We start from the raw sequence: 72,089 nt of genomic DNA on the forward strand, positions 1-72,089 counted from the left end.
TATTTGTAGAAGTGCTTAGTGCAGCTATCAATAGGTATAATTCTTGTAATTGACTATTACAATGTTAGAATGGTAGCATATTCTCAAGAAAAATTTTTTTTACAAAATCTAATGTGTTTAAATATGTACAGAGCTAAGGCTCTTACTTTGAAGTAGCTGTATAGCTTAGGTATCAGATTTTTTTTTTTTTTTTTAACTAGCAAGGGGTGGTGTTTATTGGAGGTATTTTTCATATTTGTTGGGATAATTTTATTTTTCTTCATGCCAATTTAAATTAATTTTTGAACACTTTTGCCTTGAATCATTTATTCTTATGGCCTCTCAACTATTTAAAGGCATCTACCTGTCATTAAATCATAATTTGGGACTCAAGTAATGAGCTTTACCCAAACTCTTCTTGATTTACTCTTCCATCTGCTCTTTATGATTTATTTAGAACATTTTTGGAAACAATTTGCTCATAATTCTCATTTTCAGTTCAATCGGATCAGTTCAGTTCAGTTCAGTTCAGTCACTCATTCATGTCCGACTGTTTGTGACCCCATGGACTACAGCACTGTAGGCCTCCCTGTCCATCACCAACTCTTGGAGTTTACTCAGACTCATGTTCATTGAGTCAGTGATGCCATCCAATCATCTCATCTTCTGTCGTCCCCTTCTCCTCCTGCCTTCAATTTTTCCCAGCATCAAGGTCTTTTCAAATCAATCAGTTCTTTGCAACAGGTCGCCAAAGTATTGGAGTTTCAGCTTCAGCATCAGTTCTTCCAATATATATTCAGGACTGATTCCTTTAGCATGGACTGGTTGGATCTCCTTGCAGTCGAAGGGACTCTCAAGAGTCTTCTCCAACACCACAGTTCAAAAGCATCATACAGTATGTGATCCTTTGGGATTAGCTTTTCTCATTTGATGTCATGTTTTCGAGGTTCATCCATGTGATAGCACATATCAGTTCTGTTTCTGTTGATTGTCAAACAATAAACAGTATGTGACTAAGCCATGTATCTATCATCAGTTGATGGAGCTTTGGGTTGGTTCCACTTTGGGGCTATTAATAATGTTGCTGTGAACATTGATTTATATGTTTCTGTGTGGGCATGTTTTTATTTCCCTGTGGTGGGATTTTATCCTCAAATTTCACAGGCTGATTTAACCTTTTCTTGGCCTTTTCTCAGACTGTCCTGTCTTTACAGTTTCTTTTCCTCTTGGGTAGTCCTCCATTTATTCAGACCTGGTGCCCAGTCTCTCCTCCTTCATGGATCTTTTCTGACTGTCCAGCTCTCATGGAACCTTTTCTCTTCAGCCCTTGTCATCTAGTCTGTGAAGAGCAGTTTAGCCCTTAATTTTACACTGTTATCATTTTTTCCATGAGGGAGAATCTTGTTTAAGTACACACTGGTCTAACAGAGAATATTCATTGATACACACAGCACATGTCTTGCATAAATGGAAAGTAAAAAAGGATTACAAGAATGTGGCATTTTTCTTTTCAGAAAAATGTATAGATCATCTCAGTAAACTATTGGGAAATGGAATTTCTTTAACTGCTTTGGAATGTAGTTCAAATGAGCAAAACGTCTTTGTAGTTCAGAAAAAGGCATATGGGATTAACATCAGTATTCACAGATTTAGTAATTAGAGTCTTGTTGTCACAGTCTTCCTTTGGGAGGGATTTATTGACTCAGTCTAGATAACCCAATACAGTGTACCTCACACTTCCTTGAGAACCATGCAGCATTAAGATGGAGGGATGGGGAGGAGTAAGAGATGTTCTACTAAGAGGGAACTTGCAGTCATTTTATGGAGGAAAGGTAGAAAAATATTTATTGTAGAGCAATAAAAAATATAAAATCAAATGCAAATGTTGTGTGACAAAGATGATGACAGTGAAGAGTATATTTTCTGATTCTCGGTGGTTTGAATTTCTTCCTTGATTCTCTGAATAATACCAGGTCCTACATTCTACAATACAGACACCATCATATTTATTTGATCCTCGGTTTGAGTTAGGCTGTGCTCAGTCCACTTGCCTCATTAGCAAACGGTATTGTTTTCTTCTTGAAGATTGGTGATCTTCCAGCAGAGCTGGGAAATGCATCTTCAAAATGTCTGCACCTGGATGCAGAAAAATCAAGTTCTTTGAGAGGAGTTATTATCTATGAAAGGAATGCGGAAGAAATGTGAAAAACTAAAGAAGAAGAAAAAGAAGTTGGAGCAAGAAGTAGTGAACCTCAAAAGTCATATAGAAGTGAATATGATAGTACACAGTCAAGTAGAGCAGTGTATACTGGAGAGTGAAGAAAGAGCGAGACAGGATCTCATAGAGAAATTAAAAGAAGTCAACCTATTTTTACACGTTAATTTGTTGATCTGTCATGTGCTTGAATTCACCTCACTGTACATTACGTTTTGGATGTATACAGCTTATGTGTTCCCTCTACTTCCCTTAGAACAGTTTATTTTGTAGATTTCTGGAAGGAAGGGGGCACTTGTTTCTCCCTTTAAATATTTCAGTTTCCATCACAGTTACCAGTAAACTGACCTTTCAGAATGATTCTCACTAAAGAATCCTTTTACTTTTAAGACCAGTTGGAATACAGCAAGACTATTAGGAGGAAAAGACAACATTATGGTTTAGAACCAGTACCATCCTCTTGAATTATTCTTAAGTTGTCTTGTTCAGTGTTTAAAATTTTAAGTTGATCTTCATAGTCTTTGAATTATCAGATTATTTAAGTACCCCTATAACATTAATTCCACTTTAGTTTTATAATTCAGATATAGTTCGCTTCACATTGACGACAATTGTTTTAAACTTCCACTCTTTATTTTTCACATTTAAAATTGCTCTCTGAATAACTGACTTAAAACTAAAGGGAACAAGTATAATTATCCAAGTTATAATTATTTTAAAAATGTTATCTTTTTACATTTGCCTTAGACACAAGCAGCATCTCAAGAGAACTTAGAGTATTTACGAGAGAAAAATAATTCTTCTGTAAGAAGTCAGATGGAACTTAGAATTGAAGACTTGGAATCTGAACTCTTCAAGATGAAAACTTTGCCAGAAGATTATAATAAAGCAGAGTGGGAAAAATATAAGCAACTCTACCTAGAAGAACTAGGAGACAGAAAGTCATTGGAAAATAAAGTAAACAAGTCAAGACACAGAATCACAGAAAATAAATTTAGTTCATTACTTTGTCTGGAAAGCCAATTTTTATACAGCTGGATGCATGAGATTAATAGGAAGTGAAAGCTAACTAGATAGTCACTGATAGAGGCACCTAAGACAATCTATGTTAATACTGTATCAAGTTTTTCTACACTACTTAAAACCATGCTTGTGAAATGGAAATTAACACAGGGTTGAAAGGCAGGGTTCACAAAGTGGCTGAAACTAACATGGTGACCTGACTGAGGGGGTGGGTGGAGAGTGGAAAGGGCAGATCCCACCTGCAGTGCCTAGTCAGGTTTCCCCACAGTCTGAAAGCAGAACATTCCTAGGAAGCCTTTCATTAAGTCAAAACAGCATAAAGCAAAGAAGCAGTTAACAGAGAACACATTCTGCTAGTTGGTGCATAAAATAAGTATACACAAGACAAGAGAAACACAGATGTTCACAGAGAGGATTCAGGGCTGTGTGACAACTTGATGCCGAGATGTGGGGTGTGGCTTCCAGGGAAGGAGCACAGTGGAGTCACTCTCCCTACCTGGGGAGCGCAATGCCTCTCAGTGTAAAAACATACACTGAAGAGTGTTTTGACTTTTTGCCTTTTGAAATGAAACCAAAAATTCTCTTCACATTTTTTTTTTTTTTCAATCAAAAGCAGTTGCTGACATAGGCCCTTCCTGGAAGTGAAGTAACATAAAGTGAACTTTGGAAAAGCAGGGAATACTTGTAATTGTTCCTGGGGCTGTTTTAGCTCTCTTCAGACTTACCCATTGACTTTCTTGTACTCCCCTCGAGACTGTGGCTCTAGGTGATTCCTCAGAGCCAAATGCTTAATTTCTCCGAGGTCATGAGTGAAACATATATACAAGGGTGGTAAAAGGAAACACTTGAAAGTGGCTTTGTGGGATGGTGTGTTTCTTCAACCCTGAACTGTTTCCTGGAGGCAGGTGTGTCCCAGAGGCAGCAGGCGTCACTGTGAGGCCACCTCCCTTTCTCTCTGATCCCTTTCTCTCCTCTCCCAACTGTGACTTGTTACTTGAGGAGCCCCAGACACATGTGTACTTCTTTAGAACAAGGTTACAACTGTCACTGATTATAGTAGGTCTGCTCTGTGTTTTCAGTGTTCTAACAGTTTAATGGGAATTCCATTTACTATATGGCAACTTTAAAAATGCAAATCACTTAGGGAAACAGGAATGAAATTGATGTTTTCCATCTTCCCAAGGACTAATGAGAGGCTGGCAGAGATCAGCATCCAACTTGAGGTGGAGAAACAGCAGAACAGATCTTTATTCAGCACTCTCACCATGAGGCCAGTCCTGGAGCCCCCTTGTGTTAGAAATTTCTATAATACTTTAGCGCTCAAATGAAATCTTACTCCAGGAGCAAATGTAGTGGTTTCTACCTCAATTCCATGCCCTTTAAATAACAGCTTTGAAAGTTACTTGACTAAGGGTAGTTCTATTATCTTTTTGCCTTGAGTTTCAGATTTCTGTTAAGTGATTCTTGTTTTTAATTTGGTGAACTTCTGAGCTGTTTATTTGACTTATGCATACTAAGTAAAAGCCAAAAGTAACTGTGGTAATCAAGGACACAGGAATTTTTTGTGTGTGATTTTTTTTTGGTGCTAGATTTCTTGTTTTGTTTTTTTTTAAGATACTTATTAAATTATTAAATTTCTTGAAAAGCTGCATTTAAATTCTAATTTAGAAATGGAATATTATTGCCTAGTAACTGAAAATATACATTCAGATATTTGACTTACTCTAATTGATTTCACTTTGGCTGTGCTTCCTAATCATTTCCAAGCTCTACTGTACCCACCCCAGTTTTTCTCCCCCTAAGCATAAATGAATGACTGGCATCTAAACACTTACCACATATGGATTTCTTTTTTCATTTGAAGGAATCATAGAGAAATCCTTTTAATGAATTAAACAAACTTGTGATACTAAGTCAGAAGATTAATTTCTGGTTCTAGGTTATGATTTTTTGTTATTTTTTTATACAAGAGTACATCTTTAATTACTATTTTACTGATAGCCTTTTAATTAAAATTTCTAAAAAATATCTTGCTGAGCAGTTGTAGAATGTTTCTAAATTTATAGTTAAATCAAATATTTAAAACTTGTAACTGAAGATCACTTTGATGTCTGTCTTGATATCACCTGGATGAATGATGACTTAGATAGTAAGGATGGGGAGTCTTTAAATTGCAACTAGTTTTCATTGTGTAGTCATTGTGATTAAAATATCCATTTCAGTCAATGCACTCGGGTTTATGGTTTTGATGGTATTTTCATGATGATTGTGGTACAGATAAAAATAGCCCTTGTTAAATATAGTCTCAACCTGTGTTCTCATTTGGCTTCTTGCCATCACAGAAGAGCAATCTAAGGTTTCTTCAACAGCACTGTGGCTATGTTGGGTCTTAGTACTTGAGAGCCATGAACCTGGAGGACGTACTTTAGCTGTACAGTCATAGCAGGCCTCTGAACACTTAATCCCAAGTCAGAGACTTGCCCACGCAGGCCTAAGAGGAGGTAGCGAATGCTTAACCCCTGTCCCAGAGGCAGGCTGCCTACTGCAGACCCAAGTTCATGGTGCTGTGGGCACATATATCTTTTCAAGGAAGAGATTCGGAACCAAGCAAGCACTTTGGGAGAAGTTCCTTGTTCCAGACTTAAGCCTTAGGTAAATCTCCTCGCTTCTCATCCCACAGCAAACATTATTCTCAATGGTGAAAAACTGAAAGCATTTCCTCTAAAATCAGGAACAAGATAAGGGTGCCCATTCTCACCACTACTATTCAACATAGCTTTGGCAGTTCTAGCCCCAGCATTCAGAGAAGAAAGAGAAATAAAAAGAGTCTAGATTGGAAAAGAAAAAGTAAAATTCTCGCTGTTTGCAGATGACATGGTTCTCTACATAGAAAACCCTAAAGACACTGCCAGAAAATTACTAGAGCAAATCAATGAATATAATAAAGTTGTAAGATGTAAAATTAACACACAGAAATCCCTTGCATTCCTATACACTAACAATGAGAAAACAGAGAAATGAAGGAAACTATCCCATTCACCACTGCAGCAAAAATGAAATATTTAAAAATAAATTTAACTAAAGAAACAAAAGACTTATATAAAACTATAAAACACTGATGAAAGAAATCAAAGATGACACAAATAGATGGAGAAGTATATGATGTTCATGGATTGGAAGAATCAATATAGTGAAAATGAATATACTACCCTAAGCAATTTGTAGATTCAATGCAATCCCTATCAAGCTGCCAATAGTATTTGTCACAGACCTAGAACAAATAATTTAACAATTTGTATGGAAACCCAAAAAACCTTGAATAGCCAAGCAATCTTGAGAAAGAAGAATGGAACTGGAGGAATCAACCTGCTTGACTTCAGACTATACTACAGAGCTACAGTCATCACGACAGTATGTATTTCTTTTTGCTCCTGGCTATATCATGCTTCTACTTCTGCCATCTCTGTAGAACTATCCGCCTGCACCCTGATACTATTCTCAGAAAACATGGGGTTCATCAACTTGTCAAGTTTCTGGTAGACGTTGAGGCTAGGAAACCCAGACTCAAGCAGTCACGCCTGTGTCCCTGTCACTTGGTGGGTGACCTTAAAATTTCCCAGTCATTGATTTTGTCACTAGTTTATATTTTGCCCTCAGGAAGAATTCCAACCACGCACATCAATATGGATCCTGCCAAAGTATTTGGCCTTATCTCTTTACCACCCTCCTCTGCTGTTTATCTCTACATCTAATCTAACCAGACAGACTGTAGGATCTCACAGGTGTGCTTCCCCACCTCCAGTCTTTGTATGTGCTTCTCCCCTCTATCTCCTGTACTTTTTTCCTGTCCTTCATGGATCTACTTCCACAGCACCTCCACCAAAAAGCTGACAGTATTGCTACAAAGCTGGCTGTCCCTTTTGAGTGTTCCTTGTATCATCTTTTCTATCTTAGTATTTATGACTCTGTATGGAAATTGCCTGTTTGTCTATTTTTCCAGTTTATGGGATATCATTTTTCAGGGTGGACTGGGTCACCTTCATCTTGTAATTCCAGTGTTTGTCACAGCACCTTTGTACATAGTTATTGAATAAATGAATGAAAAATGAGAAAACCAGAAGCTCTGACACTCAGCCACATGTGGGACCAAGGGCAGATTATGTAATTGTAATCTGGTATTTTGTTTTCCATCATCTATAGATATGTTTCACTTTTTGGAACACTTAGAAATATCTGTTTTTGTTGTTGTTTGTTTGTTTGTTTGTTTTTTAACTAATACCTAGTTAACTCAAGTATTTCAGATAAAGAATGCAATCCTTTTTCTTTCCAGCTGCTGCTGAATTTGAATCTGAGTCCTATGGAGTGTCTCCTCAGGGATCTGTATCAGGATCTACTTTTGAAAACATCACAAGAATATGTACAGGTTTTGAAGAAAAAATATATGATCTAAAAGGTAAATAGTAAAAATTTCCCTTCTTGACTATTTTCATGACATTTTAGTTTTCCCATTAAACATGATGAGAAAGTCCTTATTAAAGGGAAATATTTTTGTGTGTATGATGAAACTTTATATGGTATTTTAAAAATACTAATTTTAAGTAGTATTTATACTACTTTTAAGCAATAGTATCTAAGTACTTTACATCCATACATGACCACAGGAAAAACCATAGCCTTGACTAGACGGACCTTTGTTGGCAAAGTAATGTCTCTGCTTTTCAATATGCTATCTAGGTTGGTCATAACTTTCCTTCCAAGGAGTAAGCGTCTTTTAATTTCATGGCTGCAGTCACATCTGCAGTGATTTTGGAGCCCAGAAAAATAAAGTCTGACACTGTTTCCACTGTTTCCCCATTTATTTCCCATGAAGTGGTGGGACCGGATGCCATGATCTTAGTTTTCTGAATGTTGAGCTTTAAGCCAACTTTTTCACTCTCCACTTTCACTTTCATCAAGAGGCTTTTTAGTTCCTCTTCACTTTCTGCCATAAGGGTGGTGTCATCTGCATATCTGAGGTGATTGATACTTCTCCTGGCAATCTTGATTCCAGCTTGTGTTTCTTCCAGTCCAGCGTTTCTCATGATGTACTCTGCATATAAGTTAAATAAACAGGGTGACAATATTCAGCCTTGACGTACTCCTTTTCCTATTTGGAACCAGTCTGTTGTTCCATGTCCAGTTCTAACTGTTGCTTCCTGACATGCATATAGGTTTCTCAAAAGGCAGGTCAGGTGTTCTGGTATTCCCATCTCTTTCAGAATTTTCCACAGTTTATTGTGATCCACACAGTCAAAGGCTTTGGCTTAGTCAATAAAGCAGAAATAGACATTTTTCTGGAACTCTTTTGCTTTTTCCATGATCCAGCGGATGTTGGCAATTTGATCTCTGGTTCCTCTGCCTTTTCTAAAACCAGCTTGAACATCTGGAAGTTCATGGTTCACATATTGCTGAAGTCTGGCTTGGAGAATTTTGAGTATTACTTTACCAGCATGTGAGATGAGTGCAATTGTGTGGTAGTTTGAGCATTCTTTGGCATTGCCTTTCTTTGGGATTGGAATGAAAACTGACCTTTTCCAGTCCTGTGGCCACTGCTGAGTTTTCCAAATTTGCTGGCATATTGAGTGCAGCACTTTCACAGCATCATCTTTCAGGATTTGAAATAGCTCAACTGGAATTCCATCACCTCCACTAGCTTTGTTTGTAGTGATGCTTTCTAAGGCCCACTTGACTTCACATTCCAGGATGTCTGGCTCTAGGTGAGTGATCACACCATCGTGATTATCTTGGTCGTGAAGATCTTTTTTGTACAGTTCTTCTGTGTATTCTAGCCACCTCTTCTTAATATCTTCTGCTTCTGTTAGGCCCATACCATTTCTGTCCTTTATCGAGCCCATCTTTGCATGAAATGTTCCCTTGGTATCTCTAATTTTCTTGAAGAGATTTCTAGTCTTTCCCATTCTGTTGTTTTCTTCTATTTCTTTGCATGGATTGCTGAGAAAGGCTTTCTTATCTCTCCTTGCTCTTCTTTGGAACTCCGCATTCAAATGCTTATATCTTTCCTTTTCTCTTTTGCTTTTCACTTCTCTTCTTTTCACAGCTATTTGTAAGGCTTCCTCAGACAGCTATTTTGCTTTTTTGCATTTCTTTTCCATGGGGATGGTCTTGATCCTGTCTCCTGTACAGTGTCACGAATGTTACTTTTAGGCATATTTAAAACCCAGCACTGTTAAGTTTTCCAATTTCAAATTCAAAGTGTTAGTCACTCAGTCATGTCTGACTCTGTGACCAATGGACTGCAGCCTGCCAGACTCCTCTGTCCTCCACTATCTTGTGGAGTTAGCTCAAATTCATGTCTATCGAGTCAGTGATGCTCTCCTACCATCTCATCCTCTGTTGTCCCCTTTCTCCTCCTGCCTTCAATCTTTCTCAGCATCAGGGTCTTCTCTGATAAGTGAGCTCTTCACATCAAGTGGCTGAAGTATTGGAGCTTCAGCCTCAGCATCAGTCCTTCTGATGAATATTCAGAATTGATTTCCTTTAGGATTGACTGGTTTAATCCCTTTGCAGTCCAAGGACTCTCATGAGTCTACTCCAACACCACAGTTTAAAAGCATCAATCCTTCAGCACTCAGCCTTCTTTATGGTTCAACTCTCATATATTTATACATCACTACTGGAAAAATAGTATCTATGTTTTAACCCCAATCTCCTAATTTATCCCTCCCCTCATGTTTCCCCTTTCATAAACATAATTTGATTTTGAGATCTGTGAGTTGGTTTTGTTTTGTAAATAAGCTTATTTTGATTAGATTCCACAAGTAAGTGATGTGATATTTTTCTCTGAGTTACTTCACTTAGTATTGTAATTTTGAGATCCTTCTGTGTTGCTGCAAATGGCATTATTTCATTCTTTTTTTAGCCAAGTTATATTCCATTGTGTGTGTGTGTATGTGTGTACACTGCATCTTCTTTATCCATTCTGATGTTGGTGGACACTTAGATTGCTTCTGTGTCTTGGCTATTGTCAATAGCTCTGCAGTGAACATTGGGGTGCATGTACCTAATTGAATTATGGTTTTCTCCAGATATATGCCAAGGACTGGGATTGCTGAATCATATGGCAAGTTTATAGTTAGATTTTAAAGAAACCTCATAGAGTTCTCCACAATGGGTGTACCTACTTACATTCCATAAACAGTGTAGGAGGGTTCCCTTTTCTCCACACTCTCTCAAGCATTTATTGTTCATAGATTTTTTGATGATGGCTATTCTGATTGGTGTGAAATGATACCTCATTGTAGTATTTCTGCATTTCTCTAATAATTAGTGATGCAGAGCATCCTTTATGAACATCCTTTCATGTGCTTTTTGGTCATTGTAGGTGTTCTTTACAGAAATGTATATTTAGATCCTACACTCATTTTGTGATCAGGTTGTTTGCTTTTTGATATTGAGCTCTTTGAGCTGTTTGAAATGTTGTAGATTAATCTCTTGTTAGTTGTATCGTTTGCAAATATTGTTGCCCATTATGTGGGTTGTGGTCTGTCTTGTTTATGATTTCCTGCACTGTGCCAAAGCTTTTAAGTTTGATTAAATCCCATTTGCTTATTTCTGTTTTTATTTTCATTATTCTAAGAGGTGGATGAAAAAAGATACTGCTGTAATTTAAGTCAGAGAGTGTTGTACCTATATTTTCCCTTAAGAGTATTATAGGGCCTGTCCTTATACTTAAGTCTTTAGTCCATTTCGAGTTTGTTTCTGTGTATGATGTTAGGGAGTGTTCTAACTTCCTTCTTATACTTGTAGCTGTTGAGTTTTCTTATCACCACTTGTTGAAGAAGCTGTCTTTGTGTCTTTGTATAGTCTTGCCTCCTTTATCATAGATTAATTGACCATTGGGCATAGGTTTCTCTCTGGACTTTCTGTCTTATTTCATTGATCATTCAGTATATTTCTGTTTTTGTGCTAGGGCCAGTGTTTTGATTACTGAAGCTTGCAGAGTAGACTGAAGTCAGGATACCTGATTCTGTCAACTCTTGCTTTTCTTTCTCAAGATTGCTTTGGCTATTTGGGGCCTTCTGTTTCCATATACACTGTAAAATTTTTTTTGTTCTGGTTCTGTGGAAAATTCCATTGGTAATTTGATAGAAATTGCAATGAATCTGTAGATTGTTTTGGGTAGTATAGTTATTTTGACAGTTATATAGTTTTAATGCCACTTTGATTTCTGTGTTTATTTCAGTTTCCTGTCTTTCCCTCTTAGTTTAGGTAAGGGGTTATTGATACTGTTTGTTTCTTTCAGAAAATGAACTTCCAGTTCTTGCACATGCACACTTGTCAGTCTGGCACGCCAAGCCTCTGTGCGCATGGGCAATGTGTTTCTAGGTGTCACTTAGCAACGATCATTCTGGGATGAAAGATTCTAAACTGTTGAGCTTCCCAGTTGGGAGGTTGTGGCAGGACTGCTCTGGCTTACCTCTTAGTGTTTGTGTTGGGTTTAGAGGACTCTGAAGAGCTGAGGGGGAGGTGAGGTGTGTTGGAGTTTGTAGACTCTGCGATGAAGAAGAGTTTTGGCTTCAGGAGTTAAAAAGGGCATCTCGCCCTTTGGCTCCTCCATCAACCCAGTGAGAGACAGCTGTCATAAAATCAACTTCCAGCCCAGGTACTGCATCCGAGACAAGGACCTCAGAAAGATCCACAAAGCTGCCAGTGCAGGCAACGTAGCCAAAGTGCAGCAGGTTCTGTTGCCCGGGAGGAATGGCCTGAATGACAGAGAGAAGATGAATAGGTAAGCAGGGTGGAAGGGCCTGGCAGGGGTCCCTCCTGTGAGTTTCCCCTCCAAGGCTCTTGGACACCTTCCTGGGATCCAGCACCCCACAGACTTTATGGTCAGCAGAAAGCCTTAGCTGGTTTCAGACCCACTTGTAATTCCCCTTATAGGGCACTTTGCTGATGGTTTTGAAGTCATTTAACTGAATGTCAGTAATCACAGAAATGAAATGAAACATGAATAGCATCTGTTTTTTCTGTCTTCCTCCTACTTTTTATTTGCATGGGTTAGCATGATGTACTCATGAGTAAGAGCTCTCAAGTTCTATAGCCTTCAAGAAATTTTCTGGAACCTCCTGGCTCTCACATTTTTTCTCATGTGATTTATGAAAACACTTCTTCATGGATCGCTAATCCATGGATCATGGCAGTGGACAGATTTCTGATGGTGTCAGCATCTTATTTTTAATTTACATATTTTTATACCATAAGGTATATATTACAGAAAACTGCATAGTGAGCAAAATAATTCTCATGAGAGGTCAACTTCTGGATTAAAAATTCCTCAGATACAATTCAATATCTGTTTTATATCAGTGTACACTTAGGTGTATATGTTCTTTGCTGAAGGACCTTAGAAGACAGCTTTGAAGTAGGAAGCCTGCTGTGTCCTTGAATAGGAAGACATTTTCTTAGGATGTATGGTTTTTCTATACTTAAACCAAATCAATATATCATGATTTTAAACATTTTGGATTACATATGCTGTCTTTAATTATTGTGATGAAATTAAAATTGTACATAGTAGACTAAGACTTGCTCTTCATGATATAAAAATGTGCCATAAGTGCCCACAAAATATTCATTCACTAACAACTGTAAAGGGCATAGATAAATGAATGGAACAGAATAGAAAATACCCAAACACCCAAATGTAGGTAAAACTTTAGAACTTGATACTGATGACATTTTCTATTAGGAAAGACAAATTGTATATAGATGGTGGAGAAATAACCTGATAAAAGAGAAAAGTAACTAGATTTTTATCTCACCAAAAAGTTTCAGATGGAGTGTGGATCAAACATTTTAAATATGCACAGTGAGAAAAGTACCAGAAGAAAACTCAAATTCTTATTTATACATTTTTTTCCTGCTGACAGAGACCTTCTTTTTTTTCCATTTCTATTGTTTCTTAACCTTAATTTTTTAAATTGGAGAATAATTGCTTTACAATGTTGTGCTGTTTTCTGCTGTATAACATCATAGATCAGTTCTAAGTATACATATTTCCCCTTCCTTGTGAGCCTCCTTCCCACCCCAAAGACCTCACTAAGAATTATTTCAAAAGCAAGAATTCTTGAGTTTCCTGGATTTTGGCACACACAAAAAAAGGAAAAGAAATATGGAGGTTGAATTAACATTTTAACAACTCAAAAAAAAATGTAAAACTCTGTGTCGATCAAGCTGTCTATAGGCAAGTCGGATTAGCAGACAGGGTTGGTCTTTTTGGCACCAATAGGAATGTAGTACAGATAAAAATAACCTGTTGCTTTCAATTTTTTTTAGAATTTTTTTGAGAATTGATATCTTCTAACAACTTTATCTGAAATGATCTAAGAATTTGGTAGTTGTTTTTCATATTAGTGTTAAAATATTATTTATCACATTTTTAATACATAGCATTCGCCAACTGATTTCTGAATATAAAGAAAAGAGACCTGAAACTTCTCCTGAAAATAGCAACCCAGGTACATCATCTGATACCTAATTACTCTTGGTGATTCTACCATAGATAAAGTAGGAGTGAGGAAGTTTCAATAATGAAAGAACTATGAAAAAATTGGTGTAAATTGCATGTGTGTTTTATTTTCTAAATTACTCTTTTAATACTCTAGTATTCATAATTCTTTAAGAGGTTAATTGTAGGTGATTTAACATCAAAGACAGTATTGTCTGAAAAGAAATCCATGTATTTAGTATGGCCCCTAAAGTCCTATATTAGATCTTTGTATAAATAAGAAAAAAATGTTTAACTTAGTATGATGTATATTTCATCTATAGTCATATATCAAATTGGACTTCTTATGAAACTGAACATTCATTTTTAGAAATAGTTTGCATTTAGTGAATGAATAGTTAGTAGTTACTGTGTAGTGATTAGTCTCACTAAAATAGTTACCATCATTAAAACTGAGAACCTGAATAATCCCTTCCTGGTAGGATAAGAAATGATCAACGATAAGAACTGCAAAGCAGAGCCAGTGTGCAGCATAATAGTGAGAGATTATTTCTGAAAGATACCTACCAACAGTACAGAAGGCGGAAAAGCAATGCCTGGTTGAGAGCCAGTTATTTTGCCTATTGTTGTACCAAGCAGGTCTCTATTACCAACTTCATTCCTTACAGATCCAAAGAGAGTGAGGTAGGTTGACTTCATTAGGACCAGATGTTTTCTTCTGTGTGTTAGATAATTGTCATGACAGTATAGTTTTGTAAGAACAAGATGTTCTCTTGCCATCAGTTAAAAGATTATCATAATAGATACTCAAATAGATCAACTTGGGACTCTGCAGGTTCTACTAAAAGCACAAAAAATACTTCAGATTAACAAAAACAGCATTAGGCCTGCTCAATGTGGCACATTGCACAGGGTGTCTGAGGATACCTTTAACTGAGTAGACCTCTGTCTAATCAAAGCGGACTTCCCAGATGGCTCACTAGTAAAGAATCCACCTGCCAATGCAGGAGATATGGTTTGATCCCTGTGTCGGTAAGATCCCCTGGAGAAGGAAATGGCAATCCACTCCAGTACTTTTGCCTGGGAAATCCCATTGGCAGAAGAGCCTGGTGAGATGCAGTCCATGGGGTTGCAAGAGTCAGACATGACTTGGTAACTGAACAACAAAAACATCTATCAAAGAACTGTAGGTTGGTTTAATACATTAGTCAGAGGAGATACAGAGATGACAGAGTTTTGGTCTTCAATACATTCATAATAGAAAAGAGTTGTCTCTAGTTAATTTCTGTATTTTTCTAAACAACATTTTCAAAGAAAACATGCCTATTTAATTGTTCATTTGTTCACTAAACAGATAACTTTCAAGAGTCGTTTATATACTAAGCATTGTTCTGATGTCACAGGGTGCAAACATTTAAAAATCACTGCCCCTGCTCTCCAGGCTCAAGCTTGCAGTGCTCCTGTCCCCATGGAGTCACTGCATGTGAGTCATCCCTCCAGCATCAGATCATGATGACCCCTGGGAATTGTTGTCCAAAGGCACCAGAGTCCGTGGCTCCCTCCATCCTTCCTTTCCTCCCCTTGTTTATCAGCTTAGGATGTGATGATGTATGACTTCCAAGCTGAAAAAGCATGATTTCTATAAACATTTGCCATATAATGGGAAGGATTGATATAATGATATCCCTCACTAGTACACAGCACTCTTTGGACCATCCTGCTCTATGTGGTCCAGATACTCTTGAGCAATGGAAGGAGAGAATCTCAAGAGATTCTTTTTAAATATATTAATGTGTGTGTATATATATATATATATGTAAGTTTTTAGACATTTTTTAAAAGTTCAGCTTCTGTGTACCCTACTGCATGCTCACCACTACAATTCCAGTCCCCATTCTCACAACTGAGTTGACTCCCTTTACCCGTTTGCCCTCCCCCGCTTCCCTTTCAAAAGATTATCCTTTCTAAACCTGGAATTACTATATCTTTCATACTTCTCTTGCCTTTGGAAAGAGGGCCAAGAAGAGAAGACTTTGCTTCCTATGTTTTACCATGCTCTGAAGTTCAATGCCTGTAGACCAAGCTTCCCTGTGATGGGGCGTTTTCATTGTGAACTGAAGAGTCAGAGAAGTTGTCATGTCCCCAAAAGACACCTATAGTCTCTGTTCACTGCTCCAGGCAATGGAAGTCCAGAAATACTGTGCTGTTTAAGTGTGCTATTGTCAGTTTATAGTACTGAGTCTATTAATGGTATAATATCATTTTCTGTCAGTCTCCTGGAGTTTGGTTAGGATTATGGTCATTGTAAACAGCGGTTCTTTCTTTGCTTTTTGTTTTGCATTTGATGACTATAAAGGGGAGGAGTGGTTCTTAGGCATTAGTGGCCTACGAGTATAGTACAATCACTGTTCTCTCTAGTGTGGTCCCCAGGTATGGTTAGAAAGGAATACTTTTAAACCAAGCATCAGTCTTGAGGTTTTAATATTCTGTATTTTTCTTTTGTTGATTTAAAATGCATCTTGCTTTTTTCTTTAATATTGGATGAGAGTTCTGAAGAAGACTCTTTAAGCAGGTAGGATTTTCCGGATGTTTTAAATTATATGTTTAACTAAGGGAACATGGATAAGAGAAACTAATGTTTGTTGAGCGTTCTACTCTGGGTTAGATACTGCATTACGTGCTTAACATTTGTGACCTCATAGAGTCATCACAGCAGCTTTGTAAAGTAGCTGTGTCCTACTTTTACTTAATTAGGCAACTCTGGTTTCAGGAGGTTAATGAATTGACTCATGATTCTGTGGTTAAAATGAGTTGACCTGTGATTTGATTTGACAGTTGGCCTTCCTGGCTCCCACGTCCACTCCCATGTCCCTCAGCAGAGACTGAGAAGTACCCATATAGCAAATAAGTTAAAGATAGATATAAATTAGTTCTTTGACTTGTCTACATTTTAAGTTTTGACATTGTGGGGAAACTCCCTGTACTCCCTTTTAGAGTAAAGGAGAGAACTGGTGCCTTCTCAATAAGTGGTTTCCCTGCTGACGGACCTAGACTACCCTTTTGGACAGACTCAGATTAGTCTCTGAACCGGGAACAGACAATGGAGAAGGAAAAGCCAATTCTTCCACTTTGTTTTTTTTTTTTTATTTTATTTTATTTTTAACTTTACAATATTGTATTGGTTTTGCCATATATCAACATGAATCTGCCACAGGTATAAACGTGTTCCCCATCCTAAACCCTCCTCCCTCCTCCCTCCCTGTACCATCCCTCTGGGTCGTCCCAGTGCACCAGCCCCAAGCATCCAGTATCGTGCATCGAACCTGGACTGGCAACTCATTTCATATATGATATTATACATGTTTCAATGCCATTCTCCCAGATCATCCCACCCTCTCCCTCTCCCACAGAGTCCAAAAGACTATTCTATACATCAACCCAGATGTCCATTAGCAGATGAATGGACAAGAAAGCTGTGGTACATTTACACAATGGAGTATTACGCAGCCATTAAAAAGAATACATTTGAATCAGTTCTAATGAGGTGGATGAAACTGGAGCCTATTATACAGAGTGAAGTAAGCCAGAAAGAAAAACACCAATACAGTATACTAATGCATATATATGGAATTTAGAAAGATGGTAACAATAACCCTGTGTACGAGACAGCAAAAGAGACACTGATGTATAGAATAGTCTTCCACTTTGTTTTAAGTCATCAGGTTTATTCCAGTTTGGGCAAACAAAAATTATTTCAATCCATCAGTTGGATTTTCTGTTCAGCTATTAGAACTTTTGGTGAAAACAGATTATTTTTAGGCTCTGCCGATATATTGGCTGTCACTCTCTGTTATGGAAACTAAGAATGAGTGTTAACTGGATATTTCATAGGTTGTCAAAGATGGAAGCAGAAATAGGTAACTAAAAACTTTTTTGGAGACTTGCCTGGGGATGCAGTGGTTAAGATGGTTAATAAGACTTCTTCCAGTGTAGGCAGTGTGAGTTTGATATTCAGTCAGGGAATCTAAGATCGGGGTCAGACAGCCAAAACATAACATAGATGGAACAAATTCAATGAAGACTTGAAAACTGGTCCACATCAAAAAATCTTTTTTTAAAAAAAAAGCTGTTTTAAAACAGGCCAAATTTTATTCATGTCAAGAAAGTTCATTTAATATATTAAAAGCTTTCACTTGTTTTGTTGTTGTTATTGTTGTTCAAAGAAATGAACTCACTCATTTTTATTGTATGTTTTTGCTTTAAAGGTTTCCCAATAAACCTGGCATTGATTTGGGGCCTACATCAGAAGATGAAGTCTTAGATTTTAAAACCAAGGTAAAGTGTTCCATTGTGAAATTAGTTTTCCTGCTCTGAATTTAGTTTCATATAGTATTTACTCTTATGATTAGACAATGAAAGTGAAAAATAGATTCAAGGGATTAGATCTGATTAACAGAGTGCCTGAAGAACTATGGACGGATATTCGTGACATTGTACAGGAGGCAGTGATCAAGACCATCCCCAAGAAAAAGAAATGCAAAAAGGCAAAATGGTTGTCTGAGGAGGCTTTACAAATAGCTGAGAAAAGAAGAGAAGCAAAAGGCAAAGTAGAAAAGGAAAGATATATCCATTTGAATGCAGAGTTCCAAAGAATAGCAAGGAGAGATAAGAAAGCTTTTCTCAGTGATGAAAGAAATAGAGGGAATCAATAGAATGGGAAAGACTAGAGATCTCTTCAAGAAAATTAGAGATACCATGGGAACATTTCATGCAAAGATGGGCACAATAAAGGACAGAAATGGTATGGACCTAACAGAAGCAGAATATGTTAAGATGAGGTGGCAAGAATAAACAGAAGAACTATACAAAAAAGATCTTCATGACCCAGATAACCAGGATGGTGTGATCACTCACCTAGAGCCAAACATACTGGAATGCAAAGTCAAGTGGGCCTTAGGAAGCATCACTAGGAACAAAGCAGGTGGAGGTGATGGAATTGCAGTTTAGCTATGTCAAATCCTAAAAGATGATGCTGCACTCAATATGCCAGCAAATCTGCAAAACTGAGCAGTGGCCACAGGACTGGAAAAGTCCGTTTTCATTCCAATCCCAAAGAAAAGCAATGCCAAAGAATGTTAAAACTACCGCATAATTGCATTCATCTCACATGCTAGCAAAGTGATGCTCAAAATTCTTCAAGCCAGGCTTCAGTAGTACATGAACCATGAACTTCCAGATGCTCAAGCTGGATTTAGAAAAGGCAGAGGAACCAGAGATCAAATTGTCAGCATCCTCTGGATCATAAAAAAAGCAACAGATTTCCAGAAAAGCATCTACTTCTGCTTTATTGACTGTGCCAAACCATTTGACTCTGTGGATCACAACAAAGTGTAGAAAATTCTTCAAGAGATGGGAATACCAGACCACCTGACCTGCTTCTTGAGAAATCTGTATGCAGGTCAGGAAGCAACAATTAGAACTGGACATGGAACAACAGACTGGTTCCAAATAGGAAAAGGAGTACGTCAAGGCTGTATATTCTCACCTTGCTTATTTAACTTATATGCAGAGTATATCATGAGAAACGCTGGACTGGAAGAAACCCAAGCTGGAATCAAGATTGCTGGGAGAAATATCAATAACCTCAGATATGCAGATGACACCACTCTTATGGCAGAAAGTGAAGAAGAACTATAGAGCCTTTTGATGAAAGTGAAAGAGGAGAGTGAAAAAGTTGGCTTAAAGCGCAACATTCATAAAACTAGGATCATGGCATCCAGTCCCATCACTTCATGGGAAATAGATGCGGAAACAGTGGAAACAGTGTCAGACTTTATTTTTCTGGGCTCCAAAATCACTGCAGGTTGTGATTGCAGCCATAAAATTAAAAGACCCTTACTCCTTGGAAGGAAAGTTATGACCAACGTAGACAGCATATTAAAAAACAGAGACATTACTTTGCCAACAAAGCTCCATCTAGCCAAGGCTATGGTTTTCCCAGTGGTCATGTATGGATGTGAGAGTTGGACTATAAAGAAAGCTGAGCATAGAAGAATTGATGCTTTTGAACTGTGGTGTTGGAGAAGACTCTTGAGAGTCCCTTGGACTGCAAGGAGCTCCAATCAGTCCATCCTAAAGGAGATCAATCCTGGGTGTTCATTGAAAGGACTAATGTTGAAGCTGAAACTCCAATATTTTGGCCACCTGATGTGAAAAGCTAACTCATCTGATAAGACCCTGATGCTGGGAAAGATTGAGGGCAGGAGGAGAAGGGGACGACAGAGGATGAGATGGTTGGATGGCATCACCAACTCAATGGACGTGGTTTGGGTGGACTCTGGGAGTTGGTGATGGACGGGGAGGCCTGATGTGCTGTGGTACATGGGGTAGCAAAGAGTCGGACACGACGGAGCGACTGAACTGAACTGAACACCTTTACTTGTGTAGTAGATCCCCATCATGTGAAGGAAAAAGATGACACTTCCTTTCTCCCATTTGAACCTGGTTCTCCAGTTTTGTCTCTCTAGATGGTTCCCAGTAACTCTGTTCTAGTTTTCTACATGACTTGTGAACATTGTTTCACACCTCACCCATTTGCTCGGGCCGCCCTTCCTAGAATCCCCTTCACATCCTGGCTCTGCACTCTCTGTCTTCTGAGACACAGCCCTTTATCACAGCATTCCTTGAGCTTCGCAGGTACACCTGCCTCCTTTCTCCTTTGTGCCTTTCCTGTGCTCTGTCTGCTTCAGTTGCAGAGCTGTTGAAGGATACTTTTCTGCTCTTGTTTGTTTTCATGAGTCTCTGCCTCACCTAGAACACAATGCAGAATCACTCTTTTCTTTACATTTCTAACTTCTCCCAGGACAGTGTCTATGATTTCCTAGACAGAGTGAATGTTTATCATCTTACTGATTGAGTGAATGACCAAATGAATGAATATGTTTTCTAAAGTTGGGTTTTTGTTTTATTTTGTCTTGTTTTTATAGGAAGGGGCCACAAAGTCAGAACTTGTTGCAGAAGAAAGTGATACTGATATTATTGACAGGGCTCCTCAAGAGCAAACAAGTCATGACCATTTGACTTCTGTTGATGGAGCACACAAAAATGATAGAAGTGGTAAGTTAGTGAACTTCTGTGAATTTTTTCTATGCTGAAAAGCTAATATAAAACCATCTAAAGAGTATGCATCCAAATATGATATGCATTTCTTTTTAAGTAAGTTTCTTTTGCTCTCTTTCTTCAGAACTGTCCCACCTACTACCAACCTTTTCTTCCTGAGAATGCTTCAACCCTCTGAAATTCTTTTCCACTACTTTATTTTATTGAAATATTCATGGATAAAGGTAGGCTTATATATGTCTTTAAAATTCATAGTTAGTAAATGTTCTCATTAATGTATCTGTGACACCATTTTCCAGATATGCTGTCAGCCTTAGAATTGGGAGAAGAGGAAGATATAGAATCACCTTGGGATTCTGAGGTATTGTCTTCTATTATTATTTTGAAATGTAAGCACCGAGTGATGTAAGAGCATAAAAGCAAGAGATGCTATGACTTTCTCACCTTTGCATTTCCCCATCAAAACTTGGTTCTTAATTTAAACCTGTATTAAATAAAATAATTCTGTGCTAAATACTACCAAATAGTACACTTTTGTTCATTTGCAAGATTCACCTAATTAAATCAGTGTTGTACAGAAACCAAGGCTTAGAAGTCCTAAGGAATCCATTTGGGTTCTGAAGTTACATTTATCTAAAAACTGTAGCATTATTCCAGGTCAGTCTGTGATCAAATGTTTCTTTCTTCCTCTGTTCCTTCCTTTCTTCTTTCAATTTTTATTGAAGTACAGTTGATATACAGTATTGTGTCAGTTTCTTGTGTGCATCAAAGTGAATCAGTTACATATATATATATATATATATATATATATATATATCAACTCTTTTTTATATTCATTTTCCATATGGGCTTTTACCGAATATTGAGTAGAGTTCCTGGTGCTATACAGTAGGTCCTTATTATTTATCTATTTTACACACAGTAGTGTGTATGTGTCAATCCCAATCTCTGAACCAAATGTATGTTTCTTTGGTACATATGCATGTGTAAAACTGTTAGGGTCAGAGAGAAACAGGTTGAATTTTGGTTTTTTGCCACACTGACGTTGAAAAGTAAGTGCATGAAACTTGAACGTATTACTACATTTGGATTGTCAGGTTGATTTGCAAAGAACATTTCAAGAGAAGAAAAAGCATGGGAAACAGTAATAAATACGTGGGGTTATAATAACAGCAGTCAGCTTTAGTGATGTTTTAGTAAGTGCAAACCATTTTTGATTGCTTAAGTAGCACATGCAGAGTACATTTATGGCATCCGTACTTGAAGTAACGTAAAGTAACGATGCCCTGTTTGAAGGTGGCAGCTATGGAAGGAGATAAGAAGGGCCTGATCTCTTAGATGCAGGCAGCCGCTGCCTGGTGATCCAGCACCGTGTTTGAATTCAGCATCCTGGTTCTGTCACATAGCAACTGTGGGATCTTGGCAAAACCTGTCTTAACCGGGTTAAAAGTAGGCAATTTTTAAAAGTACGGTATTTTCTTCAAAAGGGATTAGGAACTCTTAGTGCAACTCATTATTATCATTAATTGTAGCAGAGTATCTCTGAGAGCCTTCCACAGAAGTATGTGGATCATTTATCTGGAACTGCTGGTGAAAGAGGAAAAAAGACATTAAACGGACAAGTAGAAGGTAAGAACTGTATTTTACAGAAAAGTCATTTGACAGAATGTTGATTGAAAATGGAAATGCTAATATATTCTAATAGGCAAAGAAAATCACCTGTCAGATGGGTAGTGAGAAAAAAAGATGAGAAAAGCAGGGCAATTGTATATCTTATCAGGTGTCAACCACAGATTACATTGAGAATCCAGTTTAAGAAGCTAAATTATTAGTTATTAGACTTACTTCACGGTCCAATGTTTAAGACTTTGCCTGGTTAAGGTTCTCCAATGCAGGGGGTGCAGGTTCTATCCCTGGTCAGGGAACTAAGATTCCATGTGACAAATGACCCCCAAAAAAGAAAAAATTTATTATTAGTTCTGTTTCAAGATACTCTACACCCTAAGGAAGGTCAAGAAATAAGAAACAAGAGGGAATGAAGGATGAGAGAGGCAGAGGGGGGCACAGGGAGGAAATGAAGAAAAGGAAGCACGGGTCTGTGGGGGAAGGTGGCAATAAGTAATAAAGGTCTTTAGATAAACGGAGAGTATTTGACATGGACGATGAATCTGAAGTGAGCTTCCGGCACCAAAACTTGTCAGAAAAGAACAGCAAAGTTTTCCCCCTCTTCCTGTTTTACTCATTATTAGGAAGACATTGAGAACTGAGGTCTTGGCAGGCAGAGCTGTAGGAAGACATTCAGATCTGAGGTCTCGGCAGCAGAGCTGTGCTTTATCCTCTGTGGAGGAGCACGGGCATAGGTGCTCAGCTGTAGATGTTTCAAATTGATGTCATACGAAATGCTGCTTTCTAGGATCGTGTCGCATAGGCCACAACAAGAGAACTGGAAAGAAGGAGAGAGCAGGGGGTGTGATGGGGAGACAAGGAACATACAGCATGAAAGCGAGTTCACTGGAAAGTTTCCAACTTCTAATGCAGTTTCAGTATCTAATGCAGTATAACTTCAACTTAATTCACTTTCCTGAAAACTTAGCCTCCGTTTCCTCACTCTAACACTTCCCCCCAAACTGAAACTGCATTAGAAGTTGGAAACTTTCCAGTGGACTCGCTTTCCTGCATGTAGAAGCACTCCGGGAGTTGGTGATGGACAGGGAGGCCTGGCATGCTACAATTCATGGGGTCGCAAAGAGTCGGACATGACTGAGCAACTGAACTGAACTGAACTTAATGTAGAAGCAGACTCCTTATAGACCAGAGTTTCTCAAATTTTAATTAGTAACTTGGGGGCCACGTGTGAAGTACACATGCTGAGCAGGAGGCCTGAGAATCTGCGTTTCTAACAAGCTCTGGGAGTAGCAAGGGTGTAGCCTTGCATTTAGAGAAATCTGGAAGAAGAGCTTTGGATAGTGGAGGACATAACAGGATCAAGGAAAAGCATTATTTTGTTTTTCTTTCTGAGCATGTCTATAACCAGAGGGAAACAAAGAGTTGAAGCAGCAGTTAATAGGTGTAAAATACCATTGCTAAGCAAAGAGGGAGAAAGAAATGGTAGGGATGATCCATAGAAAGGATGTAAAGGGGGAAGATCTAAGACCACAGATCCAGAGATTACCATTTGGAGAGGAGATAATCCAGTGAAAGGACAAAGGGAGGAAAGTAAGGCCTTAGGGAGGTGAGTTTGGAGTTGATGAGGACACTCGAGAGAACTCCTTCTAGATGGCTTCAGTGTATTTACAGGGAAAAGAGATAAGATCATTGTTGCTCCAGAGAATCCTGGAGGTTGGAGGGGGTGCTCAAAGTAGGGGAAACCGCAGCCACTCAGGCATCAAAGACATATGTTGTACCAGTATTTGTTATTCAAATTAGATTAATTTGAAAAAGGAACCATAGATTCGTTTTTTTTTAAACATAGCTGATTTTTTGTAAGTTGTTTTCATAGAAATCCTTTGAAGCATTAGCATATAGTACCAAGCCAAACTAAGTTTTGAAGCCAAACAGATTAATCGGGTTCATTCCCTAAATGCTAGAAATACTTTTAATAAATACTACACTGATTTTGAAACATGCAAATTTTTAATTTCTAATAATTCTCTGGCAATTAAATTTATTATTTCCTTTTCGATAATTGTATTTCAATATTGAAAATTTATTATACATTATTTCCTAGATGTATCTTATATACCTTCTTGTACGAGTGGATCGAGAAACTTTAAGATGGCTAAACTAGAGGAGCCAAGACATGTGGGCAAACCAGTAGCCTACATGGATATGGGGAAAAAAATGAATATTTTTATGAGCCATTTTCTACAAGTGTATATCCAGACTAATCAGTTCATTACTCTGTCTCTGATGAGAAATGAATTATACATTCTAGTGAACTTTCACCCCAACTGTGCACTTCTTAAATGACTGGACAGATTGAAGAACATGATAAATACTTGTAATATAATGGTGCAAATGATAACTGCTGTGTTGCATTCAAGACATGCTGTTGCATTTTACCATCAGCTTTCACATTTATCTCCTTGGGTTCATGATTTGCTCCTCTGATTAAGATCCGTTTTCTCCTCACCAGTCAGCATGTTCACATTGGTCTATCTGCACTTTAACATTTTATAAAGCCATTGAAAACGTAGTGTTACTTTTGAAGTATTAACTGCATGTTTTGGTAAACCTGTATACCTATTTTTTCTTCACTATCTTTAGTGGATTCATAAGTCTGTCTTACCAGTGTCCTAAGATCCCCCTAAAAACAAGACACTAAAACCGAATGTATTCAGTGCAAAGGCAAGGATTCTGCTCAGTACTAACTCTGCATGAATATGCAGCTGGCTTTCATATTTACATGTAATTAACTCTATGTTCCTTTTCCCTTTTAGATTCTCCTGAGAAATATCCTAACATGAAGGTAAAAATGTTTATGATTTTATCTTGAATTATGAACTGTGGATTGATTCATATGTGCATTATTTAGTAATCAACTTGTTTCCAAACCCCATTCAGCCTGCAGTCAGAATGAAAGATTATGTTCCTAATAAAACAGTCAGAATGAAGGATTTACAAACATCCGGTTCAGGTAAATTTTTCAGTACACAGTTAACTCTGGAAAGAGGGACACTGAAATATTTGAAATGCTCAGTCTTCAAAGTTCTAACTTATTTTTGCAAACTTAATTTAAGAATTTAACATAAATAAGGCAAATGTTATTGTTGATACCTGTGCTTTGAAACAAAAGATATTTACAAGCATAAGAAAAAGAAATTTTTAAAATGTAAGCTTGAACGCAAGATGTTTCTGTATATGTTTCAATACCCTGAAGTTCTCAGTTTGGAATCTCTATACTTCTCAGGAATTCTCAGAGATTAAATATTAGACTTTTAAGATTTTTCCAATGTCCAAAAATGCTTGTTTGAACTCTGAACTTTCCCTAGAGTAAAACTTCACTAGCTACTATGTCAGTTATATTTCAGCTTATAATTATTTCATTATAGTGCTGTTACACAGATGAAAGTAGGCCAATCAGATGTTTTGATTAGCAGACTGTGTGTGTGTGTGTTTGTGTATCTGTGTGTGAGTTTGTGGTGTCTTTGATTATTAGAAGTAAGGGAAGTAATCATACTTTAATAAATATTTGATAGACATAATCTTTTAAAACAGTGATTCTGAAAATTGTTTGCTTTAGGATCCTTTTATACTTTTATAAATTATTGAGAATTCCAAGGAACTTTTGTTTATGTGTACTAATGTTTACTATATTGGAGTTCAGTTCAGTTTAGTCGCTGAGTCGTGTCTGACTCTGCAACCCCATGTACTGCTGCACACCAGGCTTCCCTGTCCATCACCAACTCCCGGAGTTTACTCAGACTCACGTCCATCGAATTAGTGATGCCATCCAACCATCTCATCCTCTGTCGTCCCCTTCTCCTCCTGCCTTCAGTTTTTCCCAGCATCAGGGTCTTTTCCAGTGAGTCAGCTCTTCGCATCAGATGGCCAAAGTATTGGAGTTTCAGCTTCAGCATCAGTCCTTTCAATGAATATTCAGGACTGATTTCCTTTAGGATGGACTGGTTGGATCTCTTTGCAGTCCAAGGGACTCTCAAGAGTCATCTCCAACACCACATTTCAAAAGCAGTGTGCAGGTTTCTGTATACAGCCCAACTCTCACATCCATACAAGACTACTGGAAAAACCATAGCTTTGACGAAACAGACCAATATTGGCAAAGTAATGACTCTGCTCTTTAATATGCTGTCAAGGTTGGTCATAGCTTTTCTTTCAAGGAGCAAGCGTCTTTTAATTTCATGGATGCAGTCACCTTCTGCAGTGATTTTGGAGCCCACCAAAATAAAGTCTGTCACTGTTTCCACTATTTCCCCATCTATTTCCCTTTAAGAGATGGGACCAGATGCCATGATCTTAGTTTTCTCAATGTTGAGTTTTAAACCAACTTTGTCACTCTCCTCTTTCACTTTCATCAAAAGGCTCTTAAGTTCTTCTTTGATTTCTACCATAAGGGTGGTGTCATCTGCATATTTGTGGTTATTGATATTTCTCCTGGCTATCTTGATTTCAGCTTGTGCTTCATCTAGCCCAGCATTTTGAATGATGTACTCTGCATATAAGCTAAATAAGCAAGGTGACAATATACAGCCTTGACATACTCCTTTCCCTATTTGGAATCAGTCTGTTGTTCTACGTCCAGTTCTAACTTGCTTCTTGACCTGCATACAGATTTCTCAGGAGGCTGGTCAGGTGGTCTGGTATTCCCATTTCTTTAAGAATTTTCCAGTTTGTCGTGATCCACACAGTTAAAAGCTTTGGGGTGATCAATAAAGCAGAAGTAGATGTTTTTCTGGAACTCTCTTGCTTTTTTGATGACAATGGATGTTGGCAATTTGATCTTGGTTCCTCTTTGCCTTTTCTAAATCTGGCTTGAATATCTGGAAGTTCATTATTTCACGTACTGTTGAAGCCTGGCCTGGAGAATTTTGAGTATTACTTTGCTAACGGGTAAAATGAGTGCAATTGTGCAGTAGTTTGAACATTCTTTGGCATTGCCTTTCATTGGATTGAAATGAAAACTGAGCATTTCCAGTCCCGTGGCTACTACTGAGTTTTCCATGTTTGCTGGCATATTGAGTGCAGCACTTTCACAGCATCATCGTTTAGGATTTGAAATAGCTCAACTGGAATTCCATCACCTCTACTAGCTTTGTTCGTAGTGATGCTTCCTAAGGCCCACTTGACTTCACATTCCAGGATGTCTGGTTCTAAGTGAGGGATCACACCATCATGCTTATCTGGGTCATGCAGATATTTTCTGTATAGTTCTTGTGTGTGTTCTTACCACCTCTTCTGAATATCTTCCACATCTGTTAGGTTCATACCATTTCTGTCCATTATTGTGCCCATTTTTGCATGAAATGTTCCCTTGGTATATCTTACTTTCTTGAGGAGATCTCTGTTCTTTCCCATTCTATTGTTTTCCTCTGTTTCTTTGCATTGATCACTGAGGAAGACTTTCTTATCTCTCCTTACTATTCTTTGGAACTCTGCATTCATATGGGTATATCTTTCCTTTTCTCCTTTGCCTTTAGCTTCTCTTCTTTTCTCAGATACTTGTAAGGCCTCCTCAGACAACCATTTTGCATTTTTGCATTTCTTTTTCTCGGAAATGTTCTTGATCACTGCCTCCTCTACAATGTCACGAATCTCTGTCCATAGTTCTTCAGGCACTCTATCAAATCTCCTCCCTTGAATCTATTTGTCAGTTCCACTGTATCATCCTAAAGGATTTGATTTAGGTCATACCTGAATTGGAGAAGGCAATGGCAACCCACTCCAGTACTCTTGCCTGGAAAATCCCATGGAGGAAGGAGCCTGTAGGCTGAGGTCCATGGGGTCGCTAAGAGTCAGACATGACTGAGCGACTTCACTTTCACTTTTCACTTTCACACATTGGAGAAGGAAATGGCAAACCACTCCAGTGTTCTTGCCTGGAGAATCCCAGGGACGGGGGAGCCTGGTGGGCTGCCGTCTACCGGGTTGCACAGAGTCGGACACAACTAAAGCGACTTAGCAGCAGCAGCAGCAGCATACCTGAATGGTCTAGTGGTTTTCCCTACTTTTCTTCAATTTAAGTCTGAAGTTGGCAATAAGGAGTTCAGGATCTGAGCTGCAGTCAGCTTCCAGTCTTGTTTTTGCTGACTGTATAGAGCTTCTGCATCTTTGACTGCAAAAAATAGAATCAATCTGATTTCATCATTGACCATCTGGTGATGTCCATGTGTAGAGTCTTCTCTTGCATTGTTGGAAGAGGGTGTTTGCTATGACCAGTACGTTCTCTTGGCAAAGCTCTGTTCACCTTTGCCCTGCTTCATTCTGTACTCCAAGGCCAAATCTGCCTGTTATTCCAGGTATCTCGTGACTTCCTACATTTGCATTCCAGTCCCCTATAATGAAAAGAACATCTTTTTGGGGTGTTAGTTCTAGAAGGTCTTGTAGGTCATCATAGAACCGTTCAACTTCAGCCTCTTCAACATAACTGGTCAGGGCATAGACTTGGATTACCGTGATATTGAATGGTTTGCTATGGAAACAAACAGAGATCATTCTGTCATTTTGGAGATTGCATCCAAGTACTGTTTCGGACTCTTGTTGACTGTGATGGATACACCATTTCCTCTAAGGGATTCCTGCCCACAGTACTAGATACAACGGTCATCTGAGTTAGATTCACCCATTCCAGTCCATTTGGGTGCTTCCCTGGGTAGCTCAGTTGGTAAAGAAGCTGCCTGTAGTGCAGGAGATCCGGATTCAATTCCTGGGTCAGAAAGATCTCCTGGGGAGGGAAATGGCAACCCACTCTAGCATTCTTGCTTGGAGAATCCTATTGCCAGAGGAGCCTGGCGAGCTACAGTCCATGGGGTCACTAGAGTTGGACCTGACTTAGGACTAAACCACAAACCAGTCCATTTTACCTCACTGAGTCCTAAAATGTCTCTGAAGAACTCCACTGTGCACTCAGAAAGAATGAGAATGGAAGTAATGTTTAGAGTTGTGAAAATAGTTTTGACCTCTTGGACCCCCTGGCCCAGTGGATTTCTGGACTTCAGCGATTCTCAGGTCACACTTCAGAACCACCATTTTAAACCATTGACCTGGTTGGATGTGAAATGATAAAGGGGCCCTTGTGTTGACACAGAGCTTAAAGTTTCACTTTTACATTTCTTGCTTGTTTCTTTGATTTCTCTTAAGTAATTTATACCTGACAATTCCTTTTTTCTAAAGCAAATATTTCTGTGTTGTATTCATTCTTGCCTCATGGCACTCTGTGCTGTTTGGATACAGTGTGGTCCCAGACTTACCCATTTTCAGGTGGAAACAATTAGTCACCCACAAGACTCATTTCTTAAGTAAGTTTATAATGTCTATCTAAGGCTTAAAAAATCAGTTCTAAAGATATTGATAATTTGAGGAAAGACTGTCTCATTGTAATTAAAGAAGTTGTTGTAGGTGGTGGTGTTCAGTCACTAAGTCAGGTTCAACTCTTTGTGACCCATTGCACGGCAGCACTCTAGGCCTCCTTGTGCCTCACCATCTCCCGGAGTTTGTCCAAGTTCAAATCCATTGAATTAGCATTGCTATCCCACCATCTCATCCTCTGCTGTCCCCTTCTCCTCCTCTCCTCAATCTTTCCCAGCATCAGGGTCTTCTCCTGTGAGTCAGCTCTTCACATCACGTGGCCACAGTATTGGAGCTTTAGTTTCAGCATCAGTCCTTCCAGTGAACATTCAGGGTTGATATCCCTTAGGATTGACTAGTTTGATGTCTTTGCTGTCCAAGGGACTCTCAGATGTCTTCTCCAGCACTTCTCTTTGAAAGCATCAGTTCTTCAGTGCTCAGCCTTCTTTATGGTCCAACTCTCACATCTGTACATCACTACTGAAAAACACATGGCTTTGGCTGTAAGGACTTTTGTCAACAAAGTGATATCTTTGCTTTTTAATGTTGTCTAGGTTTGTAACATTAATTAAAGTAGTAGCATTCATTAAAACTGTTCTTAAAACCATGGTCTCTAGAACATAATTAAGGTATAATCTCTAGGCATAATTAAGTGCAAAATAAGGTAGACATAGATTTTCTTAATAATTTATTTGTATGTTGAAAAAATAATTTTTGGTAAAATTCTTTTGGAATACAGAATATGTAATAGAAATTGAGTGAATCAAAATCAGTAATACTAGAAAGTTAAAAAGTAAAACAAATGAGACACACTAGTTAACATCTGTTCATGAATGATAGTGACATGTAAGATACAGTAAGCTGTGAAGGACTAGTGAGTTTCAGGGGAGAGGGGGACATGGAACTGATGATCTGAAGAAAAACTCTGTACAAGTTAGTCAGAATTGTATTCTTACTCATGTTCTAAGAAATGGAGACTTTGTTTTCACATTTTTAATGTTGAGCTTCTAGTGCTTTGAGCCTCAATAACGAGACTTGTCAAAGAGGCGGGCATTTGAAAGTTGTTGATCAGTGTGCGTTGGTGTCCCAATCAATGACCAAAGATCAGTCAGCATCCACAGAATTTGGACAGAAGACCATAATAGATAAAGTACAGATTATGACTGCAGCAGTGTTCATGGCAGGGAATTACACGCTCCATCAGCTGTGCAAGTCGCAGCTGCCAGAAAACAGAGAAAGCAAAGAAGGTGATGCAGAAGCCCAGAGCAGTCAGCTGTGGGTCACCTGGGCATGGCCTTAACCATCCTTCTGAGGGTTCCAAATTAGATTTTGTGGCAAAATCTACCTTGTGCTGACTGCTTTTATGCAACCTATAGCCAATCAATACCTCTTAGCAAGGTGTTTGCATTCTTTTTCTGACCATACAATAAATAACAGAGTTAGGAAAAAGTGAGTTCATTTAGGCTAGTATTTAGCATACACCTGAGAGTGGGTAGCAGGATTATGTTTAGAACTCTGGGACTAGTTGGGAAACTAGGTAGACATCTAGAGATTGCTTCTCAAAACGTGACTTCATAGCAATATTTTTATATAGCTGTCAATTCATAAGTATTAGTTATGATTATATAAGTATAACTGCAAAAGCAACTCTGATACCAAATACTAAAATATTTCTCGTGTTTTCTCTGACTTCATATATTTTGGAATTGGCTTTGCCAGTGGTAATGGGGGTCATGGGAAATTTGCAACACAGTACCTCCTTCTCAGCTGTGTCCACATAGTATATCAACTTGTTTTATTATTTGTAATGAATTAAGAGTTCACAAGGGATGCTGGTATAAAGGAGTGCTGTTTTATTTAAAAGCAGTATATATAAAGTCAATTCTGACTCTACTAGAATGCCAAATCTATTGTGTAACCACATCTAATAATGTGTTGTCCATAAATACTAATTAATTTAGCACCTTTAAACAGTCATATGGTCAGGGCTATAGTAAGAAATCATACACTGTTTCTTTTTTCACTCCTGTACTTTTTTCTTTTCTATCCTCACCTTTGCATTTACAGAAGATTCTCAGTTATCTCCTGGAATAGTGACTACAAGCTCTAAACTCAAAGTGTTTGTCTTTTTCTTCTTTTAATCTATACAACTGAGTCATTTGCTCCTGTTTCTCCATGAGCTTGGTAGGTCAGGAAAAGCAAATTCAAATAAAACACCTACACGAGTCCCTTCAACACTGGACAATGTGAAATAGGAAAACTACGAAATAAATAGAAGCAAATTCAGTCAGTTCATGTTGATCATTTCCCTTCTCACTCGATACCTTTTATAAAATTACAAGTAGAATCTACTCTTTCAGAGTCCCTGGATTTGTACATTTATTGGTTTCTTAAAAATTTATCTATACTGTACCCTGAAAGTTTTATATCATAAAATATTTCTGTAAACACTCCCTCAGTTCAGGCCTGCATCACCTTTTTTTTCCCCAGTATTAATGCCTTCAGATTTGTCTTTCTCCAGTTATTTGTATGCCCTTCAAATTCATCCCTCCCATAGCATTTAGAGTCACCAATCTCAAAAGCACAGGTGACCATGAAGCACTCTAAATCATATTAATGTCTAGACCTCTTAAAGCGCCACTGATGCCCATCAACTGCTGTTGATGCCCTCCTCACCTCTCCCTTTTGTTGTTGGTCAGTCGCTCAGTCGTGTCTGATTCTATGCAACCCCATGGACTATAGCACACCAGGCTTCTGTGTCCTTCACCATCTCCCAGAGCTTGCTCAACTCACGTTCATGGAGTCAGTGATGTCATGCAACCATCTCATCCTCTGTCATTCCCTTCTCCACCCGACTTCAATCTTTCCCATCATCAGGGTCTTTTCTGATGAGTCAGTTCTTCGAATCTGGTGGCCAAAGTACTGGAGCTTCAGCATCAGCATCAGTCCTTCCAATGAATATTCAGAACTGATTTTGTTTAGGATTGACTGGTTTGATCTCCTTGCAGAGAGACCCTTGGACTCTCAAGAGCCTTTTCCAACACTACAGTTGCAAAACATCCATTCTTTGGTGCTCAGTCTTCTTTTTGGTCCAACTCTCACATCCATACATGACTACCAGAAAAATAGTCCATACAGGACTACTAGCTTTAACTAGACGGGCCTTTGTCAGCAAAGTAATGTCTCTGTTTTTTAATACGCTGTCTAAGTTTGTCATATCTTTTCTTCAAAGAAGCAGGCATCCTCTAATTTCATGACTGCAGTCATCATCTGCATTGATTTTGGAGCCCAGGAAAATAAAGTCTGTCCCTGTTTCTGTTGTTTCCCAATCTCTTTGCCACGAAGTGATGGGACTGGATCCCAAGATCTCCATCAGCCCCTGTCCCTTTACTTCGGACAAGTATCTACCCTGTCCTGCGTGTGCTTCTCATCCCATCTTGCTCCAACCTTAAGTGCTCTCCCCCTCCTGCCCTCTGTGCCCTTGAACTGTGTAAGTCTGTGCTCAGGCATTATCTCTAGAAAAGCCATCCCTGACACCTTTTATCTACATTTTTCCTTAAACTCCAGGGTCTAGTACTGAGCAGAAACCTGAGAAATAATTACTGAATAAGAAACACAGGGACTCTGTATCAACCTAGAGGGGTGGGATGGGGAGGGAGATGGGAAGGAGGTTCAAAAGGGAGGGGATACATGTATACCTATGGCTGATTCATGTTGAGGTTTGACAGAAAACAACAAAATTCTGTGACACAATTATCCTTAAGTAAAATAACAAGTGGGAAAAAATGAAAATCTATATCCACATGATTTTTAAGAGCTTCTCCTGTGTAGTCTAGGAGCCAAGGGGATAGACATGTGAAGAAATAATTTACAGTTCAGATGTTTATCTATCACTAGGAAAATCTAGAAAAATACAATAGAAAAATCTTTAAAGTAAGGTAGCTGCAAGGAAAGAGATACCTGTTTATCAGGGGAAAGATAGCAGTAACCAAAGACAACTTCACAAAGCAGGTTGAGCTTTAAAAGATGAGAAGTAATTTGTCGGAAGAGCACAGGGAAGCATTTCGGATTAAGGAACTGATAAAAGCATAAAAAGTAAGAGGAATTTTATAAACCATGAATAATGTTACAGTTGAAGCTTGGTGTATTGTTAAAAAGGTCCTGTTATGAAGTAGAGATGAGAATATATGGTGACTTTATATGTCCGTCCTGTATTTTGACATTTCGTTTTGTTCACTGATATTTGGATGAATCTGTGAATGAATCTTTGAGCTGTTTGCCTATAACCGGGTGACATCTGGTATATCCCAAATGGTTTGTTGAAGTTTTTAGATCATTGGAAGTAGTTCTTAAAGAAGTAAATATTCAGCTGAAGATTAAGATTGACTTAATCTGTCATTTGATACAATGTTGTAGATCTATGTTTTTTAAATGAACATTATGTCTTTTATCTAAATATTCTAAGTAATTTTAACTAAACATGCAGCTTTGTCAACAGAACTAGACTTGGAAATGATATCAGAGGAAGAACAAGAAAAACTTGATGGAGATGAAAATAACCTTTCACAGGTATGTAAAACTGTAAATTTCAATTTCTGGTTTAATACTGTATGAGAAAATGTGTATCAAACAAGGCAAATTAGAATGGAAAGATAAGTTAAAACCCATCACAAATGAGTTAAAGCAGAAGTTCGGTGAAATTTGTGAGGAATATCAAATTATCGTTTGTCCTGAGGAAGATCCACTATGTGATAACCCTAAAGAAGGAACAAACCAAAAGGAAATATCTCCTAATCTCACAAATAATATACCTGATTGTGAGGAAAAAGATGCATTTGGAGTATCTGTCCCTCTAGTATTCCAAGCATTTTCTGAACAAAAAGAACTCAGTCTCAAAAATGTTTTCCCATCATCTGTAAATTCTGGGTCCCTGGGATAAACTTGTTGGTCATCTTCAAAGCTTTGTTTCCCTGAAAATAAAGTAGACTTCGAAAATGATCAACTAGACATTGAACGTGTGTTTATCAAAATTGAGGAGAGTTTTTATAATGATATAGAAAATAAAAATGTAAGGGACCCGGTAATTACATTTAAAGTGAAAGAAGACCAATAGTTTGATACGCAAATGTCACAAAATATGAGGCAAGATCCCACTAATCCGAAATTAGACATGGGACAGGCATGTCATTGTAGTCTGCAGCTTGTCTGCTCTGGTAAGATGAAACACATAATTCAAATAAAAATTCACAGCCCTCCTACTGTTAAAAAAAAATACTGATCTGAAAAATAAAACAATACAGGACTGGTTCCAGAAGCCACTGCATGCAGATAATTGCAGAGCTAGTGATAACAAAAGCGTGGAACCCAAATTAGAAAAGGGGAATTCTTCTCCACCTAATAGTCACAGCGCATCTGAAGTGTACGTAAATGAAGAATTAGAGAAGGCTATTCAGAGGTTTCCGAGAAGGCAATGGCACCCCACTCCAGTACTCTTGCCTGGAAAATCCCATGGATGGAGGAGCCTGGTAGGCTGCAGTCCATGGGGTCATGAAGAGTCGGACACAACTGAACGACTTCACTTTCACTTTTCACTTTCATGCATTGGAGAAGGAAATGGCAACCCACTCCAGTGTTCTTACCTGGAGAATCCCAGGGACGACGGAGCCTGGTGGGCTGCCGTCTATGGGGTCACACAGAGTCGGACACGACTGAGGCGACTTAGCAGCAGCAGCAGCATTCAGAGGTTTAAGAATGAAATAGACATGTTACAAGTGGAGTTGTTGGCTCTGGAAAAAGAGAAAATTCAACTTCCAAAAGAGGTAGAGGTTCATTTACTCTTGCTTTGGTTTTTCTCTTTCTCGATGATCAGGTCCATTTTGATTTTCCACTTATGAATAAAGCGGGGTCATCTAAATAGGTAATTGTGTAGAAATCAATAGTTATCCCAATAATAGGAATTCAGGAAACTATTTTCATGGCTTTTGTCCTTCAATAAATCTAATATCTAATTCTGTCTCTATCAGTCTTTCCTATAGACTGGGAAACTCATTTAACTATCTACCATGTGATCTTCTGAGCCAGAATAAGCACCAAGGAAATTGCTTAAGAAGTATAATCAGCTAGGGTTTTGTGGGGTTTTTCTCCTTTAGCTCTGTTGGGTTAAATATAAGTTGTATTTCCATAGAATGGGAAGAAAGCAGTGACTGAGAGAAGGGACATGAACACATGTTCCCTCTAATCTCTTCATTGTGGTTGAATATGTGTGATCTTCTCTTTCCACAGTCCCTGGGCACTTAGATTTCCAGCATGGCCACTTCAGGATCTTTTTAATAACAAATACATGTGCTCCCACATATGCTTTAATCACCACTCTCAGATGTTTCTTTTCAGACAGACAATTCCATTATGCTATTTACTAAAATGTAGAAAGTTTTGGCATGTATAATTTTGTCATATAGGTAGTATGTGTGTATGTGTGTGAAAGTTGCTCACTCATGTCCAGCTCTTTGCAAACCCTTGGACTGTAGCCTGCCAGGCTCCTCTATCCATGGAATTCTCCAGGCCAGAAAGAATACCACAGCGGGTAGCTGTTCCCATCTCCAGGGGAACTTCCCAACCCAGGGATCAAACACAGGTCTCCTGCATTGAAGGTGGATTCTTTAACATTTGAGCCACCAGGGAAACCCATAGGTAGTATAAACCCTGAGCAAAAAAAGAAAAATTTTAAAAATTTAAGTGTTTATCTCCAAAGGAGAAAACTGAGTTTTGAGATAATGTGAGATTTTTCTTTCTTCAGTAATAGGTTTTTAAAATTGTTTGCTCTTTTGTGTAAGAGGTGCTTTGACTGACTTTGAACAATAGAAAAAAAAAAATCTATGTATTCTCCTGTTTAAAAAAAAAAAAAAGGAGATGAGCCCTACCCTCCAACTAAAGCATTGAATTACTGTGCCAAAGTCATGCTTTTAACTTATCTGATTAATCTGATGAATTCATTTGGTAATTTATCACATTCAATGTCACAGAATTGTATCATCTCTTTTGGTGCCATAAAATGCTAGGGAGTACTGCTTTAGGGGCTTTGAACAAAACCTTGAACATTTTTTTATTTTATTGCTGTTTTTGTTAAATAGTTGGGCAGTAATAGGTAATTATTTCTATACCTTCTAGCTGTAAGGTTTGATGGTTATTGAATGTGGAATTGGGAAGCATTACTTATTTTCCAGAATTCCACACTAACTAACAACTCATCAGTTTCTTTCTGCTCCTTGTGTTTTGGTAAACTTTGGTTCATTTATTTTAGTGAACACCATCACCTTTTTGCTATCTCCCAGATCCAAGTGAGAAAAGAATTGTAAAAAAAGGCAGTGGGGAAAGAATAGCTTTAGTGCAGAAAGAATGTTTCCTTTCTGAGGCACTATGGTGTCACATCCTCTACATCTGGCTGTTTATGGAAAATCCAGGTGGAAAAGACCAAAGAGGACAGATTTTGTGTCTTTGTCTTTTTATTTCTCTGTCTCTGCCAGTCAGATGGGAAAAACTGAATATGAATAATTGCATCTTATTAAGAAAGCCGTTTTTGAAATTTGGGGAATTTTGTTTCTTTTCCTTAAACAGAAAGGAGCAGATTTTACAAAAATTCCAGTGACTTGTAAGTGATAAATAAACAGAAAAATATTTTTATCAGTTAACAGGGCAAACACTGAGTCAAATAATAAAATTGAAAATAAAGATCTTTATAATAAAGAAGTAGCAATTATTCTTAGTGTCAAACTTTCATTAAAGGTTGAAGAAGAAAAGAAGCACCAAAGTAGTGAAGTGGAAGTATCAGACAACGTATGCGATGCTGCTGATGAGAGTGGATTGATTCAGCAGAGAAAGAGTGGAGGAAACAGCAACCAGGAGTTTCCTGCTATGGAGAATGAAGATTCTGATAGGTAATCCTATATCAATATTTAACAGCAGGTCACTTGTTATTTTCCTATAAAATAATTTCTAACTTGAGATAATGTTTGTGATTTACAGATTTTCTACTTTACTAGAGATATAGTTATTTTTAATACTCTTGTTCTTTAGCCTTAATACTAGAGTTCCTTTGCTAACATACCACCATGTTACATGTTAGAGTATTCTGGATTTGACTGCATATTTGCCTTAACCAGTGTGTTGTATATTTAAATTTATTTTATGTCACTAATGAACATCCTTTCATTTCAGTCTGAGGACTTCTTTCAGCATTTATTATGAGGCGAGACTAGTGGTGATGAACCCCATCAGGTTTGCTTTGTCTGGGAAAGTTTTTATTTATCCTTCATTTCTGAAAGACTTTTCTGGATAGAGTACCCTTGGTTGGCAGGGTGCTTCCTCCTTTGATGTCCATGGATGGAGGCCAAAGTGTTTTTGGTGGCAAGAAAACTGATGAGGCACCTGTCTTTCAGCCATGATGTCACCCCATCATGTTTAAAAGTAAACTCCCCTCCCCTGGCCAAATATTTCCTTGATTTCTTCTTCCATGGTATATATGCCTTATGTCATTTAAAATATCATCTAAATTAACTGTTACTTTTTTCTTTGAATTCCTTTTTAATTTGTTTTTGGCTGTGCTGGTTCTTTGCTGCTGCAGTGCTTGGGCTTCTCAGTGTGCTGGCTTCTCTTGATGCTGAGCGTGGGCTCTAGGGTGCTGACTTCAGTAGTTGCAGAGCATGGGTTTAGTTGCACCATGGCATGTGGGATCTTCCCTGACCAGGAATCGAACCCATGTCCCCTGTATTGGCAGGGGGACTCCTAAGCACTGGACCACCAGGGAAATCCCTAAATTCACCATTGTTGTATTTAGAAGCAAAATAACAAATATAGTGTAAATCTAATTATGACTCCCATGTATAAGAGTCAAGGTGCTTAGCCAGTGGACTCCATCCAGGTTTTCAGTGTAGCTCTTGAGGTTCTTCTCAATGTCCTTCCAGATGCATCTCTCTACTTTCTTCCATGTATTTTGTACTCTTCCTTCCAGGTTCCTAGGAAACAGCCTAGATGCCATGTGCCTGATGTTTGTGCTCATATTTGAATCTCCAAGTAGAATGATTTTCTTCCTTTTCTGTTTCTCACGACCTCCTGCAAATCCTTCCTTATTTCACTTACCACTTTCATATGTCAACTTTTACATATCATATTGTATCATAATTGTATATCTGTGTTTGAAGGAAGAATTTGTTTCCTTGCATATGGTTGGTACTTCATAACTGTTTTGTGAATTAATCAATGACTTTAGATGGGTAAGAGTTGGAATTTTATAAAAAAAAATTTTTTTTATTCTTTATCAGTCAAATTATTAGAAAACATTGGCTTTTTTGTGGATTTTTTAACGTAGCAATCCTGGTGTGCACAGGAAGAAAGTAAGGCAAAAGAACAATGACAGACGGACACCAGAAGAACGTGTGACTGCATCAGTATTTGACAAGACCGATTCACTGACTGGGGGTCTGCTGCACGTGAATGATGACAGCATTTTAAGGCACGTGGATCAGGATGATGACAGGTACATTCTACAGATTCTTTGTTTGTAGGGGAAGAAATATTAGCATTAAATACTTCTTCTGGAAATAGAGCAGCATAATACAGTGCTCAGGCCAAGATAAGAGGTTCCTCAACTATAGTGGATGAACACTGCTGAAAGGTTAAGGTGAGGGCCAGTGCCTTTGGCCAGAAGTCATTTCAGTAAATAGTCCATTTGGAAGCTGGACTGTAGTGAATACACATAAACATTCCCTAGGGAATATTATTGGGACAGGCAATGAAGAACTGGATGGTAACTCAAGAGGAAAGTGGAGTTCAAAGGTGTTTCTTGTTTTAGGTTAAGAAGGAAGCTTTTAGAGTATGTATGCTATTGGAAGTGAGCCAGCAGAGGATGTGCTTATTTAGTTTCATCTTGTTTGCATTTCCAGTACCAGAAAGCTTACTGATTGTATGACATTATCTTTAAACTATTACAGTAAACTAATTGTACATAATACTTCTGTTCATGTATTAGTTTTATGATAAGGGCTTGTTCATTGGTTCTGAAGAGTAATATTCCTGTGTAATAGAATATGCAAATGATTACTTAAGTTAGTTCTATCATATATAGATTTTCAAAAATTACATAATTGTGAATTTACAAACATTTAGGCTATACTGAATAGGATTTGATCATTCCTTGATGATTCAGTTGATAGTAACATTGTGAGTAGCTTTGATTTTGTAAGATACTCTGAAACGTCACATCATATTAACTTCATAGGTGTTTATAGATTCCAACCAAAAGGGGAAGATTTTGTTTATATTCAATAGAAAAAAATTACTAACAGTCTTTCACAAATTATTTCTTTTGGATTATATAGATCTAAATGACAAAAACTGTGCTTCCTGTACTAAGAGTGTCATTAACACATATTGTGTGCTCAATAAGTGTATGCCAGATGAATGAAGAAACAGCAGAATGGTTGAATGAATGCCTACTGATGAATTTCTTTACAAAAAACAAAACTTTATTAAAGTAGGTTTCCAGTCTTGCCTACCTCTGAAGTCTTTATAATTTTTGAGAAATATGTTTTAAGATTCAGAAATTATTATTTATAGCTATAGCTAGACATGGAATAATACTATAGATTCATTTGCTCTCATATTACTTAAAAAAACTTTTCAATATTCCTTTCTCAGCGTATTTTGGAAGAGCAGTGTTGAAGCCAGATTTCCTGGGCTTGAATTCTGGGTCTGTTTGATGACATATTGAGTGAGCTTGGGCAAGTTCCTCAGCCTTTGTGTGCTCCATTTCTTCCTATACCTATCTCCCAGAATGACTGTGAGGATGAAAATGCCTTTAAGACATGTCAAGTGTTTCTAATAATGCATAACCGATGCCTAGGAAGTCCTCAAAAAGTCTTGGTTATTCAAATGGGTTTCTTTCTTAGAAGGACTGAAGGAATACCTCCCAGATACGTTTTATTGCCATGAAGGTTAGTTCTTATTGAAAAGTGAAGTGAAGTCGTTCAGTCGTGTCCGACTCTTAGCAACCCCATGGACTGCAGCCTACCAGGCTCCTCCACCCATGGGATTAAAGGACAAAAAAGGTGCAAGAAACACTGGTATACTGTTTCCTATCACATGATGCAAGTAATATGTTTTTCCTTTTCCTTGGATCTAACTTTAATACTTTAATATTACTGACATATTTTCTTTGTCCTTTAATGCTCCTCTTGTTTATTGTTGCATCCTTTTATAGAAAATTACTTGTCAATGCAAAGAGTTTATATAAAAAAAGAAAAGTTTAGGTATTGTTTGCATTTTTGAATATTTACTATTAGCCTGAAGAGAATCATTTGTTCTTTTAGGCCTGCAAGGAAAACACCGTATGAAAAGAAGAAGGTACAGTAAAAAAAAAAAATGAGCTTTCAAAAATATTATTATCCTTGTCAAAAATACTTTGTAAAAGGAATAGTGGTAAAGTAAAAAATCTTCCTTTGTTGTAGAGAAGTTTACTTTGAACACATCATTTAGAAACACTGTTGGTAAATTTACCCTTTTGATAAAACTCTCTTCTGTTAAGAAATGTCTGTTTTTGCTTTGATAAAGAGATATTTATCACCTCTGTACACTTAGTATATTTTATATATATTTTAAGGACATTGTGAAACAGTATTATTTATGTTAGGTCAAAGAACAAATGAATTACGTGAACAACCTGGATGACTTAACTCAGTCGTCTGAGACGGTTTCTGAGGATGGCAATGCACTTCACTCTACAAATTCCACATTGCAAGTAGAACCTCTTGACTTGGGGTGTAAAGGTAGGACCACAGTGTAAATGTTAACGGAAAGCCTATCTGTGTATAGAGTAGTGATATATGCACACCTTGTCAGTTCTGCTCTAGAGCCAGGGATGTGTTACCGTGCTGTGCATCTCAGAAGTATGTTTTGCATTAAAGGAACATGAAAGTGAGTGTATACTCTGAGCCACAGGCCTATGATCCTCTCACTCACTGTACCTTCTGTTGACTTTTATTCTTTCCTGTGCCTTCACCCACGGTCAGGTCAGCATCATTTTCCTCCTAGAATAACTGAAATAATCTCAGGACTTCTTTCCCTGCCACTCCACCTCACAGAACCTCGGCCTGCACAGCAACTGTAATTATTACCTGTTTTTTAAAATTCAGGTCTCATCATGTTACTCCCTTGCTTAAAGCCCAACTGTTGATTCTTTTTGCTGCATGCTTAAAGGTCACAATTGTCTAGCTTCATCTGGTTTTATTTTTTACCCTTCTTTCTACATGAATTTTAGAATCAGCTTGTCAGTTTCCTAAAATGTCTGCTGGTCTTAACGTTTTCATTTTCCTTCAGTTCAAAATACTTTGTACTTTCTCTTTTCATTACCTCTTTGATAAGGGTTATTTAGATCCATATGATTTAGTTTCCAAATATTGAGAGTTTTCCAGAGATCCTTCTGTGCTCTTGCTTCTCATGATGTGTTAGGTGCATCCAGAGGAGCCCTGGGGCTAGGGCTGATTATTTCCTGCCTTGGAGGCCAGACCTTGCTGACTACCCTGTTCATTCTGCTGGTAGGTAGGAGTGTTTCCACCCTGGCTCAGGAGGCTAGATAGAATCCCTGGGAGCGCGTGAGCTCCAGGCACGGTTTCCTGTAGTCTTTCCATGTGGTTTCTCCCTGGTCTCAGGTGGTTTCTCACTTAAGTGCACCGTCTGTTCCTCTGCTGAATACCTAAGGGGCTCCTCCTCAGTTCTCCTGGGTCCTTTTTCTCTGTCCCACTCTCTCCTCTCCACGGTTCTGTCCTGTGATCTCTGCCCACGTTGGTTTCACCAGACTCTCAGCTTCATCACCTCCACGTGGGGAGTCCAGTGGACTGTGTTTCTGTTCCTTCTCTCCATGTCGGGGCTTGGAAATTCTCTCAAGGAAGTGAGCTGGGGCGTTCCTTAGGCTAACCTCATGTGTTTCCGGGATCATTGTCCTTCATTCCCTGAAGTTCTTGCCATGAAAATCATTGTTTAATGTATTTTGTCCGTGTTGTTTTTGCTTGCTCCACTCAGGAAGGTAAATCGGTAGCTGTTCACTCTGTCTTGGTTAGAAACATATGGTAGCTGGAGACTGTCCACAGGGTTGTTCCTCCTACTCTGCTTACTACTTCCTGCTCATCCTCCATTTCTCGGTGTGACATCTCTTCCCCAGGGAAATTTTTCCAGGACCCAGTCTATTTCAAGTTCTGTTATCGTAGAACTCTCTTTTATTGTAGTATCTATCTGAGATCATAATTATTTGATTTCTCTTTCTCTTGTACTAGACTTCAAGCTAAACAAGAGCCAGGGGTGTCTGTTTTATCTTCAGGGCTTAGAATAATGTCTTCCGCACTATAGACACTTAATATTTGTTCAGTACGTGAATGAGTGACCATGAAAGGCACAGTCCTTTATATTCAAAACCTACTCACATTAATTTTGTTTGTTTGTTTCTATCTTTGTTTTCTCATCATGAAGATTCTGGTAGTTTGTTGAAAATTCAGGATGCAATTTTTTCACATGACAGATTAGTAGATTTTCAAAGAAAACACTGTGAACTACTTAGAGGAGAAATTCACAAAATGAAAAGCAAGTTTTGTGGGCTACAAAAAGAGCTGTCAGAAACCAAAGAAGTGAAATTACAGTTAGAGCATCAGAAAGTGGAGTGGGAACGAGAGCACAGAAGCTTGAGGTACCATACATCTTGCTTTTAAAGAAATATTTGAACTGTTGTTTCCTTTAACACTGCAGAGATGTAGATGTATTATAAGGACTAACTTACCTTCTCAGATTTTACAGGGAAGAAAACATCATTAGTATTGTGGAGTGTGAAATTCTTGGAAATAATATAACAGGTTCTTAACAGTGAATGCTTCTAATAACTTAATGTATATTTTTTCCAAATCATCATTTTGATGACCATACAGAAATCCACCATAGTGGAAACCCCATTAATTATTTACCAAGTTGACTTTCGCTTGTTTTCCACTTTTGTGTATTCTATTTAATACTGCAAGGAGCATCTTTTCTATAAATTCATTTCTACCTTTCTAATTATTTTGAATACATTTTCTTTAATAATATTGTATTATTTGGTTAAAGTAGAGAAGTTTTAAAAAGATCTGTGATCTATATTTCTAAACTATTCTTAGGAAAGCTTATATTGCTTTATATTCCGACCCCCAGAGGTATGAAGTAGCCATTTTTCTCAAGACAAAATAAAAACAAAATTTTATGCAGTTTTATTCTTAGCCCTCTGTATGAAAACAGTGATCATTATTAAGTGTTTTTCAGTGTATTCCCCCCATTTTTGCTATTTTAAACATTGTGAAGAGGGAGCAAAAGTTATTGCAGCAGCAGCAAATAATCTCATAATTGTCTAAGAAGAGATCTCTAAATTTTGCAGATTCACCTTAAATCAAGAAGAAGAGAATAGAAGAAATTCCAATATGTTATATGAAAAAATTAGGGAGCAGTTAAGAAGAAAAGAAGATGAATATAGTAAAGAAGTTGAAATGAAGCAGCAACTTGAACTCACTCTCCGAGAAGTAGAAATGGAACTGAAGACTGTGACAAATAATCAGAATCAGGTAGAGTTACCTTTGGTGAAAATTTCAAATTTCTAACACTACTTCATCAATATTATATCTAATATCCCTCTTTTTTTGAAAAATACCATTTTATTTTGTGTTGTACCAGTTATTTAGTGTCATTTTATTTAGTGTTATAGGAAATTTTAGGTTACTTCTTAAAAACAAAAGCAAAGAAATTAAAAATTCCCAAAGTAACAGGGCCAGAAATAAGAATTCTATAATCCTAAAATGCTGGGTGCACGTTTATGATCAGAGGGACGAAGAGGTCATGGTCAGTAGCTCACACAATAGATACTGAAAAACCGCAGGGTTGAGATTGGTGTAGAAACTAGAGGTTAAGCTCTCTGCCCACCTCAGGCAACAGATCCTTCTGCCTTGAGGGACCATTTGTGAGTGAATAGGTCTAGAAGAGAAGGGGAACTGGGCGGGAAAATGGTACCTAATTTTACATCAAGTTACCTCTTGGCTTCAATCTGGCAGGTGGCTGAGGGTCGTGGACCCCCTCCCTCTGTGCCCGTCAGCCCTCCAGTCCACCTTCCCCATGAACAGCTCAGAGCTGGCTCCAGCTTTTCCAGCTGAGTTCTCCCTCACAGTAGAGTCCTCAAGAACAGGTGTTAACTGGCATCCTCAAGAGGTGCAAGAATGTTCCCCGTGGAATTTTTTCCCAGCAGTTGGTAGAAACCAGACACTATTGAAGTTGATTGTCCTTCATTCTGAAGAGTTGTCGAGTGGCATCTCAGAGCAGAGGAATTCACTCCCCTGCCCGATATCCCTCTCAAATACAGACTGGGTCTCATCCCCAAGGTCCTACCAGCAGATCTCCTGCAACGGAAAGCTCTCAGGGAGAGCTCAGGAAAGTACTATTTGTAATTCAAATCCATTTGTCTACAGCAGTCAGGTAGGGACATACAGTGGCCTCATCCAAGGAGAGGCCTTTATTATTTTCCATTGGAATTGATCTCAAATCTTTTGCAACTGTCTCAAAGGACCCAGAACCCTGATTGTGGTTTAGGCCAGGAAGACCACCTTGTGCTCCCCCATCGACCGCACTACCCGAACAAGTCGCTCTGCTTTGGAGTGAGCATCGCTCCATGCACGTCATCACCTTCAGTGTCTGAATCAGAGTCCGTTCTTGGCTCCACTGTCATTTCTTTAACCAACACCCTGTCAACGACCTTTTCACATCATTTATTGTTTTTCAATTTGTAAAAAGTGCGATATCCATTGTAAAAACACTTTTGAACACTTTAAAAAGTTGTTTATTTAGAATAAACTTATAAAAGTGCCTCTCCCCCACCAAGGGGGGCGGGGGAAGAACTTGCTACTAATAGTAGATATTCTGGGTTTTGGTAGTGAATTCACTTCCTTGATCCATCATTAGGGTAGTTTATCACTTCCACTGATGGTAAGGAGGAAACTATAGGCAGTTCAGAGATCATATTTTGGAAGTCATTCTTCTACTTGTGAGAAAATGAACACTCTGCTCTGTGTAGTGTCTTATTTCAGTACAAGGAACTTTTGAAAACAGTGATAGATATGCCATAATATATATTTAGTGATAGCTATTAAGTGTTTTTCATTGTATTTCCCCCATCTTACTATGTTAAACATTATGGAAAGGTAATGAAATTTATTGCAGCAGCAAATAATCTCATGGTTTTCTTAGAAGAGCTCTCTAAATTTCACCTTATTTCCCATTAGTGTATGTGCCATGAATGAAATAGGAGGCTTATTTTGTATTTATATGTTTGTACTAGAGAAGTAACTGTGGTTTGATGTAAGAGGACTAGTAGAGTCAAAAGACCTGGTGAAACGCCTGCAGCTTACTTATATTTTTAACTTCTCCCTTTCCAGAATCATTATAGCTAATGAGTTAATTGATGTTTGTAGAAGTACTTAGTATAGTTGTCAATAGGTATAATTCTTATAATTGCTTATGAAAATGTTAGAAGGTAGCATATTCTCAAGGAAAATCTTTATATGAAATTTAATCTATTTAAATCTATAAAATTTAAACATTAAATTTAATATATTTGATATATTTAAATAAATTTAAATATATACACAGTAATCACTCTTACTGTGAAGTGGCTGTATAGGAGGTATCAGATGCAGTATTTATAAAGCCAGTAAGTGGTGTTGTTTATTGAATTATAGTTGATTTATAATATTGCATTAGTTTCAGGTATACAGCACAGTGATTCAGATATATTTGTATGTGTGTGTGTATAAATGAGGCTTCCCTGCTGGCTCAGACTGTAAAGAATCTGCCTGCAGTGTAGGAGACCTGGGTTCAATCCCTGGGTTGGGAAGATCCCCTGGAGAAGGAAATGGCTACCCACTCCTGTATTCTTGCCTGGGAAATTCCATGGACAGAGGAGCCTGGTGGGCTACAGTCCATGGGGTTGCAAAGAGTCAAACATGACTGAGTGATTAACACACATACACACTCACACACACACACACTCACACATACACACATTTTCCTTTTCAGATTCTTCTTACAGAATATTAAGTGTAGTTCCTTATGTTGTACAGTAGATCCTTGCTGGTTATTTTACATCTACTAGTATGTATATGTTCGGAGAAGGCAATGGCACCCCACTCCAGTACTCGTGCCTGGAAAATCCCATAGATGGAGGAGCCTGGTAGGCTGCAGTCCATGGGGTCGCACAGAGTCAGACTCGACTGAGCGACTTCACTTTCACTTCTCACTTTCACGCATTGGAGAAGGAAATGGCAACCCACTCCAGTATTCTTGCCTGGAGAGTCCCAGGGATGGGGGAGCCTGGTGGGCTGCCGTCTATGGGGTCGCACAGAGTTGGACATGAGGCGACTTAGCAGCAGCAGCAGTATGTATATGTTAATCCCAACCTCCTAATTTATCCCTTCCCTTACCCCCCATCCCGTATGAAGACCATAAATTTTTTTTCTATGTCTTTCCGTTTTGTGAATAAGTTCATTTTAGATTCCATATATAAGCTGCTGCTGCTGCTGCTAAGTCGCTTCAGTCGTGTCCAACTCGGTGAGACCCCATAGACGGCAGCCCATCAGGCTCCCTCATCTCTGGGATTCCCCAGGCAAGAACACTGGAGTGGGTTGCCATTTCCTCCTCCAATGCATGAAAGTGAAAAGTGAAAGTGAAGTTGCTCAGTCGTGTCCGACTCTTAGCGACCCCATGGACTGCAGCCTACCAGGCTCCTCCATCCATGGGTTTTCCAGGCAAGAGTACTGGAGTGGGGTGCCATTGCCTTCTCCGCCACATATAAGCGGTATGATATAATACTTGTCTTTGTCTGACTTTCTTCACTTAGGGTGATAAAGTCTAGGTCCATCCCTGTTGCTGCAAATAGCATTATTTTATTCTTTTTTATGACTTAGTAGTTTTCCATTGTATAAATATTCACATCAGATGCCATTTTTAAGTGCAGTCAGATCTATAAATCTTATATTTTAAGCCTTCTGGGTTTATTGTAGTTCAGAGAAAAGCCTCTCCAGGTCTGAGCTTCTTGAAAAGTCTCTTGGGATTTCTTTTTGACTTTCATGGACTCATTGTCTTCAATTAAATTTTTGAGCGTTTGAAAATTTCTGCTTTTATAAAGTCTGAGGTTTGTATCGAGCCTTATTTTTTCTGTTTTGGAGACACACTTGGTGCAGCCTTTCATTGTATAAGCATACAAGATAGTCTTTCATTTCAGAGGAAATCATGAAATGTTACTTTATTGTGTACTAGCTAAAAATCTCCTTTGTTTCACTTAGGCTTCTGCTGGTCCTGAAGAGCCAAAAGACCTGTTGTGCAAAAACCACATGCTGCAGGATGAAATTGCCATGCTAAGACTGGAAATAGAGGCAATGAAAAACCAGAACCTGGAAAAGGAAAAGAACTATTTTGAGGACATTGAAATTGTCAAAGCAAAGAATGATGATGCTCAAAAGGCAATAAAACTGAATGAGGAAAGGTTAACAAAAACTATATCCCAGTATACAGGCCAGCTTAATGTTCTGACAGCTGAGAATACAATGCTAAAGTCTAAGCTGGAGAACGAAAAAGAAAACAAACAAAGACTGGAAACAGAAGTGGAATCCTACCGTTCTAGACTGGCTGCTGCCTTTCAGGATCATGATCAAGGTCAGACATCACAAAGAGACCTGGAGCTTGCCTTCCAGAAAGCAGAAGATGAGTGGTTATGCTTGCAGGACAAAATGAAGTCTGATGTGGCTAACCTAAAAGATAAGAATGAGGCGCTTTCCCAGCAACTTTCTACAGCAGAAAGTAAATTCCATCAGGTAAAAATCAAGTTGCAGCACACGAGAGATAATCTTAGAGAAAAGATTTTGATGTTAGAACGTGTCCAGAGAGACCTTCGCCAAGCAGAGTGTCAAAAGCAGGAAATTGAACACATGTATCCGAATGAACAAGGAAAAGTGAATAAATACCTTGGAAAGCAGGACTCCTTAGAGGAAACATTATCTCAACTCTGGAGTGAAAACATGTTGCTCCGACAGCAACTGGATGATGCACAAAACAAAACCAACAGTAAGGAGAAGACAATCATTAGCATCCAAGACCAGTATCAGCAGATCATGAGAAAACTTCATGCTGAAAGTGAGAAACAAGGTCTGATGCTGGAGGAAAGAAACAAGGAGTTAATCCAGGAATGTAATCATTTAAAAGAGAGAATGTATCAGTACAAAAATGAAAAAGCAGAAAGAGAAGTAAGTATCCAGAAGGAGAAATAATTCTCAGACTTCCTGAAAGAAGATTCAAAGTTTTGATTTTGGCTTGATTCTGGTTAAATGTTGAATCTAGTTGAATATAAAAAATACATAGGCTGTGAATCTATAGTCTCTAAACCAGCCTAAAAGCACACCTTGTATCCAGCAAATCAAAATTAGACCCAGGAAATGCTTTACTTTGAGTAGAGACATCATGTCTTATGAAATGTTAAGAGATTCAGTTCTAAATTGTTAACACAGACAGATATTAGTAATTTACTCTTTTACTATTAAGGTAATAATTTTAATCTTTATGTTACCACATGTCAGTATCATGATGAAGCAGATAAATGAAATGCTCAAACCTAAAATGAACATTTCAAAATTAAGCTTCAGTTACATGGATACCTTGACAGTCAATTCCAGGTTTCCCAGAGGCTCTAGCGTACTTTGGCTTTGGTAGCTTGTCATAGCTCTGTGTCATATTTGTTGGTATAATTTTATGTTTATTCACATCAATTTGAGTTAATATGGGAAACATTTTAGCCTTAAATCATTTATTCTTAAAGCCTCTCAACTCTTTAAATGCATCTACTTATCATTAAAACATAATTTGGGACTCAAGTGGTGAGCTTTAGCAAAATTCTTCTTGATTTAATCTTGCCACTGCTATTTATGATTTACTTTTGGAGAAGGCAATGGCACCCCACTCCAGTACTCTTGTCTGGAAAATCCCATGGGCAGAGGAGCCTAGTCCATGAGGTCGCTACGAGTTGGACACAACTGAGCGACTTCACTTTCACTTTTCACTTTCATGCACTGGAGAAGGAAATGGCAACCCACTCCAGTGTTCTTGCCTAGAGAATCCCAAGGACAAGGGAGCCTGGCGGGGTGCCGTCTATGGGGTCGCACAGAGTCAGACACAACTGAAGCGACTTAGCAGCCAGCAGCAGCAGTAGAATATTTTTACAACAATTCGCTCATAATTCTCATTTTCAGTATCAATTAATATCATTTAGATACAAGCTTGTCCACTAAAAATGAAGGGTGTCAGGATTCATGATGAGCAGGAATGGAGTGAGTCAGGAAGAGGATTATAGGGCCTGTGGTCTGGAGACAGGTAGAAGAGGCCACTTTAACAAGGCTCCTTGAAGGCCATGGGCACAACCTCATTTTTTAAATTTTATTTTTCTGTTATATTGGAGTATAGTTGCTTTACAATTTTGTGTTAGTTTCAGATGTACAGGAAATTGATTCAGTTATACATATATCCATTCTTTTTCAGTTCCTTTTCCCATGTAGGTGACTATAGAATATTGAGTAGAGTTCACTGTGCTCTACAGTAGGTTCTTATGGTTAGCCAAGGGCAAAGGTGGGGAGGAGGGATAAATTAGGAGTTTTGGATTAACATAGACATACTACTAGACAGAAAATAGATAAGCCACAAGGGAATGGCCTCATTTTTCTGCTGAGCTAGGAATCTGTTGGAAAGATCTGAGCACTGGTTGGAATATGTGAAGATCTCTGAAGGTAATAGTTCTCTAATAAAGATAGAGATATTCTCTAAAAAATAATTCTCTAATAAAGAAAGAGGGAAAATGTTCCACAGAGTGGAATGTTCCACCACTTGTCCCACATTCAAATCTATTTCTTTCTGGTTGTGAGGTGGTGAAGCTCTGCAGATCTATTGTGAGGAGCAGGGCGTGGACAGCGCGTCTGCATCTTTTGTCTGAATAACTTAATATCAGAAAGGCCGGAAGGTGGCCCCTTCCATGTCTGTAACCAAATTCAGTGAGGAGGGAAAAGAAGGTGGTGATAGTTTTCAAAGTACATATGTTGGAGTTATCTATTCTTAACATAACGAAATAGTAAAGTGATTTGATAAACTCAGTGACAAAGTGTCTTATTAGGCAGTTGTGAGACAACTTCAACAAGAACTGGCTGAAAAAGATGCCCTGAAAAAGAAGTCTATGTCAGAGGCTTCACTGGAAAGCATGTCTAATTGTGCTAAATTAGAAGCTGAGACACAGGATTTAAAGAACAACATACATCAACCCACAAGTCAGGTATGTATGAAATTGAATGTGTCAACAGTTAATATGTAGGATGAAGTATTTTAGGACGCTCATTTTCATGGTCAGCTTTCTTTTGTATTTTTGTTACAAGTAATTTACTACAATTTTCTTATCTTTATAATGCACTCATTTCTTAAACTCTGACTTTCATTCTGCCATTTGCATTATATATATTTTTTCTTACATTATTTGCTCTTAGAAAAGTTGAGAATTGCGCCTCACTGTTCACACAAGTTGAGAGACTTTTTTCTCTTTGAAACAATACTTTTTTTTAGTGATAGCTGTATTACATATTGAGGCTAGCCAGATAAAATCAAAGGATAATGTTTAATGGAAGATTCCAGAAAATTATCATTTCTCATCTTTCTTTTTATGACTGGCTGTAGAGTTCTGTATTTATTTATTTCATGGATTTCAGAATAACTTGTGCAGAAAGGGTATTATAAAAACCAGGTGAAATATAGGCATTGCCTTCTTTCCTTTTCATTTTAAGTATATTGCAAAAGCATGGAGGTACTCAGATGATGTATAGTATGTACATCCAAACTAGAGAATTAAGAAGATGATCTAGATCCTACCATTGGATTTTTTTAAAGCTATTGAGATAGAATTCACATATCATAGAATTCACCGACTCAACATGTGTAGTTCAGTATCTCTTAGTCTAGAGATGAGTCACCTGTGACCACAGTCAATTTTAGAGCCTTTCCATCACCCCGCAAAAGAAACCCTGCATCCCTTAGCCACCACCCATGGCCTTCCATCCCTCAGTCCCAGGCAACCCCTAGTCTAATATCTGTCTCTGTAGACATGCCTGTTCTGGATATTTTATATAAATGGAATCATACAATATGTGCTTCTTTGGGATTAGCTTTTCTCATCTGACGTCATGTTTTCGAGGTTCATCTGTGTGATTGCACGTATCAGTTCTTCTGTTAGTTGGTTGTCAATCAATCAATAGTATTTGACTAAGCCATGTATCCATCATCAGTTGATGGAGCTTTGGGTTGTTTCCACTTTGGGGCAATTAATGATGCTGCTGTGAACACTGATTTACACATTTCTGTGTGGACATGTTTTTATTTCCCTGTGGTTGAATTTTTATCCTCAGAGGTAACTGGCTGATTTCAGCTTTATTGGCCCTTGCTCAGGCTATCCTTTCTGTCTTTACAGTTTCTTTTCCTTTTGACGAGGCCTCCATTATTTGAGACCTGGTGCCCAGTCTCTCCTCCTTCATGGGGCTTTCCTGAATGTCCACCTCTCATGGAGCCTTTTCACTTTAGCCATTGTTATCTAGTCTCTGAGGAAGAGTTTAGCCCCTAATTTTACACTGTTGCCATTTTTATTCCATGAGGGGGAATATTGGTATTACAGGGAATATTTTTAGATATGCACAGTGCTTGTCTTGCATAAAAGGACAGTAACAAAGGATTACAAGAATGAGGCTTTTTTTTTGTTGCTGTTCAGAAAAATGTATGGATCATCTCTGTAAACTGTTAGAAGATGGGATTTCTTTATCTTTGCAAATCATTTCTCTTTGGACTGCAATTCAAATTAGCAAAAGTCTTTGTAGTTCAGGAAAAGGCTTATGGGATTAGACTCTGTATTTATAAGATTTATTAATTAGAGTCTTATTCTCACAGACTTCTTTTGAGAGGCATTTATTAACTTAGCCCTATATAACTCAATATAGTATCCCTTAAACTACTTTAAAACCCTGGGACATTAAGATGAGGGAAGGATTAAGAGACGTTCTACTAAGAGGGGACTTGTAGTCATTTTATGGAGGAAAGATAGAAAAATATTATTGTAGAACAATAAAAGAGTATAAAATCAAGTGCAAATGTTGTTTGACAAAGATGACAGTGAAGAATATATTTTGTGAATCTTGGTGGAGTGAACATCTTTCTTGATTCTCTGAGTAATCCCTGGTCCTACATTCTACAATACACATACTATCCTTTTAATTTGATCCTGGGTTTGAATTAGGCCGTGCTTAATCCACATTCCTCATTACCAAATGGTCTCATTTTCTTCTTGAAGATTGATGATTTTCCAGCAGAGCTGGAAACTGCATCTTCAAAATGTCTGCACGTGGATGCAGAAAAATCAAGTATTTCAACAGGAGTTATTATCTATGGAATGAATGCAAAAGAAATGTGAAAAGACTAAAAAGAAGTTGGAGCAAGATGTAGTGACCCTCAAAAGTCATGTAGAAATGAATATGATAGAACACAGTCAAGTAGAGCAGTATCAACAGGCTACTGAAGAAAGAGCAAGACAGAATCTTATAGAGAAATGAAAAGAAGTCAACCTATTTTTGTAGGTTAATTTGTTGATCTGTCATGTGCTTGAAATCACTTTCACTGTATATTACATTTCAGACATATACAACTTGTATGTTTCCTCTACCTCCCTTACAGCAGTATGTTTTGTAGATTTCTGGAATGGGGGGGGCACTTGTTTTCCCTTTAAATATTTCAGTTTCCCCCACAGTTTTCACTAAATTGTCCTATCAGAATGATTCTCACTTGAGAATCCTCTTACTTATAAGACCAGTTGGTATAAAATAAGACCATTATGAAGAAAAGAAAATATTGTGGTTTAGAACTGATACCATCCTCTTGAATTATTCTTAAGTTGTCTCATTCAATTTTTAAAATTTTAAGTTGATCCTCTTATTCTTTGAATTATCAGATTATATAAGTACTACCATAACAGTCATTCCACTTTAATTTTAAAATTCAGACTTAACTCACTTCACATTGGTGATAATTGTTTTAAACTTCTGCTCTTTTTGTTTTCACCTTTGTAATCACTCTCTGAATCACTGACTCAAAACTAAAGGAAACAAATATAATTTTCCAGGTTATAATTATTTTTAAAATGTTATCTATTTCAACTTTCCTTAGATACAAGCAAGATCTCAACAGATGGAACTCAGAATTAAAGACTTAGAATCTGAACTCTCTAAGATGAAAACTTTGCAAGAAGATTCTAATAAAGACGAGTTGGAAAAATATAAGCATCTCTACCTAGTAAAACTTGAAGTTAGAAAGTCATTGCAAGATAAACTAGACAAGTAAGTCAAAATACAGAATCACAGAAAATAAATTTACTTCATTAATTTGTCTCTAAAGCCTAATTTTTTATAGAGCGCAGTTCCTGAGATTACTAGGAAGTGAAAGCTAACTGGATAGTCACTGCTAAAGGGGCGCCCTTAGACAAACTGTTAGTACTGTATCAAGTTTTTCCACACTATGTAGAGGCATGCTTGTGAAAAGGGGGGAAATTAACACAGGGGTGAAAGGCAGGATAAATCACAAAGTGGCTAGAAATAATATAGTGACCTGACCGAGGGAGTGTGTGGAGAATGGAAAGGGCAGATCCCACCTCCAGAGCCTAGTCCAGCTTTCCCCACTATCTGAAAGCAGAGCATTCCTAGGACGCCTTTCATAAGCCAAAACAGCATAAAGCAAAGAAGCAGGTACCCGAGGACACATTCTGCTAGTCGATGCTAAAATATGCTTTCAAGTGTTTCCTTTCACCATCCTTGTATATACGTTTCACTCATGACCTTGGAGAAATTAAGCATTTGGCTCTGAGGTATCATCTAGAGCCACAATCTCAAGGGGAGGATGAGAAAGTCAGTAGGTCATATGCTAGTTGAATATGCCCAAGTGAAGTACAGGTGATCCCAGACAAGGTTCAAGGCTGTGGCGACTTGATGCTGAAATGTGGGGTGTGGCTCCCAGGGAAGGAGCACCGTGGGGCCGGTTTCCCTGCTTGGGGAGCACGATGCCTCTCACTCTAAAACGTACACTACTGTTTAGATGAGACCAAAATTTGTCTTCAGATTTTTTTTTTTTTTTTTTGGACCATCGGAAACAGGTGCTGATATAGGCCCATAGTAGAAGTGAAGTAACATAAAGTGATCTTTGTGAAAGCAGGGGATACTTGTAATTATTCCTGGGGCTGTTTTAGCTCTTTTCAGTCTTACCCACTGACTTTCTCATCCTCCCCTTGAGATTGTGGCTCTAGATGATACCTCAGAGCCAAATGCTTAATTTCTCCGAGGTCATGAGTGAAACGTATATACAAGGGTGGTGAAAGGAAACACTTGAAAGGAACTTTGTGGGATGGTGTGTTTCTTCATCCCTGAACTGTTTCCTGGAGGCAGGTGTGTCCCAGAGGGCAGCAGGTGTCACTGTGAGGCCACCTCCCTTTCTCTCTGATGCCCTTTCTCTCCTCTCCCAACTGTAGCTTGTTACTTGAGGAGCCCTAGATACATGTGTACTTCTTTAGAACAAGGTTACAACTGTCATTGTTGACGTAGGTCTGCTCTGTCTTTTCGGTGTTCAAATAGTTCAATAGGAATTCCATTTACTCTATGGCAACTTTAAAAAATGCCAATCATTTAGAGAAACATGAACGAAACGGGTGTTTTCCATCTTCCCCAGGACTGATGAGAGGCTGATAGAGATCAGCACTGAACTTGAGGTGGAGAAACAGAACAGATCTATACACAGCACTCTTAGCACAAGGCCAGTCCTGGAGTCCTCTTCTGTTGGAAATTTCAATCCTGCTTCAGGATTCAATACAAATGTTATTTCAAGAGCAAACAGAGGGTTTTCTACCTCAATTCCACGCTGTTCAAATGACAGTATAGAGACTTACTTGACCAAGGTTAGTTCTATTCTATTTTTTTCATTGGGTTTCAGATTTCTGATATGAATGATCCTTGTTTTTAATTTGGTGAACTTCTGCGTTGTTTTTTTTGACTTATGCACACTAAGTAAAACCATACTTAACTGTGATAATCAAGGAGACATTTAATGATTTTTTTTGTCCTAGATCTCTCATTTTTAAGACATATTTATTAAATTCTTAAATTTCTTGAAAAGGTGCATTTAAATTCAACTTTAGAAATGAAATCTTATTGTCTAGTAACCAAAAGTATACTTTCAGCTGTTTGATTTACTTTCTAAATTATTTCACTTTGGCAGTGGTTCATGATCATTTCCAGGCTCTGCTGCACCCACCGCAGTTTTTCTACCCCTAAGCATAAGTGAATGACTGGCATCTAAACACGAACCACATATGGATGCTTTTATTTGAAGGAATCCTAGATAAATCCTTTTTATGAATTAAACAAACTTGTAATACCTAATCAAAGATTAATTTCTGGTTTTAGGTTAACATTTTTTGTTATTTTCTTATACAAGAGTACATCTTTAACTGCTATTCTACTTACAGAATTTTGATTTAAATTTCTAAAAAAAATCTTGCTAAGCAGTTTTAGAATGTTTCTAAGTTTGTAGTTAAATCAAATATTTAAAAATTGTAAATGAAGCTCACTTTTGTCTCTGTTTTGACATCACCTGAATGAATGATGACTGAGATAGCAAAGATGGGGAGTCTTTAAACTGCAACTAGTTTTCATTGTGTAGTCATTGTGATTAAAATATCCATTTCAGTCAGTGCACAAGGGTTTATGGTTTTGATGGTGTTTTCATGATGTTGATGATGCAGAGAAAAATAGCCTTTGTTAAATGCAGTCTCAACCTGTTTTCTCATTTGGCTTCTTGCCATCATAGAAGAGCAGTCTAAGGTTTCTTCGAAAGCACTGCAGCTACGTTGGGTCTTAGTACTTGAGAGCCATGAACCTGGAGGATGTGCTTTAGCTGTGCAGTCACAGCGGGCCTCCAAACACTTCATCCCAAGTCAGACGCTTCCCCACGTAGGCCTGAGAGGAGGAAGCAAATGCTTGACCCCTCCCAGGGGAAGGCTGCCTACTGTAGACCCAAGTTCACGGTGCTGTGGAAACATAAACCTTTTCAAAGAAGAGATTCAGAACCAAGCAAGCACTTTGTAGTTCCTTCTCCCAGACTCACCTGTTAGGTACATCTCCTCGCTTCTCATAAGGAGGGTAGGAGTATAAGTCCTCCCCTTGAAACTTCAGGCTGAGGAAATGAAGTTCAACTGCAATTTCTGATCAGATTTAGATTATAAATGAAATTATATGCATACTTTTTGTATATACCAACTGATGATGAGAGCTTGGATAGAAGTATGCTAAACAGTAAAGAGAGATCTGTTGTGTATTTTAAATTTTGTCCTCAATAACCCAAAATGTGGATAATTCATTGTTGACTCATCTTAGCAAGCCAGGTTTTATCTAGAGGGAATGAACAAACATCCTTTTAAGGTTGAATCTCTTCAGTTTTGGCCTGCTTCATCAACTAAAGATTCCTTCAAGTTCCCTGTCCTGTGTCTAAAAAATATTTATGCTTTCTAAATTAACTATATAGATTGCTACAAACAGGAATTTGATATTGATTTTATTCTTGTTCATGCATTTAAAACACATTTACTTAGAAAGTCATGTCACGCCACAAGCATTATTGAACTATATAGCATGGTTTTACATATTCATTTTATCTATGTTATAGTTTAAAATCTATCTGTTTTTTCCTTAATCTGAGGAAGTAGCTGGCATAGAACTCTGGACTCAGTAAGAAGGACATTGCCTTTGTTACTTCTTTTGTAGAATTAGGAACTTTGACTAAATCAATGACTCTCATACCTTAAAAAAAGGTTTTTTGTTTTTTGGTTTTTTTTCCAAAGAAAACAACCTTTCTTTGAAAAAAAAAAAAAAAAAAAACTTCTGTGTGGAACCGTGTTATATAAAACAGAGCCAAGTATAGAGCCTTTTAGCTAAAGAGTGGCCAGAGGCACTGCCGCTGTGACTTCTCTGTTCCTAACCTGCAGTGACCCCTGTGGGACCTTCCCGTTCTAAGGGGACATAGTTCGGAAACTAACACTTATAAGAGAATCCTTCTCGCTAAACATCTTCAGAATTGAAACTTGCTGGTACATTGTGTCTTGCGTGTAATTTTCTCACCTTTCTGTCTTTTCATTAAATGGAGAAGTGTAAAGAAAATCGCAGATGTGTTCTCCTTATTAGCATTCAACTTAGATTCCTCTATTTGAACACGATCCTCACCTAGAAATCAAAGGTCTCAGAAGTACATATTTAGGGCAGGAGCTGTTGGGGGAGAAGATAGTAATCTTGTGGGTTATTCCTAGGATTATGGGTCATTCCCTAATTCTCTGAAATTATGTGTACTATAGACTGATATTTATTGTACTTTTTATCAGATTAATCTAAATAGGATTCCATATATATGGTTCTGTTATCTATAAGCAGAATAAGTAGAAATTCATTTTCTTTTATTTATGTGATTTTTTTTTTCTGCTGAAGTAATCTTGAAGTTAGGTCTAGTCTCTAAAAGTATTATTTAAAAGTCGCATTTAGTAAGTTTTATGTCACTCCTATGATAATATCTCTTGTTTATCTTAAACATAAATAATATTTGACTTATTTCAGATGCAGCAGGAGTTGGACAGGAGTATAACTAGAGAAATAAGAAAAGGTATGTTGCCAAAACGTATGAATTAAATTTAGACATTGATTTCTGAAATACTCTGTAAGAAGTAAATGGGATCTCTTTCCATTGTTTGGATAACAGATGCCATGTTAAGTATTTTTTCTTATACATAGCTAATGAAAAATATGAAAGTATGAGTGGTCATAGTGAAAAATATCCTTCTTCCTCATTTATTCATCATGTTCCATAGCTTGAAAAACAATCTCTGAAGGTCTATGTATTTCTTTTTATTTCTGGTTATATCCTTCTTCTACTTCCTCCATCCCTGTGGAACTATCCACCTACACCTGGCACTATTCTCAGAAAACGTGGCGTTCATCAGCTTCTCGAGTGTTGGTAGTGGTTAAGGCTAGGAAACCCAGACTCAAGCGTCCACGTTTGTGTATCTGTCACTTGCTGGGTGACTTTAAAATTTCTCTGTCACTGACTTTGTCACCAGTTTATCTTTTATTCTCAGGAAAAGCTCCAAACACCCACATCAATCTGGGTCTCGCCAAAGAAGTTGGCCTTATCTCTTTACCACCCTACTCTGCCCCTCAGCTCTGCATCTAACCAGCCAGACTGTGTAGGATCCCACAGGTGTGCTTCCTCATCTCTGGTCTTTGTATGTGCTTCTCCCCTCTCTATCTCTTGTACTTTTTCCTGTCCTTCAGGTAGCTACATATATATCAGTTCAGTTCAGTCGCTCAGTCGTATCTGACTCTTTGTGACCCCATGAATAGCAGCACGCCAGGCCTCCCTGTCCATCGCCAACTCCCGGAGTTCACTCAGACTCATGTCCATCGAGTCAGTGATGCCATCCAGCCATCTCATCCTCTGTCGTCCCCTTCTCCTTCTGCCCCAAATCCCTCCCAGCATCAGAGTCTTTTCCAATGAGTCAACTCTTCGCATGAGGTGGCCAAAGTACTGGAGTTTCAGCTTTAGCATCATTCCTTCCAAAGAAATCCCAGGGCTGATCTCCTTCAGAATGGACTGGTTGGATCTCCTTGCAGTCCAAGGGACTCTCAAGAGTCTTCTCCAACACCACAGTTCAAAAGCATCAATTCTTTGGCGCTCAGCTTTCTTCACAGTCCAACTCTCACATCCATACATGACCACTGGAAAAACCATAGCCTTCACTAGACAGACCTTTGTTGGCAAAGTAATGTCTCTGCTTTTCAACATATATATCACTTCCACCAAAAAGCTGGCAGTATTGACACAAAGCTGGCTGTCCCTTCTGAGTGTTCCTTGTGCCATCTTTTATAGCTGTCTTTGTATTTATGACTCTGTATGGAAATTGCCCGTTTGTCTATTTTTCCAGTTTGCATCTCATTTTTCAGGGTGGACTGGGTCACCTTCATCTTGTAATTCCAGCGCTTGTCACTATGCGCACCTTTGCACATAGTTACTGAGTAAGTGATGAAGGATGAGAAAACCAGAAACTCTGATACTCAGTCACACGTGCGACCATGAGCAGATTATAAAACTGTAATCTTGTATTTTATGTGGTGCCATCTATAGATACATTTCATTCTTCGAAACACTAGGAAAGGTCTCAGGCTTTTGGCAGTTTTTTTGTTTTTTGTTTTTACTAATGCTTAGTTAACTCAAGTATTTTAGGTAAAGAATATAATTCTTTCCTTTTCTTTCCAGTTGATGCTGAATTTGCATCTGATGCCTTTACAGTGTCTCATGTATCTGCAGATGGGTCAAATGTGTATGATCACCAAATTTTGAAAACAAAAGCACAGTATACACAGATTTTGAAGGAAAAATATATGATTTAGAATGATAAATCGTAAAAGTTTCCCTACTGGACTGTTTCCATGACATTTCATTGTTTTCCATTAAAGATGATGAGAAAATCTTTATTAAAGGAAAGTATTTTTGTATTACATCTGTATGATGAAAATTTATATAGCATTTTAAGTGATGTTTCTCTGCATCTAACTTACTTTTAAGCATATTTAAAAACCAGCACTGTTGAGTTTTCCATATTCTAAGCAATAGTGTAGTCATTCAATCACGTCTGACTGTTTGCGACCCCATGAACTGTCGCCCACCAGGCTCCTCTGTCCATGGAATTCTCCAGGCAGGAATACTGGAGCAGGGAGCCATTCCCTCTCCAGGAGGATTTTCCAGACCCAGGGATCAAACTCGGGTCATGTGCATTGAACGTGGATTCTTTACCATTTGAGCCACCAGGGACACCCTTTACAAACTCAGACTGAGCCCTAATACCTGCTGTTTAAACAGCACCCAAAAAGCCAGACTTGTCTAATATTTAGTGGTGTTGATTGATAGCTTTTTTGTATGTTCCACTTTTTATCACTATGTATAGACCCAAAGATTTAGATACTGATGTTATGGCCACCGTCAATGTTTTGATGTATTACAATTGTTAATAGAGGCATAAAGCTTACTATATGTAACTTTAAACAGATTCATAGGTCCTTCCTCATGGAGAAATAAGGTTTGCCTGAGTTTTTGCCTTTTAAATGAATGAACTTTAAAAATGTTTTTATTTTTAATTAGAGAATAATTACTTTACAATATTGTGATGGTTTCTGCCATACACTGACTTGAATCGGCCATAGGTATGCCTATGTCCCCTCCCTCTTGAACCTCCCTCCCACCTCCCTCCCCTTTCCACCCCTCTAGGTTGTCACAAAGCACCAGCTTTGAGTTCCCTGCATCATACAGCAAATTCCAAAAAGACACATGTATCCCAGTGTTCATTGCAGCACTATTTACAATAGCTAGGACATGGAAGTAACCTAGATCACCATCAACAGATGAATGGATAAAGAAGCTGTGTATTATTCAACTATAAAAAGGAATGCATTTTTGAGTCAGTTTTAATTGACTTTTGATTTACTTTTGGAGACAGTGTTAAAATTAGAGAAAGTTTCTCATGGATAAATAAGATTTGCCTAAGACGTTTCACCTTTTCTTTACCTATCTACCTATCTATCTATTTTTGCTTTGCTTTTTGGAAAAAGTCTTGGAAAAAGACTTTTTATTTTGGAAAAAGCACCAGACAAACAAACATTTTCACAAAACTCCCTTATCTCCCATATATTCACCTGAGGTACCACTTATCTTTCCTAAATGTTATTTGTTCTCCCATAAGTATCCCTCCTCACCCAAGTCACCTGTTTTTTACAAGATGCCTTTTTCTCCTACTCCCTGTCATTTATTAAGTAGTATATCAACTCCCAGTAATTGCAGTAATGCTGAAGAAGCTGAAGTTGAACAGTTCTATGAAGACCTACAGGACCTTCTAGATAATTCTAGATAATTTGGATGTTAATACAAACACCCAAAAAAGATATCCTTTTCAGTATAGGGGACTAGAATGCAAAAGTAGAAAATTACGAGATGCCTGGAGTAACAGGCAAATTTGGCCTTGGAGTACAAAATGAAGCAGGGCAAAGCCTAACAGAGTTTAGCCAAGAGAATGCAGTGGTCATAGCAAACACCCTCTTCCAACAACACAAGAGAAGACTCTACACATGGACATCACCAGATGGTCACTACCAAAATCAGATTGATTACATTCTTTGCAGCCATTCAGGTATGATCGAAATCAAATGCCTTATGATTATACAGTAGAAGTGTCAAATAGATATAAGGGATTAGATCTGATAGACAGAGTGCCTGAAGATTATGAACGGAGGTTTGTGACATCGTACAGCCCCCAAAAAAAGAAATGCAAAAAGGCAAAATGGTTGTCTGAGGAGGCCTTACGAATAGCTGAGAAAAGACAAGAAGCTAAAGGCAAGGAAGAAAAGGAAAGATATACCTATTTGAATGCAGAGTTCCAAAGAATAGCAAGGAGAGATAAGAAAACCTCCCTCAGTGATCAATGCAAAGAAATAGAGGAAAACAATAGAATGGGAAAGACTAGAGATCTCTCAAGAAAATTAGAGATATAAAAGGAACATCTCATGCAAAAATGGGCACAATAAAGGACAGAAATGGTATGGACCTAAGAGAAGCAGAAGATACTAAGAAGAGGTGGCAAGAACACACAGAAGAACTATACAAAAAAGATCTTCATGACCCAGATATGTATGATAGTGTGATCACTCACCTAGAGCCAGACATCCTGGATGCAAAGTCAAGTGGGCCTTAGGAAGCATCACTATGAACAAAGCTAGTGGAGGTGATGGAATTGCAGTTGAGCTATTTCAAATCCTAACAGATGATTCTGTGAAAGTGCTGCACTCAATATACCAGCAAATTTGGACAACTCAGCAGTGGCCACAGGACTGGAAAAGGTCAGTTTTCATTCCAACCCCAGCGAAAGGCAATGCCAAAGAATGTTCAAACTACTGCACAATTGCATTCATCTCACACACTACTAGCAAGTAATGCTCAAAATTCTCCAAGCCAGGCTTCAACAGTACTTGAACCATGAACTTCCAGATATTCAAGCTGGATTTAGAAAAGGCAGAGGAACCAGAGATCAAATTGCCAACATCCATTGGATTATCAAAAAAGCAAGCAAGTTCCAGAAATACATCTACTTCTGCTTTATTGCCTATGCCAAAGCCTTTGACTGTGGGAATCACAACAAACTGTGGAAAAATCCTAAAGAGATGGGAATACCAGACCACCTGACCTACCTCCTAAAAATCTGTATGCAGGTCAAGAAGCAACAGTTAGAACTGGATGTGGAACAACAGACTGCTTCCAAATCGGAAAAGGAGTATGTCAAGGCTGTATATTGTCACCTTGCTAATTTAACTTAAATACAGAGTACATCATGTGAAATGCCAGGCTGGATGAAGCACAAGCTGGAATCAAGATTGCCGGGAGAAATATCAATAATCTCAGGTATGCAGATGACACCACCCTTATGGCAGAAAATGAAGAAAGAGCCTCTTGATGAAAGTGAAAGAGGAGAGTGACAATATTGGCTTAAAACTCAACATTCAAAAAACTAAAATCACAACATCCAGTCCCATAACTTCATGGCAAATAAATGGGGAAACAATGGAAACAGTAAGAGACTTTATCTTTTGGGGCTCCCAAGTCTCTGTAGATGTTGACTGCAGCCATAAAATTAAAAGATGCTTACTCCTTGGAAGAAAAGCTAGACCAACCTAGATATCATATTAAAAAGTAGAGAGATTACTTTGCCAACAAATTGCCATCTAGTCAAAGCTATGGTTTTTCCACTAGTCATGTATGGATGTGAGAGTTGGACTATAAAGAAAGCTGAGCACTGAAGAATTGAAGCTTTTGAACTGTGGTGTTGGAGACAACTCTTGAGAGTCCATTGGACAACAAGAGTTGGTGATGGACAGGGTGGCCTGGCATGCTGCAGCCCATGGGGTCACAAAGAGTCTGACAGGATTGAGCAACTGAACTGAGCTGACTGATATCAACTCCCAGTTGTAGTCACCCCTTCCAGTCACATTTCTTTGTGAACCTCTGCATGTTATTGTTATTGTTACCTTGCTCAGTCATGTCCAACTCTTTGCGACCCCATGGATCGCAACACACCCTGCTTCCCTGTCCTTCACCATGTCCCGGAGTTTGCTCAAACTCACAGCCATCGAGTTGAAGATGCCGTCTAACTATCTCATCCTCTTCACCCCCTTCTCCTCTGTCCCTCAGTCTTTCACAGCATCAGGGTCTTTTCCAGTAAGTAGGCTCTTCACATCAAGTGTCCAAAGTATTAGAACTTCAGCATCAGTCGTGCCAATGAATATTCAGGGTTGATTTCTTTTAAGATTGACTGGTTCGTTCTCATTGCTGTCCAAGGGACTCTCAAGAGTCTTCTCCAGCACCACAGTATGAAAACATCAATTCTTCAGCACTCAGTCTAGTTTATAGTCCAGCTCTCACATATGTACATGACTCCTGGAAAGCCTGAATATTTTGGAGAGTAATCTCTTGTCAGTTGCATCACTTGGAAATATTGTCCCCCTTTCTGTTGTCTTCTGTCTTGTTTATGATATCTTGTGCAAAAGCCTTTAAGTTTAATGAGGTCCCATTTGCTTATTTTTGTTTTTATATTTATTAAGAGGTGGTTCAAAAAAGATATTGCTGTGATTTGTGGCAGAGAGTGTTCTGCCTATGTTCTTCTCCTCTAAGAAGTTTATAGTGTCTGTCCTTACATTTAGGTCTTTAATCCATTTGGAGTTTATATTTTGTGGATGGTGTTATGGAGTGTTCTGATTTCATTCTTATAAATGTAGCTGTTCAGCTTTCTCTGCTCAGCTTATTAAAGAGGCTGTCTTTTCTCCATTGCATCATCTTGTCTCCTTTGTCCTAGATTAATTGACCATAAGTGTGCGGGTTTCTTTCTGAACTTTCTATCCTGTTCTATTTAACTATGCCATATATTTTGGGTTTTGTGTCAATACCAGTGTTTTGATTACTGTAGCTTGTAGTATAGTCTGAATTCAGGGAGCCTGATTCTGTCAGTTCCTGCTTTTCTTTCTCAAGATTGCTTTGGCTCTTCAGGGTGTTTTGTATTTCCATACACACTGTAAAATTTTTTGTTCTAATTCTGTGAAAAACACCATTGGTGATTTGATAGAAATTGCATCGAATCTGTAGATTGCTTTAGGTAGTATAGTTATTTTGACTGCAGGAAACAGTTTATTCAGAGTGGTTCTAGGAATGTTGTGGCCACCTTGATGTTCATTAAATCAGATCTGATTTTCCCAGCCTGTGGCTCTTTGTGTCCTGTAGAAGGCGCCAAATGACTGGCCAGACCTCTGATGCACGGGCTCATCTTTGGAAAATAAGTAATTATAAAAGGCCAGCATCTTAAACAAAGCATTCAATGGTCTGTCTGCAACCCTTTCTTTTGCTTCATTTTAGTGTGACATGGGTCAAAATGAGAAGCAGACAGGAAAATGTTTGCCTCGCCTGGCATGTGGTAATATTGTGAAATATGAAAATGTAAGTCAAACACAGAGACAAAGTCAAACAGCTCCTAAACACAGAGCTGGTGTGAGGATAGGAGTGTGTACTTTGTCTTCTGAGAAACATTATACAGTAAAGAATGGAAGTTATGAAACATACTTCAAAATAAAAAGGTAAAGAGAAAATAGTGTACAAAAACCTATAAAAAGAATAAAAAGTTGGAGATGAAAGAGAGAGGAGAGCTCAAGGGAGCATGAGACCAGGAAACATGGGACTCTGACATGGGACCTCTAGGAGGTAAGATCCTATTCCTCTATTTCTTGCAGTTCTAATAATCATTGAATTTCAGATGAATATCATACAAGCAGAAGACAAGAAAAAATACACCAAGTCATCTGAAACCAATTCAATAGAATTCTTTATTTCAAGGGACTCTATAATTTTTATATATTTTACATATATCTTACATACTGCATTTTATATATTATATGTCTATATATATAAATGACAATGTCAGGTGGTAAGTTTTGAATTTTCAGTGATACCAAAGAGAGTGTTGCAGGAATTTAGGAGGAAGTTGGGTGAATGTGCACTAGTGTGGTCAGGAGAGGACAACTCTAGGAGGGGCTGGGACATGGCTTGGGCCCTGATTGATGGGGAGTGAGCCGGATATTTGGAGAAGGCGATGGCACCCCACTCCAGTACTCTTGCCTGGAAAATCCCATGGATGGAGGAGCCTGGTAGGCTGCAGTCCATGGGGTCACAAAGAATCGGACACGACTGATGCGACTTGACTTCAGAAGAGTTGGACATGACTGAGCGACTTCACTTTCACTTTTCACTTTCATCATTGGAGAATGAAATGGCAACCCACTCCGGTGTTCTTGCCTGGAGAATCCCAGGGACGCCGGAGCCTGGTGGGCTGCCGTCTATGGGGTCGCAAAGAATCGGACACGACTGAAGCGACTTAGCAGCAGCAGCAGCAGCAGAACCGGATATTTGAGATGAATGAACAGAATTTGCTTCCTATGACAGTTGTTAAGCAAGAACATTATGAACATCCATAAACCTACACTAAAGACGGCAGAGTGGCAAAGCATGGCCAGGGATTAAAAGAAGAATCTTGCTAACTACCTTCAGAGGAGTTATAAAGGATGAGAAGCCAGAAGTTTCTGATTCAGCATCATATCTCCTTGTTTTTTCAGTGTTCTGGTGCTAATTGTACCATTTTTTTTTAATTTAATTTTATTTTTTTATTTTATTTTATTTTTAAACTTTACATTTTTATAAAAAATTTAATAAGTTGGTAAATGATAGGAAAGCTTGACATGACATATTTATTGTGTATATATACATATATGTATATAGTATCGTGTACATATTCTGTTTTTCACAGATCCATATTTACATCGTCCAGCTGCTTTAAAAAGTTAAAATTATGGTCATAAGACACATGAAGGATGTAGACAATTAGCATCTTAAGAGAATCAGGACTATTTGAAACCACAGGAGGAACATTAGTCTAATTAAAAATTACTTCTTATTTAATAAAAAGAGCTGTATTCCTCAAGACATACACTTAGACATATTATTATTTTTAGCTATATTTTGTCTATCTCATTACATGAAAGAAATTTTAATCTAGCTACTTTGTTTTCCTCACCCCACTCTCCTTCCCCAGCCCTTCTACAAAGCATTAAAGATAAAATATTTAAGCCGAATTTGTCTAGGAGTTTTCACTGAGCATGTAGAGTATCCTGCTCATGGCCTCGCTGTGTGGTGTTTATTTCCTGGCCTTTCACTGGCGCGTTTCGCTGAACCTTAACATCTAGAACTCATGAACTGACGTGCTGAGAGCTCTCCCCCTTCACCTATAACCAAACCATTTGATTTCTGCTCTTCTTGTCTTCCCATAAATGGGAGTTTGGGAGGGTAATTTCCCAGGAAACCTCCAGTGGTTTTAAGATCAAAAACTAATTTTAATGCCTTATCTTGTTTCTTCCAGCTGTTTTGATTTCTGTTCTCCTTGGTTTGCAGAGGCTTATAAAAATGCATCGGTTATTTTGCAGCTTCACAGGTGAGAACACAGGCTTCCCAAGGGCCAAGCCAGTTCCAGTTGAGGCTGGACCAGTCATTCATGTGGTTGGCCTCTGGCTCTCACCAGCACTCTTGTTCTGGGTAGAGTGAAGGCGGTGTGCAGAATGAAGGTACAGGCAGACACACTTCACGGTTCCTGTGTTCCAAGAACAGAGATGCTCCACCAGCTTGCTCTTCAGCCTTCTTTCCCAGCAGATATGACTGATTTGTTTGAGTTCTGAGCTACAGTCAGAGTGGAGAATCTGACTGGCTCTCCATGCAAACCAAAATGTTCAGCACTGGTGCATCGCATATTGACTGATTTCTAACTTGAAGTCCTGGGGTCTTCCTGGTGGAAAGGCTAGCTGGGACTTGTTCTTGTGTACTGTCAGTGGTGGCGTCTTAGATCATATGCCTGCGATGTTCCAAAATGTGCCTCAAGTCAGGGAACCCGGCCCTCTTTCCATGTAGTGAACAGCTTCGGGGACATCTCTCCCTAGAGGTGGTACTTGAACTGTGTTTTCTCATCTTCATCATGATAATGTAGCCAACTCTTTGTGCTTGGCAATGAAAAGATGGACAATTCAAACCAGATGATTACAATCCACATGGCTCTGGGTGTAATAAAAAGCAGTCATTTGATGAGACACAGTCTCTTTCTCACATACACATACCACTCATATATGTTTGGATTTTAATTGTACTCTGCCTCTAATCATAGTCCTTCTTGACTTGGCCCACATCATCATGGACCATGCGGCCCAGAAAGACAGATAGGGAGGCACCAAACTGACCATCCACTGGTGGTTATTTGAGAGCTGATCATAAGGCTTCAAGTTCATGGCTACAGTGGGTGTTGCCCCCACATCAGTAGCACAGACACCTTCCTGTTGTAGCAAAACGTCCATCTAAAAATGGATAATGTGAGTAGGAAGGCTGGGGCAGAGACTAACACTGCCCTAGCAGGTAACAGTCCATGAAAACCAACCAGTCTCAGGTCCCCTGAAGACTAGAGAGGCCTGTAGTTGTCATGAACAGGTCAGGCCACATATGAACTCACAGGAGACTCAGTTTGGAGCTCTGGGGACCAGAGCAGCGGATTTAAAGTCTCTTTCTATACAACTGTGTATTCTTTGGGAGAAAAGATTGGGGTAGGGGAGCAAACTGGTTTCAAAAATTCTGTGATAAAGAAAGTGAAACAGCTTTCTTTAGATTTTAATATTCTGGTTTGATTGCAAGTCTCTAAGAGGGAGAAATAAAAAGGAGCTTTTCCTAAATGTTTTTCAAGTGGGTAACCTTCACAATTGGGCCCCCACGTGCTTAGTGCTATGTGAATGCTTGTTAAGGTTACATCAGTATATGGATTAAAAAGAGATTGAAGATCCCCAGCCTGCCTGTGCCGACTTTCCAGAGGTTGCTTTGCCAAGGGCTGAGAGGTGGTGAGTGGTCCCAGTGGGGTGGAGGGTCTCGCTTTCTACAAAGACCTCTCCATAAAGGTGAGACCTGCCTCTCTCCCTCTGCTTACTGTGATGAGTTTCTCCAGGGCCCACAGATTTCTCAGGTGCCAGACAGAGTGCTGTTTTTGAGAAAATGAATGAGTCTATTCATTTAGTATTAAATCTTTTTGCAACTCAGATGATTTCTAATACTTTGCTTTCATGAAAATTGATGGACAGCCTAATTGAGCCTCAGAAATTAGATCATTAAAAATCATGTTGATGATAAATCACCCTATCAGAGGAAGCTCAGTAATGGACATTGCTATGATAGAGTTCATTTCATTTTCATGTTCATTTTTATGAAAAAGATTTCATAGTGTGTACAATAACTGTAACAACAATAAATGTAAAATGAGAATAATGTTGGTGAGGATTGAAAACTATTTTAGGAAATAGATGCATCTTAATTTAGTAAGTCTAATAAAAAGTGGTTCACATTCTGTTGAAGGCTGGCTTGGAGAATTTTGAGCATTACTTTACCAGCTTGTGAGATGAGTGCAATTGTGTGGTAGTTTGAGCATTCTTTGGCATTGCCTTTCTTTGGGATTGGAAAGAAAACTGACCTTTTCCAGTCTTGGGTTTTCCAAATTTGCTGGCACATTGAGTGTAGCACTTTCACAGCATCATCTTTTAGGATTTGAAAGAGCTCAACTGGAACTCCATCAACTCCATTAGCTTTGGTTGTAATGAGGCTTCCTAAGGCCCACTTGACGTCACACTCCAAGAGGCCTGGCTCTAGGTGAGTGATTATACCATCATGATTATCTGGGTTATGAGGATCTTTTTTGTATAGTTCTTCTGTGTATTCTTGCTACCTCTTCTTAATATTTTCTCCTTCTGTTAGGTCCATACCATTTCCATCCTTTATTGTGCCCATCTTTGTATGAAATGTTCCCTTGCTATCTCTAATTTTCTCCAAGAGATCTAGGCTTTCCCATTCTGTTGTTTTCCTCTATTTCTTTGCATTGATTGGTGAGGAAGGCTTTCTTATTTCTCCTTGCTATTCTTTGGAACTCTGCATTCAAATGGGTATATTTTTTGTTTTCTCTTTTTCTTTTCACTTCTCTTCTTTTCACAGCTATTTGTAAGGCTTCCTCAGACAGCCATTTTGCTTTTCTGCATATCTTTTTCTTGGGGATGGTCTTGATCCCTGTCTCCTGTACAGTGTCATAAACCTCTGTCCATATTTCTTCAGGTAGTCTGTCTATCAGATCTAATCCCTTCAATCTATTTCTCACTTCCACTTATAATCATAAGGGATTTGATTTAGGTCATACCTGAATGGTCTAGTGGTTTTCCTACTTTCTTCAATTTAAGTCTAAATTTTCAATAAGGAATTCATGATCTGAGCCACAGTCAGCTCCCAGTCTTGTTTTTGCTGACTGTATACAGAAAAACTCTATTGGCAAAGGCTAATTGCCCAGAGAATGCAGTGGTCATAGCAAATACCCTTTTCCAACAACACAAGAGAAGACTGTACACATGGACATCACATCTTTGAATATCACCGATGAAAGTGGGCGTTCTTATCTTGCTCCTGATCTTAGAGAGAAAGCTCTCTTTTTTTTTTTTTCACCATTGAGTATAACATTAGCCATGCAGTTTTCGTAATTGCCTTTATAATTTTGAGGACCTTTCCTTCCATTCATTGTTTTTGAGAGTTTTTATCATGAAAAGACATTGAGTTTTGTCAAGTGCCTTTTCTGTACCTTTTGAGAGATTCATTTGGTTTTTATCCTTTGTTCTGTTAGTGTGCTGTATTACATTGATTGATGCTCTCATGTTGAACCACTCTTCCATTCCTGGGGTAAATCCCATATGGTCATGACATATACTCCTTTTAATATGCTTATTGAATTGTGTTTGCTAGAACTTTGTTGAGGATTTTTGTATCTATGTTAATAAGAGGTATTATCCGTAGCTTCCTTGTGATGTCTTAGTCTGGCATTGCTATCAGTGTAATCATGGCCTCATCAAAACAGTTAGGAAGTGTTCCCTTCCTTTCAGTTTTTTGGAAGGGTTTGAAAAGAATTGATGTTAATTCTTCTTTACATATTTGACAAAATTCACTAGTGAAGCCATCAGTCCTGGACTTTACTTTGAAGGTGGGGGGAGGTTTTTGACTATGGATCAATCCTTTTACTTGTTACATGTTCTATTGAGGGTTTCATCTTGAGTCAGTGTATGTCTTTGTGTATTTCTAGGAATTTGTGTATTTTATCTATGTTATCCAGTTTCTTGGCATAGGTTGCTTATGGTAATCTCTTAAATCCTTTCTATTTCTGCAAATTCAGTAGGGAAGTCCCCATTCATCATGTCTAATTTAGTTATTTGTATCTTTTTTTCCCCTTTATCACTCTAGATAAATGTCTTTCAATTTTGTTGGTATTTTAGATAACCAACTTTTGGCTTCGTTGGTTTTCTCTATTGTTTTTCTAGTCTCAATTTTATTTACCACTGTTCTTGCTTTATTCCTTCCATTAGTTTTGCATTTGGCCTTCTCTTCTTTTTCTGGTTCCGCAAGGTGTCTAAATGCACAAGGTGGCTTGAGATCTTCTCTGGTTTTGTAATGTAATATAAAGGTACCTCCGGGCACTGGTGCCACCACAGCTCATAAGTTTTATGATATTTTGTATGTTTTACTTTTCCTTATAGATTATCTGCCTAGATGTTTTATCCATTATTGAAAGTGATGTATTGAATTTCCCAACTATTATTGTAGAGCTATATATTTCTCTCTATAATACTGTTAATATTTGCTTCATATATATTGGATCTCTGTTACGAAGTCCATTTATGTTTATAATTGTTATATCTTCTTGATTAATTGGCCCTTTTATAAATATGTAATGCCCTTATGTCTCAAAACTTCTAACAGTTTTTGAAATAGTCTGCATTGTCTGTT

The 72,089-nt window shown here is 38.2% G+C and overlaps 1 protein-coding gene across 1 annotated transcript; it reads left to right on the forward strand.

Moving 5' to 3' along the window:
• The first annotated feature begins 2,167 nt into the window (after positions 1 to 2,167).
• LOC123329046 (ankyrin repeat domain-containing protein 26) lies at positions 2,168 to 60,542 on the forward strand. Its single transcript, XM_045162575.1, has 26 exons — positions 2,168 to 2,356; positions 2,942 to 3,151; positions 11,875 to 12,005; positions 17,990 to 18,059; positions 20,711 to 20,840; positions 21,143 to 21,204; positions 22,379 to 22,472; positions 24,571 to 24,668; positions 25,282 to 25,311; positions 25,407 to 25,479; positions 34,354 to 34,436; positions 37,650 to 37,801; positions 39,232 to 39,399; positions 41,231 to 41,264; positions 41,551 to 41,686; positions 43,383 to 43,596; positions 44,311 to 44,494; positions 45,217 to 45,395; positions 45,484 to 45,640; positions 48,257 to 49,217; positions 51,128 to 51,279; positions 53,332 to 53,436; positions 54,201 to 54,370; positions 55,749 to 55,974; positions 58,679 to 58,724; positions 60,375 to 60,542. The coding sequence occupies exons 1-26, from the start codon at positions 2,168 to 2,170 to the stop codon at positions 60,506 to 60,508; spliced, it is 4,188 nt and encodes a 1,395-aa protein (XP_045018510.1). The 3' UTR covers positions 60,509 to 60,542.
• The last annotated feature ends 11,547 nt before the right edge of the window (positions 60,543 to 72,089 follow it).

The sequence above is a fragment of the Bubalus bubalis genome, chromosome 14 (genome assembly GCF_019923935.1).
Source record: "Bubalus bubalis isolate 160015118507 breed Murrah chromosome 14, NDDB_SH_1, whole genome shotgun sequence".
NCBI lineage: Eukaryota > Metazoa > Chordata > Mammalia > Artiodactyla > Bovidae > Bubalus > Bubalus bubalis.

Coding starts and splice junctions, on each gene's coding strand:
- LOC123329046 (XM_045162575.1), top strand. CDS start 2,168: ATGCGGAAGAAATGTGAAAAACTAAAGAAGAAGAAAAAGAAGTTGGAG. Junction 20,841..21,142: donor ACACAAAAATGATAGAAGTG/GTAAGTTAGTGA, acceptor ACCATTTTCCAG/ATATGCTGTCAGCCTTAGAA. Junction 22,473..24,570: donor ATTAAACGGACAAGTAGAAG/GTAAGAACTGTA, acceptor ATTATTTCCTAG/ATGTATCTTATATACCTTCT.